Genomic DNA, 69,117 nt, shown 5'->3' with positions numbered 1-69,117 from the left:
TCCTGCGTGCGGAGACGAGGGCGAGAAGGGAGAGGGGCCCGGCTAATTGGCTCGGTGGGTTCCCAGCAGCTGTTTGCTGCCTGCCTCTGCTCCTCCTGTCCCAGCCTTGCCCAATTACCGGGGCTCTCTGCTCCTGCCAGCGTGGATGAGCTGCTGCAAGGGAGCCCCACGCAGGCAGCAGCCTGCTGCTCCCTGCTGTCACCCCAGGAGGGGGGCTGCAGCCTGCGGCTCAATCTTTGGGATAAGAGGAGTGGGGTTTTTTTGAGGATCGTATTCCCTCCAGATCCGTGTAGGTGCCGTTTTCTTTCACTAGTAGCTGTATTCACAAAGAAGCTTGGCTAAGCTGGAAATGGTCTCTCGGTTGGTTCAGCAGAGGCTGTGCTGAGCAGGTCTCAGCTGGAAATAGCTCTCTGCTGACCAGCACTTAAAATAATCATGAGTTAATGGAGAATTAATAAGAACGTGGCGTGTTCCTTGTGTCCTGGTGGGTGGTGGAGAACGGATTAAGGATTAACGGCTCTGCATTCTGAGATTAATTGGGAGCGTATAATAAATAATTTCGACTTGTTTAACAAATAATCTGTATATTACTGACACTCCCAAGCACGCCTCTTCTCATGGGATGCTCTTTCCCGATGAAGCCACCTTAACTAACCAGCCCTTCTGGTTCCACCCAGAGCCTGCACCCGCTGCTGTCCTCTGCTGTCCCTCTCTGCCTGCCAAGGTTGTGGACTCCAGCAGCCGGGCATTGATTTTCTCACGTGTAATCAATGCCACGAGGCCGGATGATTTTGTGTGGACGGCTCCAAGGTGCCCGGCTGGTGCTGGAGGTGAACTGCCTGCATCTGCCCCGTGAAGCTGAACAAGCGGCAGGCTGAAGCAGTAACTGAGCAGTTACAGGTTCGGGATTGAGTTAAGAGCTGAGGATTGATATCATCCAGGAGATCTGAGCACCTCCGAGGCTGTTCAGCTGCTGGTTTCTGGCCGTGTGGCTCCGTGCTTTTATTGTTAGCGTTTGGGGTGCGCTGGCAGCCAGAGCTGGAAGGCTCGGGTGTCCAGGAGGCTGAACACCGTGTGCCGAGCCCCACGCTGGCTTTGGAGACCAGGAAATGAGAAATGTCTCAGCTGGACGTGTTCCAGGATGGATTCCAGTTCACGAGCACAGCAGCAGCAATCCTTTTGCCCAGCCCAGGCAGCAAACCCTTAGCTCCGGCGCGCTGACCACAGCCCGAAGCCTGGCACGTGAGGGAGCCGGGCGATTAATTGGGTTTAGAGAAAGTCTGAACACAACACGTGTGCACAAAATCAAAGTGGTTATTTTTAAAGAAGCCTTCTGAGGAACAAAGGGACAGCGCTTTGGGTAGCCTTCAAGGTTTTTTTTTGTGGCCTTTAATGAATGAAGAAAGGCCAGAGAGACCTTTAGACTTCCCTAACAATTCATTAGACACCTTTCTATTCACTATAAGCTTTAAACCTCTTTGCATCCTCGGGAAGTCATTGTTTTGGGGATGAGCAGAGGCACGGGTGGTGTTACCAACCCAGCCTGGAGCTTTTGGGTTCTGACCTCACCCTCTCCAGAGGGTTTCCTTGAGCCTCATCTAGAGCTGCCATTATTTGGTCCCTGGTCCCTCGCTCATGTTTCCAGTGAGGATTTCTCTGTCCCAGCTGGTTCCCGAGATCCATGGCATCATCAGCCAAAGGTCGAGAGAAAACAACCCTTGCAGGGTTTTGCAGCGAGCCGCTTTTTATGGGCTCAGCTTGGAGCAAGTTGTAGGAACTCAGCTGGTTAATGGGAGAGCCCAGCTCCGTCTTGCGGCCTCTACCAGATTTGGGTCAGAGTGATTTCCAAACAGGCTAATTGCCTCCCAATCTAGGGCAGCCACCCCTCCCTTTTCCTCCTCTGGGACCCACAGAACATTAAAAGGTAATCAGATATTTATAAGGACAGCCAAGCAGTCTCTTCCTGGGATGATGAATTAGCTTGAAGACATTATCTAATTCTCAGCTGTCTGAAATGAAACATCTCCCTGCTGAAAAGGGGCCTTCAAAATGTAGCCTGAGACTCCCCAAGATCCAGGAACGGTCCCCAGCGGATGCCAAATGGGAGAGTCTTTGCAGCCGGGGCAGGGCAGAAGAGGCACCCCTAGAAGAACCAGGAGGGGAAGCAGCTTCACCGCGAGCGAGCCCTGCTGGCAGAAAGAATTCATCCCGGTGCAGAGGCCAGAGTGAAGCCAAGGGAACAAAGCTGGGCGACCACAGACACGTTCCCTGGCTACAAAAACCACCCGGGAGGCACAGGCAGTGCCGCAGCCACGAAAGCTGAGCGTGGAGAGGTTCGTGCCCGGTGAGCAAAGCACCACTGCATCGTGTGCCCGGGGTTGTGTCCCATTTGGGACCCCCTACAGGGCCTGAGCACCCTGCTGAGCCCCTCTCGGCCACCCCACGACAGCTCCAGCCCAGAGGGGCCAGGGGCTGCTCTTACCCACGCAGGTGACGACAGCCAGGGACGCGCAGACAAATCCCACGGCGCCTCCCATCTGCGGCCTCCGGCCGGGTTGTGGCCCCTGTGGCCGTGTTCTCTATGGGCGAGCGGGAAGCGCAACAAGAAGTCCCGGGGCGCCGATCCCCTGTGGCCGTGTCTCTATGGGCGAGCGGGGACAGCGGCCCTAAAAGAGAAACACAGCGATTGTCTGCGGGCTTCTGTGGCTCCCCGAGGACCCCGTGTCCAGCTGCACGTCCCCACGGGCCCGGCACCAGGGTGTCTTTTCCTGGTGAGGAATGCAGAGGTCTGAAGGAGCTTTTTTCCTTGGGAAATTATTCCCCCTCCACCTCTTCCCCTTACCATCCGCTCTTCTTCCTCCCTCCTCCAAAACTAATGCTTTCTTAGCATATTTTTCAACTTAAAAAAAGCCAGAAGCATGCAGGGTACTGGGGGGAGAAGGGAAAAATAATTTCTTGTTATTTTGTCAGAAAGTCGTCTCATGTTGACTCTCTCCAGGCAGGCTGTGGCTGCCTGCAGGTGTCCTGCCTGCCCTGAGCCGCTCCCCTGCTCTGGAGATCTTGGGGGGGACCCAGCTCATCGCTGCAGGCTCCCGGGGGAGCAGGGGGGTGCCCAGTGTGGTGCCCACCTGCTGGGTAATTTCCTGCCTTTCTTCAAAGTAAAAAGCATTTGAATAGCTAAGATGAGATAAAGGAGCACCGAGGCATCTCTGGTGCCGCGGGGGGGCACATCAGTAGGTGGAGGGGTGTTTTCCGGCCCCCTCCTCATTCTCCTGATTTCCAGGCTCTTTCTCAAAAGCAACCAAAACCAAACCAGAGCTGTTTGGGCAGCCCCGTGTCCCTGCAGCCAGCGTGGACAGCCCCAGCTGGGCCGTGTGTGCCCTCCTCCTGGCTAAAAACACCACGGGAGCAGCTTCAGCGCGTGCACCCCTTTCCTTGCAATCCTGACAAAGGCGCCGCGGTGCTTTTGCATCTTATCTCCCCCCCTTTTTGTGAACAACGGCATCTGAAGTAAGGCACGGAGGAGCCCCGCGTTCCCTGGTGCTCTCCCCAGCCGGCGGCGCTGCCAGGAGCCGGGCTGCGAGCTCTCCTTCCCCCCAGCTCCAGCTGGTGCCGCTTCCCCTCGCTCCCTGCCCATCTGCCTGCCCGAAGCAGGCCGGGCTGCCCCTCGCCCCCCGCGGCTAGGGCTGCCTTTTTTCTGGCCCGTGGGACACGGCGAGCATCGCTGCTCCCCAAAATCCAGTGCCCTGCTCGCTGCTAGTAGCCCTTGAGATGCACCCGAGCAAACACGGGGACGGTTCTGCGTTTGCTTCGTGGCTCTGGGGGCTGGGGGAGCCACCTGGGCTCTGAATCCTCGCCTGAATAAGATCGTGCTACCCACACTTTAAAGGGAAGAGACGGCATCCCGCATCCTCCTCGATTTGCCTGTGCTTGGGCTGGAGCTGGCCCAAGGGGAGCAGAGCCCAGCCTGCCCCCACCAGCTCACGCTCCGGCCAAACACCTCCTGCAGCACAGACCCCAAAATAGGGCCGGTGCTCGGCGCACGCCGCAGCTGGGCAAGGAAAACCCTGCCCCAAAGCAGGGGCAGTCACGGGGTGGCAGAGGGGAGGGTTTGGGGATGGAGCACGGTTTGTGCCAGCTGCCCCGGAGTGAGTCAGCCCTATGAAATCACTCGATGGCACCGGGAATCATGCCCCAAACGGCGTCCTGAACCCGCGGCCTTTCAGCTAACACTGCCTCATTGTTTCCTGGTGTCCCCCCCCTCCGTGGCTGCTTCCCTCTCGTGTGTTTGTGCGCCCGTCCTAAGCGCCCTGGGATGAGCAGCAGCCTCCTGCTCGAGTCGTTTCAGTCCCAGCTCCTCGTTTCTCTTTTCCTCTCTCTTTTAAAGCAAATCCGAGATGAAGAGGGGAAGGGTGCTGCGTGAAATGCAGGGGCTGTGTGAGGGGGAGCAAATCGCATCCCGCTTCTCCCAGGTGTCAGCTCCTTCAGGAGCCCCGTCCTGGGCAGGGAGAGGAGGGCTGCTGTGACAGCCTCCCCCTGCGGCTTCCTTCCCTGTGGCTGAGCAAAGCTGTTACTTGTAGGAATTAAGCTGATTTGAATTATTTAATTAGTTCTAGATCAATTATTTATTGGGTAAACTACAGCTTTGTTCCCCACTTCTGCAGCTGGCTTTGCGGCTCGCCTCTTTCAGCCCGGACCTCCCCATCTACTCCGATCCCCGATCTGCACATTTTCTTTCCTTGCTTCCTCGTGTGCGCTACCTCTGCCTCTCCAGGCTCCTGCACGCTCAGACGTGGGTGCTGCGAGGACCTGATGCAGGTGGGGACCTTTGTAAAAATTAGGAAAGCGATACCCAGGGAGAGCTCCAGGCGTGGTCCGCATCACAGGAGAGTGAGAGAGAACAGAGTAATGTCTACAAGTGCTGAGGTTGTATCTGTTTGCAGCTGGACCAAACATCCCTCCCAGGCTCTTTGCATGCCCCTGGTTGTCGTAGCACCCGCGTGCCGCGAGCCAACGCTGCCGGGGGCCCTGGCGCTGCAGGAGCACATCTGGGGCTGCGGTGCTGAGTCTGAGTCGTGCTGCACACCCTGGGGCATCCCCAGGCACTGCCCCCGGCCTCCTTTCCTGCACCTGACTCCGAACTTCTCCTGAGCGCGGCCGTGCACTTTGCATCTGATCCCTCGGTCCCGCTGCCCGTCCTTAATTAGGAGAGGGCCCGCGGGGACCTGTTCTTTCCCCTCTTCGCAGGGTATTTTGACAGTCACTTGAGAGCCTGCTGTTGTACTGAAAGGGGATCTGTCAGCCCCGCTAATGGATGCTGTCATTAATACCTCCAGCAGCAAGGGAGGCATGGGCACACCAGGAAACATGTGCAGGGGCTGCATTAGCACTCTCCGCTGGAGCCCCTGGGAGCCGCGCGCGATCCATTATCAGGGAGGCAGAGCTCTCAGGAAAGAGCTGCTGAGAGAGTTCGAATCCCCCGGAGCCCCTGGGAGAGGAGGTGCTGCCTCATCCTGGGCTCGCTCGGCACCGCTCCTGGCTCTGGAGGAGCATCGATGGATGCTGAGCGCCGAGCCCTGGCGTGGGGCACAGCGCTGGCACCGCCACCTCCCCGCTGTCACCAGGAGCTGGCCTTCAGCAAGAGCTGGCACGGCCAGCACAGCCTCAGTGCAACGCGTTACCGGGATCAACGAGTGCCATTTAATCCCCCACGGGTGTGAGAGGAGCAGTGGGGTGTAAGCGGGGCTGCTCCAACGCTTCCCGATGCCGGAGAGCTCCGGAGGGGCAGCGATGCGGTTTGTCCTGCGCTCTGAACGTCCCTTTCACTAAGGAGCGTTGCTGAGGCTGGGAAAGGCACACTGCTCATCTTGGCTGGAGGCTGAGCTGCAAAACCTGCCCACTGTTAGGTACATTTTGTCCACCTCCAGAACAGCGTGTTTCAGCAAGCTGGAAGTGGTTTTATCGGAATGGGTCTGTCCTCCTGTACAACCCGGCTGTGCTCAGGAGAGGCAGATTTCGGTGCCAGCTCCGGATTCAGCCTTTCCTGAGCTTCTTGGGGCTGACAATCTGCTGGGGTTGACAACCTGGCGGCCCCAGGACACGCGGCAGCAGAAATCCAGACGCCATCCCACAACAATCCTAAGCAGGGAAGTCCCCAACGCCCGGTGGCCAAAGCACCCCCAGAGGGGTTTGGCAGCCCCGTGGGGGATTTCAGGGGCTGGATGCATTTCTCGTTGCCCCCTGGGCTGCGGTGGTAGCACAAAGGGTGAAGGTTTGGGGTCAGCATGTGCTCTGCAGCGCCCAGCCTGGCTCCTTCTGCCTGGGGAGGGGGTGAAGGTGGCACCTGCAGACTGGGAACTCGCACCCGGGTGGGGTGGATGGAGCCAGGTACCTGCAGCCGAGCCTCAGCCAAGCTTTGTGCCCGTGCTGCGGGCAGGGGAAGCGAGGTGCACGGCTGAGATGTTCATGGGGACGAGGGGAATGGCTGGAGGCAGAGGGAGAGGGGCCCCGAGCTCAGTCCCTCTCCCTGTGGAGCTCCCCACGGAGCTGAGAGCTGCCATGTGGGGAACAGGGGGGGCTTGGAGGCTGATCCCGAGCCCCCAGAGGTCGGGGGTGAAGGGCCTGGCTGGCCCCGTGCCCCCAGGTGTGAGCGGTTGCCATCAGCCCTCGTTAGTGTAATTGCACAGAGGACTGAGCTCTGCCCTCTTGGCTCAGCACAGAGGCTGGAGAACGTGCTGGAAGGAGGTAGGAGAGGAAAGCAGATAAAAGAAAGACGTTTTGGGGGGTGTTTGGGGCTTTAGAGGAAGAGAGGGGGTGCTGTAGGGTGGCAGCTTGGGTTACCCACTTGATGTGGTGATGTGGCTGGGGAGCCCGAGCTCCCCTGGTGCTGTGTCTGTGCCCGTGTCCCTGCCCTGAGAGCAGCCCCAGCATCCTGCCCGTCCCCTGGAGCTGCTGCCTCAGCCGTGTTATGCTTTTAGAAACTAAGGTGAGCAGGAAAAAAAAGAAAAAATGTAGTGCAGCCTGCAAACAGCTTTGCTTGGGGCTGGAGGAAGAGTTAGTTGTGGTTGCTGGGCCCCCAAACTGGGCATCTCTGAGGCTTGGGGATGAGGTTTGGGTTTGTTGGGGTCTTGGTTCCTGTTGCTTTTTGCTCTGTGGGCTGGGAGCTGTGGTTCCCCCCTCGTGCAGCAGTGTTGCAGGGCTCGGAGCAGTGCACCACGAGCTGATTTACATCTGGAGTGATTCTGAATCACCACATCCATGGAAACCAAGGCGCTTCTCCCCCTGGCACCTGCGTTTGGAGAGGTGCTGCCCTGCTCTCCTCACAGGGCTGGGGCTCCGAGGCGTGGGGCAACCCCGAAGGCAACTTTTGGGGTGGTGCAGCTGGCTGTAGGATCTGGTCTGGGAGATGGGTGGAGGAAAGAGCCTCACGTGTGCATGGGGGCACCTAAAATAACCCCCAGCTGTGCAGCCTACACGGTAAATCAGGTGGCTGCTGTGGGTACGTGCACCTGTGGGGGTACCTGGGTTTGTACAAAGTTTTTTGGGGGTAAGGTGCCATGGGGAAGGATCAGTAACTGTTCTAGTGCTCTGGTTTCATTTAATAACCTCGGTGCTGTGGCTAGGAGGAGGCTTTGTGCCCTCTGCTCAGGGAGGAAAGGCTTTGGGCAGCTCCTCTCCGGAGCTGGGGGACACGAGGTGGGTGCTGTGCCTGCCCTTGGGCTGCGCTGCTGTGCCTGATTATCATTGGTTAATTATACTAAATTGATCAGGATCAGTGTTTGATCAGCAGCTTCAGCTCTTGAGGAGCTCGGAGCAGAAGCTCAGCTGGGTGCCAAACACCCTGAAAAAGTTGGGAGAAAAGTCTGAAAAGGGAAGGTGCCGCTGTGGGGAGCGGGAGCTGCTCCGGCGTGGGGCTGCCCAGCGTGCAGCTCCTGCTAACGCTGGGGGAAGGATTATTTTCACCTGGGGATGGGATAAACCCATCTAGTGCTGCTCAGCCCGGGGCAGGGAACAGCAGGACTTCCTGATGGGATCCCAGCGGTGTTTGAGCACTGTTTTCTGTGTTTAACTCCTTTTTCCCTGAATAATTGGACGGTGCCTTTGTGTGCACCGCAGGTCACGGCACCCCGATGTAAGAGGGTCTCAGTGGGAGTTCTCTTTAGTTCAGCCCCTGTCCAGCAGGCAGAGCCTGGTGCTCGTGCACAGCTCATCCTCTCTTTGTGCAGAGGACAAAGCGGGGATCTGCTTTTGGTCAGGAGGCGTTGATTGAGAGCATGTGGAGACACGGCTGCGTGCAGGCACACAGCTGAGGGGTAATGGCTTTGGGACCGGAGTCGCTGGCACGGTGAAATCTAATTGCCATACACCAGCCAGGACTATGCGTGGCCCCAAACAAATGCTTTTTCCTGCTCTTCTGGTGTGTCGGGCAGCTGGAGTTAAAAACCTGAGCTTCACAGTGAGTTGTTTTTTTTTTTTAATTGGACCAGATCACGTCTCTGGCTATAATCACCCCAGAGCTTTGGGGTGCTTGGAAATCCAGCCCCAAACTGAGCCTCTACTTTGCTGCAATCACCCCTGGATAAATCCTGGGGGCTGGAGCTGCTGTGGCTTAACCCTGAGCTGCCACAGGGGCAAGCTCAGTGCGTGGGGAAGCGAAGCAGCCAGCAGAGCTCCTTGCACCGGCCCCAGGCAGCAGCCGAGGGCGGGGAGGAAGAAATCTTGCTGGATTTCCCCTCGAGCTGGACGTGAGCGTGGTGTTCGACCGAGGCCGCCAGCATGCGGCTCCTAAGCTCTCCCCGAAGACTGGTATTTCAATCGATAGCCTGAGTCGATAGCAGCTGGAAGGATGCTCAAAGACTTTGAAAACAAGGCCACAAGTGACTCCAGTTTAGCACGTGGGTGTTGGAGAGATGATGTCTGCCTGAGATCCTTGTTAATGTGCTGAGTGTGGTCGCTCAAGTTCAAGGTATTTGGTGCTCCTTATGGAGGAGCAAATCCGTGGTATGGCAAACCACGGCGTAAGCGCAGCGGGGTGCAACCCTGCAGCATCTTTGTGTAGGAAATGCGGGTTGTTGGGCTGGGGTTACAGCAGATTAGAGGCCTGATTGTCCTGGCAGAGGGGATGGGAGTGGGGTCGGGATGTGTTTGTGCCCCGCGCCTGCTGCCACAGTCACCCCAAACTAAAGCTTCCCCAAAATAAAGCTTCAGATCTCAGGTTTCCCTTTCCTATATCAGAGCACGGCACCACCCACTGAGCACGCACAGCCCCGGGACATCCTCAGCCCCGTCAGCCTCACGAACTCACCCACTTCGTGCTGTCAGTGCTGCCGTGGTGTCACCGGCAGCAGCTCTTTGATGTGGCACCGATATAAATAGCTGCCTACCTGCGCCCGAGCCTATCTCCTCGCTGCCTGGTAAGTCACTTGGTGAGAGCTGGACCCCAGGAGAGGCTGGAGCAAGGGACAACAAGGTCCCTACAAGGCACCGTGTGCCTGTCCCAGCACCGCAGAGCTCCTTGGCCCTGCTGCACTGCTCGGTGTTTGTGCCGGGGTGATGGGGATGCTGGGGAGGTGGTGAAATGGTGCCAGGATCCTCTCCCTCTGAGCTCCTGGGGGAAGCTTGGGATCTCCCCTGTAACGATGCTGCGTTCATCCTGCTCCTCTGAGAGCAGCATCCTTATGTTCAACCTTCTCATCTGTCTCTGTTAAAGTGTTGCTTAACATTCAGCCTCTCCAGCTAGTGCCAAGCTGCTCTCTGCCTTATAAAAACAAGCAAGAACCCGCACAGAACACATGTCCCACTTCCCTTCCCGAGCAGGGGCTCCCTGCTTTTACAGCTCTGCTGTGGGACTGACAGCTCGGCTGGGTGTGCAAGAAATGTCACGGGGTAATTCAGGACGTAGGCTGCTCAGCAGGAATAACTCCTGTGCTCGCTGAGCTCTTGGGGCATCTGCATCGGGGTCATGTTGAAGGTCCCTCTGGTAAGGTCCTGGACCCTACAGCTGTGTTGTGGCAATGGGACTAAGGGCGTGTGTCAAAGGGGAAGGAGGGGGGGGAATGATAATACATTTTGGGTTCAAGGAAACAGCTTTTTATAGCTTGAGGTTTGACCTTGCTTCCTTACCTGCCAAGACACCTGGTCTCTGTCTACAGCTCACCAGGTACCCAGAGCCATGTAGTGTCTGGAAACCCCAAAATGAGTTAGATTTGGTTTCCTGATCTAGGAAGAGCCTGAGAGTGCTCGTTAGGGCAGGTTTTGGTCATGTTTCTTCCTTTCCACCTGCACTGCCTGACTCCTAAAGGACTCTAAGGAAGCCCGTTACCTCCTCCTGTGCGTCTGGGCTTTGGTGCCATCCCTGGGTGCCCCCGACCAACACGGGGTTCAGCTTCGGTTCCTCATCCCTGGGAAGCCTGATGTGGTCAGGAAGGAGAGAAATGTCCACAGCTGTGTAGGGAGATGGCAGGCAGCATTACCTGAGCTGCTTCTCCCCTTGGCAGGTGGCTGCAGGGGCTCGCTTTGTGCCCAGCACCTTCAAGGGAAACCCTCAGCACTTTCCATAAAGCTTGGGATGCCCCCTCACTGCCACGGCTGGGTTCTGCTTTCTACAATTTGCTTGTGGTAAGCCTGCAGAGGCAATAATCCTACAGGCTATGAAATTCTCTGCAGAATGACTTCCAGTGACCGAAGTGGTGGTTGCTGTGCTGGGCAGTAATGGATCAGGTGAGGCAGAGGAGCCCTGCGGTTCCTTTGTCTCAGTCCCTCATAGTCGTGCTCCGGGGAGGGCACGCGGCTGGGCTGAGCACAACCTTGGCATCTTCCCTCAGGCATGGACCCTCCTCATCTCTCCCTGGAAAGTGTGGTTATTTCTAGAAAGTTTGGGAGCTGTGCTAGCAAAGCAGGCAGCTTTTGGGGTTGTGGTTGTGCAGGTGCTGCTGTCAGGCACAGTCACACCTCTGCCTTCCCTCGCTGCCCCAAGCAGGGTGCTCAGCAAGGTATCCCCCAGCTCTGGGGTGCGTGTGGTGCCCTGCTCTGATTTTCCCCTACCCCGGGATCCTGAGCTGCCCTAGAGGGTGGCAGGCACACTTCTGCCTCTACTGAGGTGCTGAGAAGTCAGGGACCGTGCATGAGGAGATGGCTTTCCACGGTTTGCTGCCAAATACACGGCCTTGGGAGGTTCCCCTGGGGCTGCAAACCTGCTCCTAAATCTCGTGCTTCAGCTTTGTGCCCTGCGAGCTCCTCGTGGATGTGCCTGGAGGTGGCCTGGGAGGAGCAGGAGCTGTGGGTCCGGCCAAAGCCTGCTGCTGGGGAAGGCTCGGGTTGTTCCCAGCCCTCGGATAGAAGCTGCTGCCTCCCCTCTCAAAGCAACCAGTGTTTCTTTAGGGAGATTACAGTCTCAGGAATGCAACGCCGAGGCTCGTGGGAGGGGTGCAAGCCTTGGGGGAGCAGGGAGGGATTGGTGTGGATGGGATGCAGAGGGAAGGGGAGCTCAGGAAGTTTAAAACAGGGACCGGGAGCCCCCCCAGCCAGCCCCGAGTGGGGAAGGAGCCACGCCAAACCCTGCTGGGTGCTCCCAGCCATGGGTGAGCTTCTGTCTGTGACTTTGCACTGAGCCCCCCCCGCTGCCAGCTGCAAATCCCCAGCCAGCCTCGATCGCAGCGACACCCCCTGTGCCCAGAGCAGAGCTCCCACCCCACCCGAGATCTGCGGCCCTCGTGGGAGGCGGTGGGGGGGGGGGGATTTGGGACACCACGCTCATCCTCATCCTCCCTGCCTGAGGAGGAAGCTCGGCTCCTCGGGCTGCGCCGCTCTGGAGGAGTTTTGTGCAGCCGGAGCTTTGCAGCCCCCCTCTGACCCCCCCCAGACGCAGCAGCCGAGCGAGCCGGGCTCTCCGAAGTGCCACCGGCCAGAGCGCACCAGGGAAGGCGCAACTGCACTAATTAATAACTAATAATCCCCGACCTGCTCCAGAACGGCTATTTCCGTGCCGATCTCGCTCGGCTCAGCCCCTGCCACAAGTGACACCGCCGTAGCCCCCCCCGTTTCCTCCCAACTCCACCCCCGGCTCCTCTCCAGCTCAGGCAGAGCCTGCGTCGCTCCTGCGGAACCATCGCATGGCGAGAAACGCCCGAGCCCACCCCGCGCTCTCGCCTTCCCCGGCCCCGCGTGGGACCCAGCAGGATGCGGCCGCTTCTCCCGACCGCGGGTGCCGGAGGAGAATTGGCCGGGCTGGAAAACGGAGCCCAAAAATCCGCGGCCTCCTTCCTCCGGGGGCGGCTGGAGGAAAGGATGGAGACGCTCTTACCTCGTGCGGCTCCTCCGCTTGTGCATGAGCCAGGGCAGAGCGGGGCCCCGCTGCCTCCGGAGCCTGTGCTGCGAGGCAGAGCTCGGTGCTGCCTGCCCGAGCGTGGCTGTGTGCGCCCAAAGCCACTGCAGCATCTCTGCATTAGGATGTGCTCCTCCCTCTCCTCCCTCCTTGCGTGCGCGCTCCCTCGCTCGCTGCCAACCACCACGCCGGTCCCTGGAGAGGGTGTTTTTTTTTTTTTTTTTTTAATCATTATTTTTTTTTTTCCTTCTGCCTTTACCTCACTTGCCACAGTCCAAGGACCAGTCAGAGAGGCAGAGCGACTCGCAGCATCATGCATAATTCATGGCCAAGCTCAGCAGCCGTGGCTGCTGCTGCTGCTGCTCCTGGCTCCGGCAGAAACCCCCTCGCCTGCGCCCATCGCCTCCGGCTCGCCCCGTCCCTAGGGCCGGAGCAGGTGTGGGGCCCCGGGGCTGAGCAGCCCAGAGTCTTGGGGGGTGGGAGAAGAAAAAAAGGGACCTTTCTGAGCCGGGGGAGTCTCAACGGGGACGCCCACCCCTGTGCAGCGTGAGCGTGTTCTTCTAGATACGCACGCCCCCGGGGCTACATGGATGTGTGTAATTATGTACGTACATAGCCGGGCTCGTGTGTGTGCCCCCCCCCCGGTTAAAATTGATGCGTGTGGCTGTGTGTGAACACCGCCAGGTTTATGTGGGTGCCGTGGAAGTTGCTTTCTAGCAAAAATTTGGGGCAGCTCCGCTGAGCCAAGCGCCGCCGTCAGAGGTGGGACCCGATCCGTGCGCTGGGGGCCGGGGGCTTTGCAGAGCTCGGCTGCAAAACGAGGGGTCTGCACGGGGGGGGGGGGGGTGACGCTATGAGACGTGGCAGGGACACTCCAGGCCCTCCTCTGTGACACCCTGCGGGCGCTGAGGTCTGGGAGAAGGAGCCGGTTCCGATCGCATCGGGCCGAAGCGGGAGCAGAGCGGTGGGGAGGTGGCACGGCCGCCCCGAGCCTTCCCTCCCTCCCGGCCCCGCCACAGCCCTGCTAATGACGGAAGGAGATCAATGGGCACCGGGCTGTCCACAGGTTAATGGGCTGCAATTACGGAGGAGTAATTAAGGCATTAGTATCTCTATTGATTGGCAAAGCTCCAGCGGTCCGGGCTCCTCCAGCCAGACGGGCACAGGAGGGAGCGTGCCGGGGCGCACGGTGGGGAGGACGCCCGATGGTCCGCCCTGTCCTTCCCTCGCCCTGCGCTCCCTCCTCTGCTCTCAGCTGCTGTTTTGGGGTGAGATCAGCAGAAACTGGGCACGGCAACCTCCTGCAGCCCTTGCTGGGGTGGCCGGTGCTCCGTGCTGGGCACCAGCACCTGGCGGAGGTGTGTGCGTGAACGTGCCAGCGGGCTCCCAGCCCTCCCTGCATGGCACACGTCGTTTTTTCCACTCACTTTTGGTGGACAGAAAGGAAGAACGGGGCGAGATCCTGCACGCTGCTGCCTGCCCAGCAGGACTGGTGGAGGCACCGAGCGGAGGGAACCCAAGGGAGGTGAAGTGCCCCTGCCCACGGATGGAGGATGGAGGAGAAGGGGGGGTCCTGCTGCTCTCCTCTGATCCTCTCCTCCCCTCTCCTCCCTCTCGCAGCTCCTCAGGGGTTTCTCTGCTTCTTACAACGGCATCACTGCCCCTTGGGTGTTTGTCCTGATGCAGACAGACACCGAGACCACAGCGATGGCAGCTGGGGGGCCATCGTAAGGGCTCCGTAAGGGCTCCCTGGAATATTTCCAGAGCTGATGGAGGATGCCTCTTAGCTACAGGGACGGGTGGAGCTGGAGCTGTCCCCTCCGAGGGCAATGGGGGCAGGCTGACAGCATCGATCCAGGCCCTGCTGCCCCAGCAGGCAGGCAGAGGTCAGGGGAGAGGTGGGTGTCGTTAAATGCCATAAAAAGGGCCGAGTACTAATGCGTGCGGGTCTCTCCCTGCATCGATCGTGAGGATGAGGATGGGTCCCGTGTCACTCACTTCAGGGCAATAAAATTGTTTTTTTCCAACGTGAGCGATGGGAACGGGCAGCGTCTATCAGGGAGTGAACACGGTGGGAAAACGAGGAGATTTAGGTCTTCTTCAGGGTCCTCCTGGCTGAGCCCCCCTGGTTCAGAGGGGTTTGGTTGTGAGTTGGTGGAGCAGCAGCGGGTGCCCACGGGCAGCAGAGGTGGTGGCCGCAAGGTCGGTGCCTCTGCTGGGACAGGAGACACCGGGGTGTGGGTGCTGCAGGATGGCTGGAGCTGAAATCAAAATCAGGCCGGTTATTTTTTGGCAGCTGCTAATCCAGGTTGCCAGGGGGGCCGTGTTGGGCTGAGTCCTGGTGTCGTTTGGGGATGTTTTTAAAGCCCCGTTTGGCTGTGTCACCACCCGACACCCTCCTGTGAGGCCCCAGAGCTCTCCGCCTGCACAGGACTTGGAGGCTCAGCCCTCGGTTCCTGTTGCTTTGGACACAGGACAAAGATTTTATGGGATTTCGGGGATCCCCAAAGGTTTTAAGGGATCCCTGGGATCCAGCTGGTGTGAACTTCTGCATCAAGGCTAAGTGCGATTCCTGCTTTGTCCTTCCACATCCCAAAGGACTTTAGGGTGGGGACTGAGGACGTCTGGAGCCTCCACTGCCCCAGTAAGTGCTGGGGAGCTCTCCTGGACCTGCAGGGATCCTTTTCTTCCTCAGGGGGTGGGCAGGGGGGGATAAAGCCTGCGCCGCAGCTCTGGAGCAGGAAGCATTAATACTCTCATCCTATTAGCGAGGACCACAGCAATTACATCTTCATTAGCGAAATAGCCTTGCGTTTCCCCCTTCCTTCAGCCCATTCTCGGCAAGGCTTTGCACGAGGGAGCTGCTGCTAAGAGCACTCCGGAGCCTCAGGGGCAGGCAGGGAAGGCCGGGAAGTGCAGGAATGGCCCCGGGGAGGGACAGAGCTCCTCTGCCAGGAGCTGCCGGGTCTGGGGGGGGCTCGAGTTAAACCCTGATGCTCCCCCATATGTTTGCTGGGCCGTGGGGGCTCCCTGCTCCAGCTTCTCTGGACTGCATGAGGGTGTTTGTGCTGTGGTCAGCGCTGGGAGGGAGGCAGAGCTGTGGTTTGCAGTGTGGTTGGGGACTGGACATGGCTGCTGGGCTGGCTGCGTGGAGCAAGCTCTGGGCTTGGCACCCTCACACCTCCGTGCCTCGGTTTCCCTGCCTGGAAAAGCTGCTGCTGGCTGCACCTCATCGGCCTCCGAGTGGCTGGGGAGGGTTTTGTGCTCCTGTGCAGCCCGCAGAGCTGCTTCTGTGCTCAGCCCCTGGGCATGAGTCCTGGCACAGGGCTTTGCCGAGGTACCACAAGGGCTGGCTGTGCAGGGTAGCAAGGAGTACGCTGAGGTTTTCAAACTGCTCGGTCTCATTTTCCCCAGCTGGGCCACCGAGACGTGGGAAGGACGCGGGGCGCTTTGGGCTGGGGCCCAGCCCCGTTGTGCCACCACCTCCCCTTTCAGACAATCGTAAAAACATTTAGGCTGGAAAAGACCTTCAAGGTCATGGAGTCCAACTTTCAACCTACAGAGTCCCACCACAGTTTCAGGGCTCTGGCTGGGCTTCTGGGGAAGGGCTGGGGGCGCGGATGGGGCCAAGCTGGGTGGTGACACCGGGGGACAGCGCGGTGCCACCGGCTGCCTGGGGCTGGAAGCTGCTGGACACGAAGCGCAGGCTTAGCATGAGTTTTGAACAATGTTTTATTATATGTTTAGTGTTCTCTATACAAAAAAATCCAGTCTTTTCTTTTTACAGTGATTCAAAAAAATGATATCTGAGTATTTTGGCCTTCTTTCACCTCTCATGCAGTCAGTTTATAAGTCCTTATATTAAACACTTTTTTTTTCTGGAGTCCATAAATCTTCTGGCTGTAAAGTGTTAATTTTACAGCTTCAGATACACATTTCTCATTGGGACGAGTGGGTTAACACAAAGGTGTTTGGGTGTTTTTTTGCTTTAAAAAAAAAAAAAAAAAAAAGGCAAATAAATACATAGAATACTTGAGACCAACCAGGTGGTTTTACAGAGAGGATGGATGGAGAGATATTTACAAACGAAAGAAAAACAAAACAGCCCAGTATTTTCTTTGTGGTGTGAGCAGAAGAAACAAACATGGAGAACTCTGAGCCGCAAAGGAAGAGGTTTGTGGTGTGTCTGACACGGGGTTAGACTGCGTTGGACAACCAGAGCCCGATGCCCACTGGCGAAGGACATGGAGAGACGGGTGGTGCTGGGCAGGGGGAGCTACTGACGCAGCGGGTGCTCTGTTAGGACCAGAAAAGCAGTTATTTCCCTCAATAAAACAGGTCGTAGTGCAAGAAAGAGAAGGTGGGTGGGGTTTTTTTATTATTATTTGTGATGTTTACAAGGTTGGTTTATTTTTTATTGCTTAACTGAAACCGTTTGCTGCTAGTACGCGATTAAGCCTGGCACGGCGACGTTACGCTGGGGACCTGCACCAAGGGGAGGCAGCTGCTGGAAAGGGATGGGAGGAATGGGATGGGATGGGATGGAGGGGACGGGATGGAAGGGATGGGATGGGATGGACAGGATGGGATGGGACGGGATGGAGGGGATGGGATGGATGGGATAGGGATGGGATGGATGGGATAGGACAGGATGGGATGGATGAGGCAGGCAGGGGATGGATGGGGCAGCTGAGTGGTGCTGCTGCCTGGCTGTCCCCTCACCCCGGCCCCATAGCAGGGGGCTGCCTCTCACCCAGAGGCTTAAAGCAGCTCCCCGTGGCCGGATCCATCTCCAGGGGCAGAAGTGGCCGCTCTGCGTGGGCTTGGGGCTTTCCTCTGCAAGAAGGCAGAGCTGGACAGGGGGTGTGAGTGTGGGGGTGCTGGGACCTGGCTTGCAGACGGGGTGGGCTTTGGGTGTTTCCGTGAGCAGGGTTTTGGGGGGCTCGTACCGAATCGTGGTGGTTCCCGCAGCTTCTCTGTCTCACTGCAACGTCACTCCAGAGGGGACAGGAGCAGCCTCAAGACCACAGCAAAGCAGCAGCTGCTCTCTGCTGTCCCGTGCTCGTGCCCCTGTGGTCGGTGCCAGCTGGCCGTGCGCACGAAGGACGTCACAGAGCCACGTGCTGCATTTCGGGGGGGGCCGTGCCTGGATGCTCCCAGCAGAGCCGGTCTCCAAATCCACGGCACGGCTGAGGTTTGGGCTCAGGCTCTTCTAGAAACAGGCTCAAATTTGCTAGGTTGGAGTTGGACCCAAATTATTTTTCTCCAGCTTCTAAGAGCGCTTTGATTTGGGTCTGGCTCACCTCTCTATATTTTAAAATTTTTAAGTGTTTGCTCCTAATTCAGCTCCTTAATGAAGATGCATCTTTTGCAGAAGAGGTCAGAGCGTGCCCTGCTCTGGAGCAGCTGTGCGGGTCCTGGCGAGGGACAGGGACTCCTCAATGGACATTGCGGGAGAGTCTGAGCCCTCCTGCACCTCCCTGCTGATCTCTGCTGAAACTTTAGGGGAAGTTGCAATGAAATATAGTTAAAAAATCATTATATCTTACAATTTTGATGTAATTTTACATGCAGCCAATACGAGCCCACAAGTAATTCACAGGCCCTCTGCAGGCAATGCCTTCCTTGCCTGCGTGCTCACAAGCAAGGCGATGCTCAGAGCCCGTCGGTGTTTCTGTAAGAGCTTTCTGGGGCTTGGCCAGGCCGAGCCCAGCTCCTTCCCTGCTCGCCGAGGCCGTGGTGTGCTGGGCACGCATGGAAAACCCACGTGGTGAGAGCTGCTCTGCTTCCAACAGGACCCGGAGAGGTTTGCTGAGTAAAGCTGTGGTTAACGGCAGGACACAAACGGAGGCTTTAGTACAGATGGCACATAACACAGACACACGGCACAGACCACCCTGCTTCCAGGGGTGCCTGACCAGCTTCCTCGAGGGTTGGAGATGTCGTGTGGTAGCCGAGAGATTCCTGGTCCCCGTGAGCAGCCGGTCTGCTAAGCAGAGAGACAAAGCAGGGAGAATTTCTGCGCCCAGAGCCTGCTGCTGGGTGGCGAAGGCTGCAGGTTGCTCTCTCCACGTTATGCAAACTCAGCGCCGCTGTAAGGACAGCCGTGGGCTGTCACGTTGGCGATTCCCGTGACCGAGAGCCGCGTTACATCGAGCTGAATGCGTCTGCTTAAAAACTGAAGGCGACTGCTGGGTGGGCTGGGGGACGCACGCCTTAAAGCGCATCGGCAGCAGCGGTGGGGATGGGATCGCATCAACCCTGGTGGATGGCTCCTGAGCAGCCCCAGGGCAGCAGCACCCCGGCTACAGGGTCTCTGCCTCCCTTCTTAGGTGGTGCACCCACCTCGTCTGCTGCTCCCTTCCCTTCCAGCTCTCTCCCGTTGTCTCTGCATGGTGCTGCCCCGGCCCAGGCTCCCTTCCCCGAAGCGCAGGGTCGTTGTGCCGTTAGCAGCTTCAAGAAGGTGGCAAAGTACATGTGAGCAATCCATATTAGTAGAATTATTCTCGTTAGCAATACGTCTTCGTAGCAAACCAGCTTTTGCGAGCTAAAAGAATAATTGCTTTAATCCTATTGCATTTAATCCATTAAGCTGAACAAAACCCTCCTCCGTAGGAAAGAAACGAAAGAAAAATCCATCCTAACATCATTCGACGTCCGTGAAATGGTCCGAAGAAATCCGATCTCTCTCCGCGAAGGTACCTTTGGTTTCGAAAGTGCAGGAAGTGGGAGGATACACACGGCGTTGGCCACTACGTGCTGGCTGTTAGAAAACTCTACCCTCTACAAGGATCCATGCGGTCTCTGCTGGGACGGCTCCCAGTGTCCTACTCCTACGGGGCCGGCGGGTCGCCCGCCGCCTTAGGGGCGCGGAAGCGGTGTGTGTGTGTGGGGGTTAGGATCAGTTTGTTAAAACTTCCCGGGAAGTTCGAAGCTGTGTAAGGCATGTGAAGGAGCACTCCTACCCGAGACGCTTGGGTTGCGGCGTGCTAACGGGTTTGACCTAAATTGCGTTTTCTTGATATGTAAAAATAACGGAGCGGAGGCGGGGTCCGCGCGCGTGGAAGCGTCTCTCAGGCTGATTGATCGAGGGGGGGGGGGAAAGGCCACTGTAAGACGGGAGGAGGAGGGCTGGGCTGGGAACACACGGCCTGGAGCATCCCCTGCTGCTGGGGGGGACGAGGAGCTCGGTGCTGTCCCCAAGGGACGCGTGGCCGTGTCCCCACTGGGCTCCGGAGCTGCAGCGCAGGGATCTGCCACCCGGTCCCCGCGGGTGCTTCTCGGCCTGGCCGGGTGTTTGGGGCTGTGTGTGTGTGTTTGTGGTCATTTGTCCTGATTTTTTTTTTTTTTCCAATAAATAAGCAATTTCTGGTCCCCTCGTCCTTTGTTAATACCGGTCCTGCTTCCACTCCCTCTTTGCTACATAAGGTTTATGGAGTCGCCTTTAAAAGAAAGCAGGCATGGTCTGGGGGGCGCTTTTCCCCCAGCTTCTCACAAAGCAAAGACTAAAAGGAAATGGTTTGCCTGTGGTTCCCCAGGCAAGCGGTGCTGTTACCCTGGCGAGCAAGCCTCACCCGGGCTCGGCGGGCGAGCGGCACCCGGCCATCCTCCAGCAACCCCCCCCCGGCTCGTCCGCAGCTCCTCGTCCTCCCTGAGCCACCCGGAGGTGGCGCGTGGCCCCCGGGGGACACGGACATGGAGGCTCAGCACCCACACGAGGTACGGCGTGATCCCAGCGGGTTCCCAGTCGAGGTGCTGCTCGGTCTTTCAGGAGGGAGGCTCGGGAGAGGCTATGGGCAAGGTGCTGCGTGAGGATGGACATCACCGTAGTACTGTGCCGTGGCGGTGGTGCCCAAATATTGACCGCTCTCCTTTTCTTTCATGCCTTCATGACACTCTCAGTGCTCTACTCAGCCCTCTTCCCTCCCCCAAATTCCCTTTTTTTTCCCAGTTATTTGGAACCTTCCTGTAAATATTAAAACAGAATTTTTGCTCCCTCCTGAAAGAACAAAAAGGACCTGGGGGAGCCGGCTGCGCCCTGCTCCTGCACCCCACACCCCGCGCCTCCTCCAGCCCCACGCTTCAGCTCCGATTCCAGCTCCAGCCCGTCCGCGCCTCGGGAGTCCTTGCCATTTGCTTGTTTGCGAAGGATAAGATGGCGTTGGCAGCCACCTGGTCTGCCTGTTTGCTTGGATTATTTTTTGTTTTCTATTTTTTTTCTTATTTTTTTTTCCTTTTTTTTTTTTTTTTTTTTTTTTTTAACTGTCCTCGGCTGTTCACACGGTTGTGTCGGAGGTAGCGGCGGCGGCGGCTGTTGGTGAACCCCCCGCCCACTACAAACCCCTCGGGCTGTTCGTGGTGCCAGTGTCCTGCGCTATGCCAGCGAGTAGATAGCATTGACTGGGGACGTGGCTTCCGAGCTCTCGTTGCCTTCCGTCTCCTCCTTGTCTTTCTTCACCGTGTACTGCCCGATGAAGGAGCCGTCCTCGTTGAACTGCCCCTCGCCCCCCTCGCCGTAGTCCACCAAGCTGTCGTCGCTCTCCTGCTGCTTTATCGTGCCGTCCAGGGACGTCTGGCTGTTGGGCAGGGGCTTGTTGTCTTCGTCGCTGGTGGCACAAGACAGACAGACAGACAGAGCCAGGGTTGAGAACGGGGCTCGCAAGGGAGGTGGCCACAAGCCAAGGGCTGGATATTCACATCTACACCCAGCGGGCGGCTGAGCTGAGCGGGGGCAGGAGGAAGGTGGGCACCTCCGACCACCCCGGGTGGTGGGGACAGGACACAGCCACCTCGCTGGCCAAACCCCACAGCTGCCTTTTGGTGCTTCTGCGAGCCCACCCTCCACGCTTTTTTCCTTTTAAAAAGCGATTTTTTGTACCCGGATGACATCGGTTGCTCAGCTCAGCCCAACTGGGTGCGCGTTGTAAATACCCTTCCCTTGTCGTCGCTGCTTTTCTTTCTTTCTCCTAGCATTTTAGCCGACCTTGGGGTAACCTCAGTTTAGTGAGCTTCGCTCCCAGCCTTCCCTGCACAGCCCCGCTCTGCAGTTTAGGTAGCTCCATGCAACGGGGAGAACTCTCAAAGCACTGCGAGGGGGCACGCACGGGATGCCAAGTTCTGTGCAGCGTCCAAAACTCGTGGGAATTTACCTTTCCAGGCTTACTTCAGAGCATCTGAGCTTGTTTGCTCAATTCTTTACCCTTTTCTCTTTTTCACTTAGAAAGATTAAGGCAGGTCACTGAAAAATAAATAGTCTGACCCGCAGGAAAAAGCAACCTTTTAAAGAAACCTTTTAGCAAAAAATTGGGGAAAAGCTGTTTTCTCTCCGGAGGGCAAGGACTGGTACCTCATAAATAAAGATTGCATCGGGGATGAGTGGGTTGCTTTGTATAAAAATTAATTTTCATATCAATTAGTCATTAGTTCATGTCTGAGCTTGTTCAGCATGCAAATTGTGTAATACACCTAAAGAGATCACTTAGGTATCTTCAATGCTTTTTCCTCCCCACCGTTCCTGTCTCTTTGTGTATTTCATTTTGTTTTAGTCCTGGCCCCGGCAGGCTCGCCTCCCGGTGTGGCACTCTACCCTGCTCTTTGCTTTTCTCAAAAGTGGTCAAAAAATTCTATTATTTCAGCACCGTATTAGCAGAGTCATCAATCACAAAAGTAATTCAGCCTCCTGTTTGTTTGCTTTTTGAGAAAAAAAACAAGTCTCCTGTAGCCTCTTGAGTTCGGGGCCATTTTTCATTAAAAGAGCATCTCAGGACTCTCCCCTTGGATCTCCATCACCCACACCAAGGTCTGTCTGATGGAGGCACGGCTCACATGCAGCCAGGGCCGAGGAGCAAAAAGCTCTTCAGCCACGGGAGCAGCCCAGGGAAGGCGTTACGTCTCTCCCTTGCCATTCCCTTAATGGCAGCAGCTCTACAGTGGGAGAGGAATTTGGTGTCCCACAGCACAGCTGGCAGCTTCGTACCGCGTTTCCTTACATCAGCACTTTGGAAATTAAGCCGTGATACAAACCCAGTCTCGGAGACCTCGTGTTAACTTGGCATCGCAATAAATAATAACTCGTTAGCTTTGTAAGCGGCTCCTTCTGGAGGGCGGGAGGGGGGAGAATTCAGTCTGCAAGCAGGACTGGTGGTTAGAAAGTCCAATTAATGTCAAGCAGAGAGTGGCAAAACCCAGATCCCTTCATTTAAACCATCCTTTCCCAAGATTTGGGGTGGGTTCAGTCGAAACTGGAGCTAGAACCAGGTTTTTTCCCTAATGGGGGCTCTGCAGTGCCAGACAGCCCGGCACTGCATTTCCCGCACCTGCCCCTGGTTTTACCTCTCTCCAGCACCGCTCATCCTGTTAGTGCATTAGGAGGGCGAAGCAGATCCTCATCAGCACAGTGATGCGACATAACCCTGTTAACATGGATTTCTGTGGGGTTTGCTGATGGGCGCATTAGAGGACCAGAGCACCCAGCTCGTGACCATTTGGGAAACGTCATCCTGAGTGCCATAAATCATTGGCATGGGAGGCTGGAGCCAGGGGGAGGATTTTCAAGGCTGAGGCAGAGCGTGCCGGGCGGTTAGGAGCCAGCATTTTCGCTCGTGTCCCTTGCCACCATCCCCAGGTCCCGCTGCACGTGGAGGGACCGGCCCAAGGGGGGGCCTGGCTGGTGCTCGGGGGTGCCCTGGAGCATCTCGGAGCAAAATGCAGCTGGTGGGGCACGGGGGTACCCCCGAGCCCAGCAGGAGGTTGGGGGGGGGGGAGGGCTTGTTTAATGTGTTAGGTGGAAGCGGGTATATGGGGGTAGGGAGGGGAAGGGAGAGTTTCAGCTGTGAAAGAAACAAATTGCAAAAAGGAGTAAGGAAAAAAAAAAAAGAAAAGAAAAAAAAAAGCTAAATGTGCCGGATTTCTGGCAGCACGTGGTCCTACCTTTCAAGAGACCTTCATGGTCCATGTGGATAGACCAGGTGAAAAGGAGAAGAAAGAATGGGAATAAAACAGAGAGAAGCAGAAAGAGCCTGATCAGAGAGAGATATGATGAGGTATGCATTCACAGGGGCAGTGCTAAAAACCCAAACGAAAAGTCACTGCATTCCTCATGGAGCCGACTGCCTCGTTATACCAAATGGAGCCGGGTGAAGGGTCCGAGCTGGGTGAGCCGATCCAGAGCAGCAGCGCATGGCAGAGGTGGCCCACGAGCTCTTTGGGTCGCCAAAAGGACCTTTGGCTGCACCAAAGGGACCTCCCGGTGTCCCCTCCATCCCTCTGCTGGGTTCCCGCACCGCGGTGACGTTGGTGCCCCTTATGGGGCTGGGGACAGCGCCGTGTCCACCGGGCCTGGTCGCTGCTGCGCCGGGTGCTGAGCTGCCTGTGGGGCGTGGGACTGTGCCACAGGTCCCTGTCCTGAGCCAGAGCCGAACTGGAGCCCAGAAGGTAAAAAAAAAACACAAAACTTTCCCTTCCCGGCAGCCCGGGTTTCCAGCCGGCTCCCCCACGTGCAGCCTTTGAGCATTTGGTATAATGAGGCACAGTCACGGGCACAGAGCATTGTCCAAGGATAATGGTCTCCTGCTTTGAAAATAAGCTTCTCAGCTTAGCCTCTGCCCAGGAAAACCATTATTCTGTTAGTGGAACAGAAAGATGTGACAGTATCTCTTAATTATAGGCTGCAGAGATTTGCAAGTCGCATGCACGGGGCATTAAGGACGTGAGATATGATGAGAGCGTCTCAGACATGCCATGTGGAGGTGGGGAGGGGAACCAAGGCAGAGCTCACGTCAGCTCAGATCCTGTCCTTGCTTGAAATACTAATTGCCACCCTCCTCGAGCCTAGCGCTGCAATCATTTTGAATCTTAATCAGCCAACAGCGTTTCCTATCAATCCTCCAAGTTCACCTTCCTTTCTGCCTCCTGGCTGGGAGCCTCCCGGCGTTCTCCCAGGAAACCTGGTGGTCCTGACGGGGGGACAGAGTTCATGGACATGGTGGTGGTTTTCCTTTGGCTGCTTTTTTCCCCCCGTCTTGTCTGTGGGATGGGGATCAAAAACGCTGGAGCATCTTGGAGGATCTGTCCCAAAAGTTGAGCCCCCTTCCCCTTCTGATGGGGAGATCTTGCCCTGCTTTAGCAAGTCCATGCCTCCCAAGGCACGTTCCTCGTGTGATATTCTGTGATATTCTGTGATATTCCTTCTCCAAAACTTATATCCACTGCCAGTAACATGGCAAAAACCCACACCTGTAGGTAATGACCCCAAAAACCCAAAGCCAAACCCTTCAGCCTCCTGCACCTTGGTCACTCCTGTGGGAACCGTGCCCACGTTCCCTGTTGGTGCCCTTCCACTGCCTGCACGCAGCGGGGCTGCCAAGAAGAGGCTGAGACTCGGCCCAGCAGGAGCTGCAGGTGTAGGATGAAGGCTTCACCCCACTCTTTCCCACTGCCTGCGCTGTTGTGCTGTGGGTGTCAGCCCATCCCACAAACTGGGGGGCCAAGAGGATCCCTGCCATGACTCAGGGAGTTAAGGGGAGCTGCTTTGGTCAAAGTATGGAAAATAGCAATGCATTTTCTGTGTTAAATTACTATTTTTCTGTATTAAGGAAAGCTGTTGTATTCGTGGCTTGAAGGTTTTGACCCCATAGTGTGGCAGGCAATAAAGAAAGGTGACCCATTCCTGCAGCGTGCTTATCTGGGTTCCCACTGAGGGTTTATATCTATTCTGCATCATTCCCATCACAAAACTGGGGAGCTTTGGGCTCATGACTTCCTCTGAAGCAATCAGTCCCTACTGAAATCTAGTTAACACTGCTGCCCATACAAACGGGGCGGCGTGGAAGCCTGCAGCTGTCCCATTTCCCTTTATGCCCTGTGGGCAGGCAGGTACGTTCATTTTGCTCCCCCCAAAGTCTGGTGGAACACGTGCCCCATTACATCCCTTCCTGAATCCTAAGTAACTTCTTCCTTACCCTGGCCGCATCAATTTGGGTAACGCCAGGGCGCTTAATTAACCCCTGCTGGAAGTCAGGAGGGAGAACTCCCACCAGCCTCATTGGGCTTTGGGCTTTTCCAGCTCCCGTGGAAAGGTTCCTTTTAGTTCTTGGAGGAGAAGCACGGCACGCTGGGGGTGCTCAGAGGCTGCAGAGCATCCCTGCTGTCTGTGGGGTGCGGGCAGTGCTCTGGCGTTCCCCGTGCCTGCTCCTGCAGGATGCCACCTCCAGCAGTGGAGGCACGAGAGCTGCGTGGCACTGAAAGGGCTGGGAGAACGCTGGTGCCTCTCTGAAACCTCCCAGCAGGTTTTTATCCTGAAGGAGAAGTGGCTGCTGCCCTTCAGAGGATGCCGTTTGGCCTGAAAGTGGCTGCTCAGGGGCAATCAGAGCGCTTTGGGCAGGAGCAGGGCTAATCTCCAAGCTCTGCTTCCGAGGGGTTCCGCCGGGACCTTACGGAAAAGCCTCGATATGAAGTCAGGCAGACCCCAAGTAAGCGAGCTCACGTGCTTTCAGAGCTGATCCAAACACAACTTTGGGCGTTTTTCCCCTAGATTCTGCCTTACGAGTAGGAGAGTGGCTGAGCTGTGGGGCGATGCCCCCGAGATCTCCTCAGGCTGCTTCGGGAACTGACTTCTGTGGTTTGTTTGTTTTTTTTCCATGTGTGCCATGAGGGTTGATCTGCACTTCCTAAAAGCCCCGTCCCAGGTCCCAAAATCCCAGCTCTCCGCCAGGGCCGATCCTGCCAGGCTGAGGGACGGGGCAGAAGGAAACCTTACAGCAGGCTCTCGGCTCGCTTAAAGCTCCGGGGCTTCGGGCAGGACCCGGCCCTTTGGCACAGGACTTGCGGAGAGAAGGAGGCAGGAGGAGGAAAGGGGGGAGAAACAACCGGGGAGGCTGCGTGGCCCCGGGGGGCTGCGGAGGGGTAGCGTGGTGAGGTCTGTGATGGCTGGGGAGCGGGGCAGATGGGGGGACGTGGTGGCGGGGGTCCGCATGCCGCGCGGGAGCGTACCTGTAGTCGAAGGAGCCGTCCTCCACGTTCTTGTCTTCGGGGTTCAGGTGCTCGTCTTTATTGTCTCGCACTGGAAGCAAGCACAGCCCCGACACGGGCGTTACGAAGCAGCAGGGAGGGTGAAAGCTTCACAGGGGAGCAGCAGAGGCTTTGTGAAATGCCCACAGGGCTCAGGGACCCGCTAAAACCCTGCAGCCTTGTGGGCTTGTCCCCAGAAGCCACTGCCGCGGTGGCACCAGGGCACGGGCACTGAAGGTGGCCGGAGAGGGGTGTGTAGGTTGGTGGCTTTTCTTAGGCCTTGGCTGCGCTTGGCGAAAATGGAACAAGGCTTTTGTCTGAGAAGGCCTCTTTCTAGATGGGGACGAGCAGATTTGCAGGATAGGGGTCAGGTCACGCAGAGCAGGGGCGTCCAGCTCCGCGACGTGCCTCCTGCGCAGCCCAGAGCCCTCGCTGACCTTTAATTAACTAAAACGCTTCCCACTAATAATAATGTTCCCACTACGGAGGGAGGAAAGTGCTTGTAATCACGGGTGTGTATCTGAGCCCAGCACAATTGCATTAGCCCCCGGAAACCTGCGGATATTGAATCCATGGGCACAAAAGCTGCCGTGTGGTGCTCTTACCTGGGTACTTCCCTCCTCTGCTCCGCTTAATGAAGCAAACGATCAGCAGAATGAGGACCAGGAGAGCGATGGCACACATCAGCCCGATGAACCAGCCCTGGGTCGCGATGTCCACGTGGTTCTTGGTGTAGGCTGGGAGGAAAATTGAAGGGAAAATAAAAGCTATAAGGGAAGACCCGGACAATGGAGAGAAATAAATGAGCAGAAGGATTCAGTCCACGGGTTTGAAAAGGACCTGGCTTTAGCACTGCGTTTGTTTGTGTGCTGACTGGGTTATTCGAGACTGTAGCACGGGGATCTGGGGCTTTTTTTTTAATGGTAGGCCAACTCAACATTTTTAGCAGGAGCTGCAAACAGCAAAGGGTCACGGCGTAAAGTAAAACCTAGCACAGACCAGTGAGAAAAGGGCGTGGAAAATAATGGCAAAAGAAGCTGGGTAACAGATTTGATCTTGCGTCCCTGTGCCTGAAAGCTGCCTCGGAGGCAGCTTCTGCAAAAAGGGCTGAAAGAAAAGCGCCCGGACCATAGCTCAGGATGCGATCCCTGGTGTGGAGTGATGCTGAGCAGCCCTGAGGAGCTCAGCAGCAGCCTGGAGCTGGAGAAGCCCGCATTGCCACAGCGAGGAGAGCTGCAGAGGGCACGGGCACCGCATCCTGCCGTGGGCACGGGGTCCCAGCAGCCACGGGAGGCTGGGCGAGGAGACGTGGAGGCCAGCGGGACGTGGCCAGACACGAGCTGGGACATGAGGTGGGCACAGAGCCCTGGCCTCAGGTCCTCGAGGGACGTCCCAGCTTGCTGCGCCGCGGTCTGGTAGCGCGTGAAAGTCTTTAGAGCAGCGCTCCATCGCCCCGCCAGGCTGCCGGGTGCCCGCGGGGCTGACGCCAAGCAAGGAGAGGTGTCCTGTCCCCGAACGTGCTCTGCCTTGTTGCGTGCAGCTCCCGTGCACGGTCAGCCAGACAAATCTGTGTCCTATAAATAGCACCGAGCTGCCATTTTCTGGCTCTCATTGACATGCGCTTCGTATTCAGCAAGACAGAGCAGAGGAGAAAATAACCTTCAGCGCAGCGGGGGGCTAAATTTAACCAGACCGCGCAGCAAACGGAGAGAGGTCGGCCTGGCATGAGCAGGGGAGGTCAGAGCTGGACGGGATCGAGCTGGGACTTAGTGGGGTTTGTCCAGAATGGGAAGGACGGTGCAGCGAGCATCCTTCATGGGTGTCCATGGGACAAAAAACTACTTGAAACGAGCTTGCTGCTGCTACCCAAATTGGCTGCTTTGGCGCTGCAGAGCGCTGAGAAGGGCTGTGCTGCTGTCTTGGATGCTTTGCCTTGTTTAATTAATTAAGTCAAGTCCAGCCAACAAGACCACCCAGGCAGAGCTGAGGCAGCACAAGCCACCATCTCATGTACCTGTCTTGAAATAATCTGATTTTAAACCCACCACCTCCTATGGATAGTGGAGGGGCGGCCCTGGCAGACAAGGTTGTGCCCGTGTTTGGCTGATCTGACACAGATACAGCTCGAGAAGAGGTTGGAGAGGCAGGGCAGTGCTTGGGAGAGCTACAACCAGAGGTGAGGGTTTGCAGCTGGTTCCCATCGCCAACCCCAGAGTGCCAAAAACCCCGGAGCCACCCCCGGAGGGTGCCCAGCACCGTCTGGGTTGGCTCAAAACATCCCTGGAGGACAAGGAGCTGCTCACACAGGGAGCAGGAAAGGCAGCCCCCCAGTGATGTGCTGGGAATGGAAGGCTCTTGGCACAGAGACCACGACGTTAAAAGGGGGTTGAATCAGTAAACTTCCCAAAGAACAGCACTCGGGGCTGCACTTGGTCCTTCAGACTGCCCCCAGGTACCAGGGGCTTTCCTGAAGGTGAAACCTAAGCCCTGCTGTCAGGAGGGACTTGAAGCCAAAACACAGCCCGGGGACATCCCCAGGTAAAGGAGAAGGACAAGGAAGGGCCGTTTGCTAAAGAAATGGTGTCGGATGCAGACTGCTCTGAGCTGGTGTTGCTTTTTTGGTGGGGGTGGGCTGCCTGGGGGTACCCCGGCTCTCCTGTGCTGCTTTTCCCTTTAATGCTGCCCCGCTCAATATTTGCCTTTAAACCAACCTGAGCTGCGTGGTGCAGGAAGATGCGCTTTTATAAGGGGGAGAATGAGATTAAAACAGAAAGGAGCCGGGATCTGGATTCAATTAGCTGAGTGCCCAGGGAGGAAGGGGGAACGAAGCTCTAATGGACAGCTTGGAAACGGGAGGAGGTCGGGTTAGCAGGCCTGATGGGGTGGGATTTCTGCATAAAGCAGTGCTAGGGGACAATGAGGGGGGTCTGCAGGGTCTGAAGCACCAAAGCAGCCTGAGAGGTGCGCTTTGTGCCACGGGGTCGGGGCTGAGTTGTGTGCAGGGGGGCGGCTTCAAGGTACCGAGTCCCCGGGGGGCTCTGCAGCAGGATTGGGGCACCGGTAGGGTAGAGGTGTAATTGCCATCCTTCCCAAAAAAGCAACACATGCCGACAAAATTATAGGCACAGCAATCGTGTATTGAGAGTAAACGAGTGACTGTCATTGCAGCATTCAGCACGGGAGGATTAAGGACCTGGCTGTCAGAGGGGCCGTTTGGATTTGCTCTAATGTAAGGCCAGCGCCGAAGGTAAGCAGTGGAAAGCAGCTGCGCAATCAAACAGCTATGGATTTGGAATGCAGCTGCGGTGACTTTTTAAAAAGTAATTACAATCTCGTGGCAGAAAAAAAGGGTTACCTAACAGCCACAGTTTATATGCCAATTGCAAAGCTGCCTGAAGAACAGCAGCAGGTCAGCGACATCGGGTATTTACTGTTGGTGTGTGAAGTCTCACTAGCTCCAGTCCCTCACGGCTCCCCCTTCCAGTGTTTTACCTTTTTTTTTTTAAAGAATATATCTTTACATTAAGCTCTATAAGCTATATTTGTACTTCTGAAGTGTCATTTACTGTTGGGAAGAGCCCTGTTGGGAGATGGAGCTGTCAAGTTAAGCAGAAGAGAAGTGGTGGTGCACACGGACTGCGTATTTATCCGCGTTCACGCTGAAGAAACCATTAGAAGAGCTATTTGCAAAACATTAAAAACAAAAAGCGGAATGAACAGGGCTTTTTTATCGACAGCATTCCTGACAGCATATGATTGTCAGCGGGGGCCGAGCGCTCGTGTCAGCAGAATCCAGCCAGCGAAGAAATGGATCTGCAGCGCTTGTGCCTGCAAGGATGGCGAGAGCTCTGCGGCTCCCACGGTGCCGGGGCTCAGGTCACCGCTCAGCCTCCATCACGGGGACAAAGGCAGCCAAGGCTCTAGTTTCAATAGTAGCAGTAGGAACCCCTAAATTACAGAAAATCGACACGCCGAGATGGCCAGCATCAATCAGCCGAGGATATTGCTTCTTTTTTTTTCTTTCCTAATGATTCCCTGCCCCTTGGCGCCTGTGGCGCAGGGGGCTGCCTCCTCTGCCCCGGCTCCCAATGTGGGGGAAAGCAAGAAAAGAGAAGAGACGGGTCCGAACCGGGGAGCAGCAATCCTGAAAGATGCTGCACGCTGTGGGTGAGGGGGCTGCTGGTGATTTCTGAGTCAGGTGAGGGGCTGGAAGCAGACACAAAATGCAACACATCTCCCCGGAGAGGCTGCGTGCCGTGCCCAAGGTCAGCGGGCGCTGTTTTTTTTTATCAATGCTGGGCAGCGGGAGGCAGGGAGGAGGACTCGCAGCTGCCACCTGTCCCTGTGTCAGCCCAGTGTATCAGAGAATTATTGCTGGAGTCACGGCTCCAAATGGGGGTGGGGTGTGGAGGGCTGCTGCTCCCACTGCAGCCCCCCCCACCAAGGATGAACGTTTTGCTTTTGAGCAAAGAGCCCGGGAAGCGCTGGAGCTTTCCATCACCACGCGGCTGGGGCTTAGCAAAACAACTCCAGTTCTTTGCAAATTGCAGCCTCTACCTACTGCATTTGTCAGCGTGGGCTGCTGCGGTGCCGCTTGCTCCTTGGCTTTTCAGCGTTCAGACCCCACTCTGACAGCAGCGCGCACAGATTCCTCCGGCAAAACCCGCCGGTGGCACAAAGCAAGTTCTGGTTGTGATTTACTGAACCTCGAGTGTGAACAGTGGAGCTCCAGAAATGCAGAAAGCCTGATTCAGCGCCTGTGCAAGGCGGTAAGGGCACTTCTGTGGCATCCAGTGGGCAGTGTAGGAAGCCCATAATTAGGGAGCTCTGAAAATCACCGAGGTGATAAGCCTGGCAAATTGCTTGCGCAATTAAATGCAAAGTTGCCGGGGGAAGCAGACCTGCTTGGCATCTCGCTGAAAAGCCCTGTGCATGCGCCATGCGTGGCTCTAAAGGAGGCTGCCTGCAAAAACAGCACCCTGGTGCTGCCCCTCGCCTCTGCCTGGCACTACCCTGGGGTCCAGCCGTGCGCCAAGGCACCGAGAGATGCGATGTGCGCGTGCGGCCGCAGGGCTTCGAGTGCAGCAACGTGCCGACCCCAGCGTGGTCCCTGCCCTCCTTCCAAACCCTTCCTTGCGCCCTGACGGGGATTTTTTGGCTGCTCAGGCAGCTGCTTAACCAGGGCAGGGACGGGATGGTGGGCAAGGGCTGCGTCGTGCTCGATCCCCTCCCACCACCACTCCGGTGCCCCCGTGGACACGCAGTGACATGCCGCGGACACGCGCCCCGGGGCTGGAGCCCCTCTCACCTGAGCTGGTGGTAAAGGTTATGTACGAGTGCTCGCTGGGGCTAGACCATATGGGGAATACCCACAGCTTGTACACCATCCCCGGCGTCAGATTCGCCAGCTGCACAGAGGAGGGGGTCTGAGCTTTAACGGGGATGGATTTCTCTGTCTTGTTACCTGAGAAACAGAAACCGCACATCAAACCCAGCCGCGGGAGGCTCGGCGAGATTACCTCGTTGGCACCGCAGGTGATGCGTTGTGCTAGCCCCAGGCACCGAGCAGAAATAACACGGCTGGCTGGTCAAGGAGCTATTAACAGCGCCGTGATTAGTACTCACTGGGAATAGGATAAAAACAGCAGTGCAGGAACCAGGTGGGGGCTTGGCTGCATCCCTGCTTGCCGTACTGAAAAATACACCAGGAGCTATTGAGGAGATCGCTCCCTGCCTTGAAGTCCTGACAGATCCTTTATCTGCCCAGCCTCAGGTCTGGATACTTGGGGTTTTACGGCAAACGGGCTGGAATTTGCCTGGTGCCTCTCAGCTGATCAGAGGGTTTTGCCTGTGGGTTGAGGTTGGTGGGCAGCTGGACGCTGCAGCGAGCACACGAGCCCGCTCACCCCAACTGGGATGTGGCTCAGGGGCATCGCCAGCATCCCACGGGGCTGGAAGGGAGCCTTGGGAGCTCGGGACTTGGCCTGCAGGCTTTGAAGTGGAAAATAGTTCAGAAGGGGGAAAATGGTCCCCTTCCCCAGCACATCCTGCTCTGTCTGCAAAGAGACCGGGCACTGGCTGTGTCGTCAGAGCTGTTTTAAGTCATCAGCAAGGTCATCTCTTAGCGTTGTAAACGGCCAAAAGTGGTTCACTGTTGATGGCTAGGTGAAGTTGGCTTATTTTAAATGCCAATTTAAAACCAGCATACCAGACGATAAGACTGAAATGGCTGGGAAATAAAGTCAGAGATAAGCAGCGTTCATCGCTGCCTATCTATTAAAAAATAAAATAAAACACAACCAATAACATGTAAATGCCTTTTCCAAACAAGTACTAAGCAGAGGCACTGACTTGGAGTTTCCAGACTACGTACAGCCTTACAATTGCAAGAGACAACGATATCCGATACGCCAGGAGGTTTGGGATCAGAGGGGATTCTGCCAGCTCCAGGCTCAGCAAGCCCTTCAAGGGTATATAAAGCCCCTCCAATTTGTGTAATTCATTTGCTGTGAAAGCTTTGTCCCCGTTCATATACACACATTTATATTTTCAAAGGCTCTTTACACCGAGCCCACACGGAGCCCAGCTCAATGAACTGAACACATTCGTGGTTTGTGCATATGAGCATCTCATGGCCATCAGCTCAAGGAGGGGGAATCTCTTGTGAGTCACCAGGAATACTTTTGGTGTTCTCTAAATGGCTACGACCACATCCTGCCACCTCCTCTCCCCTCCACGTGGCCACAGAGGATCTTTCAACACACAATAATTAAGACTGAGTTACAGATTGCAGCCTTGAGAGCTGGCAGGATCTCTAATGGCATCACAACCCTATAGAGTCCCCACGCGATCTGATGCTTACTGGTGATATACTTAACCACAAAGTCAGTTCCTGCAGAGTAATTGTGGCTCCAGGTGATGTTTGCCCAGTTACTATTAGCCAAAGCTCTTATGTCCCATATGGACGATCCATTGGTGTCTGGTGGACAGGTTAGAAGAGGAGTTAGTATTGTGGATTAGACAGAAATGAGAGCTCACCTAGCGTCGGGTACCGGGAAAATCTTACAAAACCATTCCTAAAGTTAATGCTTTGATACCTACAGACGTATCTGAGGCCACATTTGTTTCTTACAAGAGCCTTAAGGTCAAAATTTTGGGGGGTGTTGGCTACCAATAGCTCATTGCTTGTTGGCATTGAAGTCCAACTGCATTCGGTTTAGCTTGGAAGTCTGAAGCCCTCTGTGGCACTTCTCTGAAGACCTCGGTCTGCAGGGGAATCTCCTGGCTAAACCCCTGCCTAAACAAACGCAAGATGCACGCATGAGCGGGCACGGACTCACTACCACAGCGGGGAGAGAATATTTTTATGTTACTGGGTCTAGAGACAGCCAGTGGGGCAATGAAGTCACTCGTTTCTGATTTTGAAGTTGAGGATTGTCGACATTGCTTTGGAGAGTGGATGAGCTTCTATTTCTGGCGAGGTGGAGCTAAGCCACCAGCTCAGTGTGCTTTAAGAGCTTCCACACAAATTGCGCCTCGATTTTAGCATTATTATTTGCCTTGGGACGTAGCTTAGGATTTGGTTTGACAAAACACCAATGAGTAACTTCCGTCCCTGGAAGGAGGGCAGCTATGCGACTTTTGGGAAAGGGCAACGGAGCCCCTAATGCCGGGGGGGGACGGGGACGTGACCTGGAGCCCCTCCTGCAGCCCCAACCTGCGCTGCCACGCAGGCCCCCTGTCTGCCTGCATTACAGCTCGGGCTCTGGGCTCGTGTCCCCGGGGCTGTTCGGGCCCCGTGCTGTTCCTCGTGCCGCTCCCCGACTGCTTTTTGCTTCTCTGCCTCTTGTCCTCCCGTTCCCCGTGGCTGCAGCGTGCGCAGGTAATTGCCCCTTTGCAATTAGCAGCGCTTCCCATGTGCTCGCTGAGCTGTGACTGCGTTGTGGTACCGATCTCCTGAACCTGCTTCATTACCGAGCCCTCGTACGTGGTGCTGAGGCTGCAGCTCGCTCCCTTGCACCAGTTTTTAAACTGATTTTGCTAGGGCAGCGCTTGTGAGTGCATCCTATCCAGCTACGTAACTGAACTCCTTCGATTGCGTTCCCTTTTGCTCCAAGCTGGGTTCCTTTTTAAATAACCTGCCTACCACTCCACAGTTTCTTCACCACATTTCCTGTTGCTGCAGTGTTTTTAAAAGCTCCGAGGGCTGCCTCTCTCTGTAGCCACCAGTAAAACACAGAGCAGAGACCAGCATGCACCAGACCCGCTGGATCCCCTGCTCCAGCTGACCGTGTGCTTTCTCTGGCCCTGCTGAATCCCAGGAGCAGAGCTCCTGTGGCTGCCGACAGCCCCCCAGGTTCCCTGGGGGCTCTGACAGGGTCACACTGCAGAGAGCGGCAGCACCACGACCCAAAGGGCTCCTGTGAGCCCTGACAGGTCTCTTAGCTAACAGACGATGGGCTAAATCTGAAGTGACATCTATGGGAGTAACCGAACCCCATTTTAACGGCAAAAATAGTACTTTGGTGGGTCTTCTACATCTTTCCTGACCCTCACACTAATTCAGAAGCGTGACACCCCAGGGAGAGCTGCGTTTTCCCAGAGTCGGGCTGGGACCAGGAGGGTGGCACAGCCTCCCCACGTCTTAATCCCCGAGTCTGTGCCACCTCCGGCTTGCAAAGCCATTCCCGGAGCACGGGGCGCCTCTCACCATGTGGGTGAGACTTCTCCTGCACCCGTTACCAATCCTGGCTCTGAGCGAGAAGCGGGGAAAGCCCCCGGAGGTTTTGTGGGGGAGAGAGGAAAAGGAAAGCTCAGTACCCAGCTCCTGCTTTGTGGTGGCTGCCGGAGCCCTCTCTGTAGTTGTTGTGGTGCTTGCGGCGGTGGTGGCGGGCAGAGTGGTGGCGGCTGTAGTGGTGGTGGTGGCGGTGGTGGTGGCGGTGGTGGTGGTTGTGGTAGTTGGAGTGGTTGGGGTTGCCGTAGGGCTGGCGAGATCGACTGCGGTTGGAGGCAACCAGGTGGCGGCTGGCAGAGGGAAACGCAGACACTGGCTGTGGAGAAGCGGTTACGTCTCCTCGGGCTCGCCCTCGCCATTCCCAACGCCGAGCACGGCACCATGCAGACCTGGAGGTCTTTCCCCTTCCAGAACCGGGGCGAGCGGGGAGCAGGAGGGAGGTGAGCAGCACCCAGCCCCTGCTCCTGCGCCCGCCCGGCGTGCACCAGCCACCCAGCAGCTCCGCCGCCTGTGCTCTGCCTCCCTGCTCTCTGCCAGCTCCTCCTGGGGCACCGAAGGGCAACACCAAGTGGGGTCCGTCACAGGGATGAGCAGGGTGGGCTGCCCAAACCCATCGCCCCCTTCAGCTGAGAGCTCTCCAGGCTTTCCGAAATGAGGAACCAGACCAGACTCTTAAAACACCGCCGTCCAATTTGTGGTGGAGCAGGCGAGCCCCGATTACACTAATTCAGCAGCCCCGGGACGACACCTCCAGTGTCTCTGAGCTGCCAATTTGGCCTGTGGCTTAGCTGTGTCCTTCCCTGCTGATCTCTGTGCTGATCCTGCAGCCGGGTGATGAAGCAGCCTTAGCCCTGCCGGAGCCTTAGCTCTTTGGTGGGTGCTGGATGCTACCGTGCCATCACCGCCCCTCGCCATTCACATTTAAATTAGGACAGAGGGATTGGCACACCCTAAGCTTTCTAGAGAAAATTTCTGCACAATTTGGTTTCTTAACAGCCCTTGTTTGCCGTAACCCACATGGGTGAGACAAAGGGTAGAGGCGCACATTGCACACACCTCTTGGTGTGGTTGCACGGGGTCCTGAGCGCCACCAAAGGAGGGCGCAGGGCTTGGGCTGGCTGGAGGAGGCAATAAGGAGCCCAATCCACCTTTTGGCTTTGGCTTGGCTCAGGACTGCAATCCTTGCTGTGAGCAGGAGTGCTTGGGGCTGTAGCTGGCTGTCACGAATGGGAAACAGGAGCCAGCAGCAGCACCAGCCTCGTGGCTGGGGCATTGGAAACTATTGCTGAATGCCCTCAGGTATGAAAGGGCATCGCTCTGTAAAAACTGTTTGCCCTACTGCCTGAAAAGCTGCCAGCAGAAAATGCATCTGGAGAGCTGCTTAAACTGCCGAAGGTAAATGAAATCCTGTGGTGCTTGCATTAAATTGTATTTACTTACTCTTCTGTAGATCAAGGGATTACAAAGCCCCATCAGGCAAATGAAAATGGCTATTGCAAATATCACCCAAACAAGAATAGCTCCAGGAAAGTGTTTTAAAAAGTGTCCCAGAGCAAAGCCATGCCCTGCTTTATCACCAAGCCAGTCCCAGCTCAGCTTGCATGGGAGCGAGCGTCCCTTCAAGGCTACCAACACACCAGAGACCATTTGGAAAGGCCAGAGCTAAGGCCCCAGGGTGGCTCCCACAAAATCCGAGCCCTTCCAGCAGTCCCAGGGCAGAGGAGAGCAGCAGGTGAGGCCGTCCAGCTCCCTACCGCGCGCGGCTGCAATAAAACCACGGTTACCAGCACGTCCCCAAGGCATGGCCAGCACGACCCCGTGGCGTGCCCGGCACCTCGCCGCCACAGGGACCGACCGACGGCGCCTCGCAGAGCCTCATGCAGCAGCACAGCGCCCGATGGAGCAGCAGGGGGATGGAGCAGCCGCCTCCCTCCCACCCCAGCCTCGTGCGACGGAGCCAGCCCGCGACAGACGGCAGCGACGGTGATGGGAGCCAGGCTGGGGGGGGGAGAAAATTGCACGACTTTGTCCCCGGGGGTGCACGTGGTGTCACAAAGCCGGCCCTGACCTGGCTGAGCCGTGGCAGTGGGGGGAGGATGGGAGGTGCTGTTGTGCGTTGCTTTCGCTCACCCAGTTTTTACCAAGCCTTCGCTTTTCTGTGTCCTGAGGCTTCAGTCTGCTGATTTATGGCATTTTTCGGGAGGTTAAGTGATTAGTGGGGCTACTGTGAACGTGATCGTGCTGCAAGTCCTCTACTTGGGCTTGCAATGCCCACAACAACCCTGCACAGTGGAGACTCCTTACTAGCTAATGCCGCTCCGCTGTGAATCCTCGATTCACAGCTAAGGAAAAGACGACCCACCGAGGCACCGAGCACCTTGCTGAAGGGCAGGAGCTGCAGGAAGAGCTGCTCCAACGCCCAGCTCCCAGCCCTGGCGCACGTCACTGTGCCATGCTGCTCCCGTGCAGCACCCCAGCAGGCTGTGGGCATCGCCTGGTGCTGCTGCAAAGGCTTTAGCAGAAGGCGAGAGCCTTTGTTAATGCACCCCTAGACGGGCAGAGATGATCTGGGGTAAAATATCCCTCATAGAGGGGAGATATGTGCAGAGCCACGCTGCCTGCGGGATGTATGCCAGCACAGAGCTCTCCTGGGTGCCACGGTGCTGGCAGCCCCCCTGTGGTTGCCTGATCCGGGCACCTCAATCCTGGCTGATGGTGGTGCCAGGAGGGATTTGCCCACGCTGCTCCAGCAGAGCACGAGCTCTCCTGGAAGGGCTCCCCACAAGCAGAGCAATCGCAGCGCATCAGGGTAACGCGGGCTCACCCCCAGCAAGTCCCAGTGAGATCGGCTGCGTGCGTCGGCACCGGGATAGGAAGGAGCCTGGCAGGACTAGGAACGGGTACAAGGTGGGAGCTTTGGCTCCAGAAAGCAAGAGGTCAGTGAGGGGCAGGAGGAGAGCCTGCCTGCGGGCAGCACCGGGCAGGATGAGGCCAGCCCGGGCAGCGGGGCTCCCGCTGGGCTGGGGGATTTGGTCCTCATCTGCCCCGGGAACCACAGCTGCAGCCTCATTTGTGTTTGAATACAAAATGTATGCGGAAGAAAAAGCTCAGCTGGTAGATTTGGGGGAGAGAAGATAAGGGGCATTTACCGGCCTTTGAAATCCATCCCCTAATGAGAGCCGAGTTCGGTCTGGGGGAAGGCAAAGCCGGTCTCCGACAGAAGATCAGAGCTCCCCCCAGACAGCGAGGGGCAGGGGCCCCAGCACTGCGACCAGGGCAGGGCTCATTAAGGATGCTCCTGGCTGGCAGCTCCAGACCTGCTCGAACCAAGTGCTCGGTGTTACAAGATCATCCCCATCCCGAAACCACGCGCATCCTCCTAAAAACGCAGCTCTGACACCTCCCTGGCTGCAGCAGTTCGGAGCTGTGCAGAGCTGCTGGATTTATCTCCCTGCATTCCCCCCTCGTGGGTTCATTTGGGGACTTTGGCAGCGTTTGCCTCGTGTGCGGATGCAGGACCACGCACCCAGCCTTCACCCGAGGGCTGGGGGAAGAAAACCTCCCTGATACCTGAAGGCAGGAGGTGCTGCAGACAAGGGGCGGCCACTTTTCAAACTGCAGGGCAGAGCAGCACCCTGAAAACTGGAGCATCCAAGGAAGGAGGCTTCAAACAGCCCCAGCGTGCCCAGAGAAGCCAGAGAAAAAGCCAGCAGCAGCGATGTTCATTCTCTGGCTCCCACAACAGCTGAGCCCCCCTCTTCCTGGAACACACAAACCGCCGCTTAGCTCATAAATCGGCCCTGGCTTTGCAAGGCACAGATTGCTTTTTCTGTCTGCAAGATACATTAGCCTCTCTGGTGGAGGAGACTGTGGGGCACGGTGGGGAGGAGACGCTCTCGTAATGGGCAGGGGCTGCAGCAGTCTGGCTGTAGCAATTAATAGGCTAAGTAATGAGGGAGATGCTTGCGGCAGGAGGGCTGCTCGAGAGGCTCCTTCTCTTTGCTGCGCCCTGGCTCCTCGGGTTGGGAACGGGCTGGTAAAAAGGAGCCCGAGCCCTGTGCAAAAACTGGGGGATGCTCAGAGTGAAGAAATCTGCGGATAAGAATCGTAAAAGCAAAAATTCGAGGCATGGGAGAGGGAGGGAGCCTGCTCCGAGACGGGCTTGAGCCCTGCTCCAAGTGGTGTGGGTTATCACCGAGCAGTCGCGTGTTTTTGCAAAATACAAAAGCCAATGCACAGCCATACTGCTCGTTAATTATTTAAAGATGCTTTTAATGTGTTGTTAGGCTGCAGTAACAGCTTTCCCTTGGGTGTGTCTACAAAATAATTAGGCTTGGAGAAATTTGATTAATTTTTCATGAATTTAGATGATTAGTCAAATACATTTTTGGACTTTTTTTTTTTTTTCCCATCTCCCTCTCACGGTTTCTAGCAACAGAAGGAGATTGTTGAAGTCTTTATCAAAAAGAAAAAAAACGGCTCCAAATCTGACAGCTATAAGAAATTTGAGACCAGAAAGAAGCGATTGAATGGCATCTAAAAGAGAGGGGTCAGCAGTTCTGCGTATCGCTGCTGCCGCCCATTTCCAAAATGAACAATTGAGCCTTTCTCCTCCGCTTCCTAGCTATGGAGCGACAAGAAGGGAACAAACAAATCAATGTTTTCAAAGTCCAAGACCAATGCTGTTTACGACCCTGACAAAAGGACATACACAAGGGTAGTTTGGGATCCAGTTTTTGTTTGTTTCATTCGTTGTGCAGACGAGAGCCCTTTGCACGGCACCTGCTCCCCAAAGCACCTCTCCCTCCATCCAGCTCTGGCTTAGGAAACGTAAAGGCTTCCTAAGGTAAAGCCTCTGCCCTTCACTTTGATTTCATCAAGTTGCTCCAGTTTCTCACATGCCTACAGAACAGCTATGACCCCACGTATGTAAGGTTTCCCCTGGAAAAAAAAAAAAAAAAAAAAAAAGGGCCATTTTTCAGTGCCAACAGCCGATGGCAAATAGCGCTTTACTGCAGTTTAAGACAACTTTCACTGTGAATCTGTAAAATCTACAAAATCTAGGTCACTGAGCGGAGATGAATCTTTAGAGAAAGGTCAAACGGCATTTCACTCGAAACCCCTACGTGTTTGGAAGAGGAGCAGCCTCCCAGGACCAACACTGCTTCAGCCGTGGAAGCAGCGCCCGCAACCTGCCCACGCTGCCTTGCCAGGACGTGCCCTAACACGATGCGACATCAGGCTCGATATCAGGATGAGGATTTGTTCTGTGTCTTGCTACAGCTTACACTGCCTCGATTCCTCCCGAAGAAGCGTATTGCAGCCAGAAGGCTCTGAATGCTGAGAGTTAGTGCTTAAAGACCTGCTGCTCCGCTTACTGCTCTCCAGCCTCCTTCCAGTGCTTGCGTGTCTTTGCTCTTTGCCATTTCTCCTAGCAGAAGGGAAAAATAGAGGAACAGCCCCTATTCTTACAGAATTTAATGAACGTGTCCTTTGAACGGCAACTCGTCCATCTAGCTTCCAGGAGCTTAAGAAATTATTCCTGAATCGATACGATGCCGGATGGATAAAGAGATCGCGCCGCGCTTTCAAAGTTCAGCAATACCTGCTGAAAGCAGAAATGGACTTCAGAAGCTGATCCCGATCCACAAAGAAAATCTGGATTCTTGTGGGTGGAATAAACCCTGGCTGAGGTACGGCTGCAGCAGCAAACCAGCCCTCAGGGGTTCCCAAAGGTTTCGCTTGTTTTCGGTTTCCCGACAGCCAAAGCAGACCAATCTGTTACCCCCTAACGTTTGTAGTTTAAGGAAGAGAAACACAGTAAGGAGAAGATTGGCAGCTCTTCAGAAAGGGAAAATAAAAAGCAAAATAATGTTGAGTAGAGACGTCACGGCAACAAAATAAAAGGAGGAGAAACGCCTTAGGAGATAGGGAAGCACAACCTAGAGGTGCACAGAGCGGGTCCTGCGCTTCGGCAGCGCTCCAGCCCTGGGGCTGCAGCCAGCAAGGGCAAAGCATGACCTCTTCCAGCACCCTCAGTGCAGGGCAGAGGGTCCAAAAAGAGAGACCAAAAGCTTTTCTGCAGCACTAGGGGTGTGCTGTGGGTGGACACATCCCCTAGTGCTGCCGCTGCCCCTCGAGCACTGGGTTACAGGGCTGTAACCCCTGTGGGAACGCCGCATCGGGGGGGGAAAAGTCGTGGCTGCAGCTCTTGGAAGAGGTGGGCGTCCTCTGGGCACCAAGTTATGCTAAGGCTTTGCATTGTTGACCTGGATAATTGGACGCTGGATTAATTGGGGATTCAGGTTTCCTTGAAGCAGGTGGATACCCTGCCCCCGCTGTCACGAGGAGGTTTCTGTGTGCTTCAATGCTGCTGGAGAAATGTGCGATATAGAGGGCAAAGCCAGCAATAGCCTCGCATGCAGACATGCACAGCTGGGGCACAAACGTTGTCCTTAACCCTTTCAATGGGCTTGGAAGCAAAAGGATTGTCCTGCGTTAGAGCCCTGGCAGCCCTAAAAGGGAGAGGTTTGGAAAGGTTTTGGGGTGTTGCACAGGGCAGCGATGCCGAGGCTTACAAAGGGAGAGGGCTGGAGCGAAAATCCTCATTAACAGTGCAACTTGACTCTCATTTCTGCTTGCACAGCCCGTGGCAGCTGCGCTGTTTGGCCATCATTAGGCATCTCGAAGGCTGTTAAGGCTGCTCGGAGATATTTTGATCCCTGCAGACCCAGCCCGGGAGCCTGCCGCTGGTCCCCATTTCACCTGCACTCCTTCCACGTGCCCAATTCAGGCCCCCGGTGCTTCACCTTCCCATTGAAAGGGTTAACGGAGTGCATGCTTAATTGCCAGCACACGCGAGCGAGCGTGGAGTGAGCCTTGCCCCATGCCTGTTACCTCCTCCGCTGGTACGGTACCTGGGGTTGGCGTGGCTTCAGGGTGCAGTGCCAAGGATAGAGAGGGGAATACGAGGACAGCATAGAAGAGAAGGGAAGAGAAAACAAAGGAATATATAAAACAACCAGCACACACCAACGGGAGACTGGGGACCACTTGCACACAGTCACCAGAGATCCGAGAGAGAGAGAGGAAATAAATGCATTAGCTCCAACCCATCGCCCTCCTGCTTGCACGGGGCAGAGAGCAGGGACGAGCCCTTGGAGCTGGAGGTTAACCACACATGGGCTCAGCTGCAGAGATGCCAGCGGTGCTGATTAAGCAGAGCACTGAAGCAGGTGCTTACACCTAATCCCAGCAAGGACTGGTTTTGACACCGAATTTTGCCTTCGGTTTCCTGGTGGGACTCTAACATCAGGTCTTAGCCTGCGTTGTGTGGGTGTGAGCCCTTGGCACAGGGCAGCAGAGAGCTGGGTTTTATTCAGACTGCTCAGGTGAACGAGCCTGGCAAGCAGAAAATAACCCCTGAATGTTAATGGGTTTAATTTTCTTAATCTCCTTTTTTTTTTTTCAGTTCCAGATTCCCCTTTCATGCAGCTTTGCAGCGGGTTCCTCCGTATCGAACTCATTTAGAGCTGCTAATTGTGCTTGTGTGCCTGTCATTGACACCACTCGTCTATGCTGTGTTGTACCTCAGGGCTGCACGTTTTGAGGTCAAATGCTGTATTTCTGTAACTTTGCTTGGGGATTTGACATTTCAACGTTTTTCTCAGAATCAATGCCGGCTCCTTGTCCTTCTGCTGGGCCCCAGCAGCTCCTGGGGCCGCTGCAGAGCCCGGCGGGCAGAGCCCCTTACCTTGGCACGTGGACGTTGTCCTCAGCTGCTGTTTGCTGCCACAAAGCAGTTAAGCACTATACAAGAGCTGGTGGTCGTGGCTGTTTGTCAGCAGTGCCCTAACAGGCACCGCTACCCGCATGTAAAAGCAAACCCAGTAAAAACACATGTGGGATAACCAGAGCTGCTGTCGGCACTGATGGCTTCAGCCCCATCCCTGTGCTCCGAGCAGTTCGTTCAGCAAAACCCCTTTTTTTTAGCACTGATGTTCCCCCTCTCGTGTTTGCCAAGGTGCAACCTGGCTGCTGGTGTCTTTGTGCAGCCCCATCTCGGATCCCGTCACAGCAATTAGCGCTGCTGGAACCCACCTAAGACATGCCAGGAAGCATTTCATTTCCTCTGGGCCATCAGTAGGAATTACTTTTCCTACTCAGAGCCATTAGCTGGGGAGGGGGAGATGGAGGAAAGGAGACAAAAACCCCATTAAATCATAGTGCTAACTAAATCATAGGTCTTTTAGCAAATGCTGAAGAAAGGAAAGAGCCAGCTTTTGTCTCCCCGAGTTCCCTCAGGGCTCCTGAACTTTCACTTAGTTTGATGAATGCCTCACAACGGGCATTTTATCTCGTTAGGGAGCTGGGGCTCTGCTTTGGGTCAGGTCAGCTGCTGGCTGCGGGGTGATGGGGCAGCCTGGAGGATGCAGCTGCAGCACCTCCTGCCAGTGCCCCAGAAATCATCTGCCCCATGTCCAGCTCTTACCGAGGAGCTGCAGAGGTGGTGCCTGGCTGTCCCTACTGCTCCCGCAGAGCTTTTACGGGACAAATTTGGGGTGATTTAGCAAGAGTGCACAAGGCCAGTCGTCTGCCCATCTCCGCAGCAGGTAGCAGATGCGCACCCATCGTTATCTCGCACCGCTCGCTCTGGGGACCTCCAAATTCCCTGACCTGCAGATTTTGGCTGACACGTGCACATCGCCCCCCCAGCCCCGCAGCGAGGCCAGCAGCTGGGGCTCTGCACATACCTTCGTTCAGCAGGGCTGGCGACTCCTCCACGATGGTTTCTCCATCCCCCACCTGGGTCCGTGCGCGCAGGAAGAATCGGTAGCGCGAGATGGGGTCCGTCCTCTGCAGGGTGAACCTTGTCTGATTGGGAGAGAAGTTCTCTACCAAGGTCCTGCCCGTTTTGGATCCGTTAACTGGGGAGGAAAGGCAGGCGGTGGTGGCTTCAGCTTGGGTTTGGAGGTACGCTGTGCAGGACCTGGGGGCAGGACCTGGGGGCAGCCCGGTGCCACTAGGGCTCCGAGAGCTGGATCTGGTGTTGGGTACGCCTTGTCTAGGGCAGTGGGTGGCTTACTGGCTGGCGGACCTGCTGCTGGTGACACTTGGTGGTGTGCATGGCCAAGGAAAGCCCTAGCACGAGTGCCAAGGTCTCAGACAGAAAGTTGTCCTCCCCCCAGCATCGTGCAGAGCGTGCTGCGCTCCGGGCAGCATCGCTTACGGAGCCGGGAGCTTGGTTTGAGTGAGCACAAAACACTCAAAGGTGCTTAAAGGGCTTTCTAAACCTGAGGCCAGACTGATTTCCCTCCTCCTGTGCCTGGCTTGAGAACTGCTGAGCACCCCCAGCCCTTCGGGGCCAGCTGCAAGCTGCAGATGCCCAGCACGGCTCCAGGACCCCCTCCAACACCAGCGGTGTGGTTTGGTGATGGAAGTCTCCTTACGGAGAGCTTTCTGTGTTAGGCACGGAGGTAACTCAGCAGCAAGGAAAACACGGAATGACTTAGCTGTTATCACTAAGAAGATAAGGTGTGGCACGTACAGGCTTGATATCTAAGGTTGTATCCTGTGAGGACTCCATTGGGATGCTCTGGGTGATCCCACTCCAGATTGATGCTTTCCAGGTTTGGCTGTCGGATCCTTAAATACCTGGGGGAGCTGGGCACTTGGGAGGGGGATGGGACCAGGGAGGAGAGGGAAAGAAGAAAAAAAAACACAAGATAACATGCCTTACAACACCCTACACATCGCAGACTGACTGATAACACCCAAGACACTCAGAAACACACGCGCCAAAGATCAGATACCCACTGAACAAGAACCCGTGCCAGGAACCATGCACCAGCCAGGGGGCTCAGCAGCATGTGCAGGGACCCGAGCAGCTCCGCATGCACCGCGTGTACCTCCCCTCTATTTCTCTGCTGGAATGGTACAAAAACTTCTCTTACTGCAGGGCGGCTTTGTGTTAGCAATGTCTGGGGACCTGCAACAGGGATCTGGTGGATACAGTGGTCCTTACCCCGAGGAACGTCTGCTTTTATGGCTGCTTATTCAAAGCTAGTAAAGGCAGGGAAGCATTATACCTTCTGGAATTAAAGGATTCTCCTGGTTTACCCCTAATTGCAGCGTCTAGCTGGGGAAAGAACTTGGCTTACTGATCTAAGACATCAGTGATTATTTTTTAATGCAAATTTTGCAGGATATCAATCCCCTAAGCATCAGTATAGAGCCAATAAAACAGCTTAGTGGTGTAGGAAAAAGAAAATCCATAGTTTACGCATGACCAGAGTATAACCTGCTGTGATTGTTCAGTGCCACCCCATGGTGCCACACGCCTCCAGCATGCAGGAAAGGAGCTAAACCAAGATGTACCCGCTCACCAAACTGCTGGGCTGGAAAAGAGTCCTTGCTTTTTAACAAGCTGAATTGTAGCTGGTCAAGGAAAGTCACCCAAAACTGGTGACAGAGCATCCAGGAAAACGTTACGGAAGAAAGAGAAAGGGCTGAGAGAGATGCGGTTCTGGTGCATCAGGAAGAGGAGGAAGAGAAAGACGACCCCGCGGTGTTTGTGTTAGGTGAGAGGATTTGCTTCCAGCCTCTCCTGTTTCCTCCCGCTGCATTTCTGTACCGTGCTGTGCCAAAAACATCTGTGCTAAAGAAAGATTCATTGGCAGGCACGGAAAGTGCAGCTCCGACAAAAAGTTATTGGCGTGTCTATAAATAGCTCCTGTGACAGCAAGAAAATTAAAATCTCAAATTCATCCTTGACACAGGCTCTTCAAACAGGAGGAGGAGGTGCTCCTGCCTTAAAAGCCCGATAGGAGCACTAGGGACGGCCTCCCAGAACAAAAGCACGGAGGTCTTGCAAAGATTTCTCCACCTTTTACCGAGCAAGAGGAACTCCTCCGCCCCCGTTTCGCAGAGCTGCGGGGACACTTGGAGGTGACGCAGCCATCCAAGGGCACAGTGCTGTGCCTCTGCAGGGCCTCTGCAAGCCCTTCTCTCATTCAGCCTGGTCCCAGGTGTGCTAAAAGTACCCGAAGTGGGGGATGATCAATGAGACAGTACAAGGAGTTGGCTCCAGGGGTAGTGGCAGAGATGTCACCTGCCCCGCGGGGACAAGGGCACGGAGCAGTGCCCTGTGACAGTGCCTCTGTCCGGTTGCTGCCGTCCACCTGCAGCTCCAACCCATCCCTGGAGCCTCTCCCCAGCAGCATCACGACTCCAAACAGCTCCTGGCCGGCCCTGCGGAGCTGGGCTGAGCTGCCCGAAGCCGTCCCAGCCCCTGCACGAGGTGCCGGGAGCCCTGGCGAGGACGTACCTCCTTCTGGGGTGGGGAACTCCTTAACTTCGCTGCGAGGCCCATCTCCTCTGCCGTTGGTTACAACCATCTCAAGCTTGTAGTTGCTGTAAGGAAACAGCCGGGACACTATGCCCCGGTTTCGGTCTCCAGGAAAACTCACATACTGCCGTTTTTTGGAGACCCACAGGTTCTTCAGCAAACTACTGTCTCTCCAGAAATAGGCCTTCAAGAAACATGCATGGCAAGTGAAGCTTTTCCTGTTTTAAGTTCTTTTTTTCATTAACAAAGCACAGCAAAACTTTGCCTTTTCAACGAGAAGACTTTTAGAGTGATTAAAGAAGCTCCTCGCCCCCCGGGCAGGTACCCGAGGAGGAGGCTGAGGCACAGGGGTAGGAGCTTGGTAAGGGGTGCAAGGTGAACCCAGCAGAGCTCAAATTGCCAAGAGCTGCCCCTGGCATCCAGCTCTCAGTGCTGGGCACCCAGTGCTCCCCCTTCCTGCCCGGATTAGTGGCTGTGGGTTAGGCGAGGTGCGACACGTCCGGCCACAAAGGAAAGTCTGAACTCGGAGAGCCTCCGACGCGGAGCCCCGACTGTAAATCTTATTTCATGGAGAAATAAGATTCATTCGGAAAATCAACCAGGATAACAGAGCAGAGGCAGAAAAAAATGAAAGTGGCACCCGGAGAGCTTCCTTTACGCTCTGTGAATGATTGGATTTGAAATGTTATAACAGCCTGCGGGACACACGCCTTTGGTGGAGTCATAAACCCTGCTAGAAGGGCTCAGTCCAGACTTTTGCTTGTTTCGAACAGGGTCTATCCTTTAGCTTTTACCTTAGCAGAAAATCTCAACATTAAAAGTAAAAAAACAGGATCAGTAAATCTCAACATTAGAAGTAAAAAACCAGGATCCACGCTGCCTTTAGTTGCCAGTTAGTGCATAGGACTGGGTTTAGACTTTGCAAGGCTTGGCGTCTGTTAGAAGGTGATGTAGGGACTTTGGGGATGACACAAAATCCAGCCTGTTTGTACCTCTCCAAGGTCGTTTCCCCCCAGAGCCAGCCAGTCTGCACTTCTGAGCAGCTGTAGGGCCAGGGGATGCCTCTCTGCACGGACAGAGCCACCAAAGGCAGGTCCCTTGGTGCTCAAAGGCACCCCAAGGTCTTGGGGAGCCAAGGAAGATGTCCCCAGCCCACCCAGACCCTGCACAGAGCACCCCAAGGCTCTTCATCCCTGGTGCTGCCCCAGAGGGGGCTCAGCCCCTGCTCTGCACCCCAAAAAGGGTCAGGGTGGCCAGAGAAAAGTTTTCTGTCATCCCCACTGCAGACGGCTCCGCCAGCGGGGCCACCTGGGCCGGCGAGCAGGTTAGCCGTGTTAATAGTCCGCGCCGGAGAGATTTGCTTTTGCTCACTCTGTACTCCTTAAGCTGTCCCTGGATGGTGTCCAGGTGCACGCGGGTCCACGTCAGGGCAATGGCAGTGCTGTTTAAAACTCTTATCCTAACATCCGTAGGCGCAGCCTTGGGATCTGGGCGGTCGGGGACAAAGCAGAGCGCGGTCAGCACACGGTGCGCCCCGCTGCCAACCCGGGCGAGCAGCTGCGCACGCCACCTCTGCCATCTGCTGGCACCCCTCATCTGCTCCAGGAGTTTCATCCCTGGGAGATGTGGCTGTTTTCTCCCTCCTTCCGCTTGGTTTTGGAGGATTTCCTAAAGCAGCAGGGGCAGGCCAGCTCTGGGCTGCCCTCCTTTAGGTTGAACAGCCCCATGAGCACACATGCCCGCAGCACACCACCACTCACCTCCATCCCCACATTTTTATCTGACATTAGCTTTTTTTTTTTTCTTTTAACCTCCTTTTCAGATCACCTGCCTGCATGTAGAAATCTGCTATTACTTGTGAAGCAATTCAGACACGATAGAGCTACTTCTGCTGTGTTTGGTTTTTTTCCTACATGTCCCACCCTTTGGGACATGGGCAGGAGCACACCTGTGACCTTCTGGGGTGGGAGACGCGAGTTTGCTCTCCCTGGTTCACCTCTACATAAAGCACACAAGTACAGGCTCTCACAGGTCTTCCTCAAGGCCATTGCACGAGGTTTCATCTGAAACCCCCCCAAAAACACTTTGGAAAGCACAGGGACAGCCGTGCAGTCAGGTCATGGCGGAGCTTCTCCAGCAGTGAGCTCTCAGCTGGGCACCGCGAAGTTTTGGTGCTCAGCCCCAAGCACTCAGCCCCAGGCTCCTGCCCTGTCTCCCACCTTTTCTGCCCATCCTTCCACTTGCCCCATCTCCTCTAGGAGATGCCCAGCGTGAGGATGCGCTGGGTGCTATCTCAGCACCACAAACACAGAGTTTCTTGTAAGTGCTGCACTCTTCTTGCGTCCCCTTGACTTCAAGCCTAGAGTCACGGGTGGCTTGCTGGCTTATCTGCCTTACTTCTTGGTACTCCCTGAGTCGTTTGGCCAGGGACTCCACTGATCTGTGGCACTGAGAGGAGCTCATTTATATCTCTTTAAAGATAAAGTTGTTGGCAGCAAACCACATGTTCCTGGCAGGATAAGGATCATAGGTCGGAGTGCTGGATGCTACAGGCAGAAGGTGACACCAGCAGACCAAAAAGAAAGGGAAAAAGTTAAACAAGCTGGCCACTGCTGTGCACGACCAGGTAGAGAGGTTTAAAGGAAGACAAGCTGAGCCAGTGGTGTGCTGCAAACAGGAGCCCAAGCCGTGGCTTAGCTGGGGCTGTATCAGAGGCACAAAAAGCCAGTCCGGGATGAACCAACACCGTCTCCGCCAGTGGTAGCACCTCTCATCCAAGATGGACTTGGTGCTGTGCGGGTGTCAGGGGCAAGAAATTTAATGCAGGTCATTGGAAGACAACCAGGGTAGTTCTTAAGGAAATTTTACCACCTTCTAGACTGGAGGTATTATCTGTTTTTTACAGAAGGAGAGGCTGAGTGGTTTGGGTCCTGGAGGTACCTGCAGACTGCCCAGAACAGACCCAAACCTCTTTCTCCCAATGCTTGGAACTGGATTTTTGTACCAAATCAAGCAGTGCTGTGAATGTAGCTGGGGCGTGGGTGCCCACCCCTGCCCTTGGATGGGCTCCTGCCCTCAGGAAGCACTTACGGGCTGCGGCTGAGAAAATACTCACAATCTTCCCCCGAGTAGCCGATGACGGTGTCAGGCTCTGGTGCTCTGCCGAAGTCGTTCTCTGCCTGCACTTTGATCTCGTAGGGGACGTAGATGGGGGTGTTCCAGACCACGTGCCTCGGGGTCTTCACCGTCTCGTTGTACCAGCTCCCGCGCGGGTCCCTGCGCCTCCATCTCACGATGTACCTGAGGTTGGGCCCGTACGCCTGCGTTGCGTTCAGGGGCTTAATGGAGCAAAACAGAAAGAGAAAGTGATGGGGGGAAAGAGCAGCTGCATTTCTCTGCTATGGGGCTCCAAGAGGTTCTGCTCAGCAGCTGGTTCTTGGTTCTTGCTCCAGCAGCAAGCCTCAAGGAGGATCTGTACTTCTGCTCCCAAAAGGGTCGTACCTACTCCCTGCCCTGCGGACCCTAGGCAGAACCCCAAACCATACCCCCACGCCTTATTTCCCAGCCCATGCTCCCACGGCAATTCCTAGCCTCCCTGCACACTTTGGCTTGTTCCTGGATGACACCTGCTGGTCGATGGAGAACAGCAGGAGCTGCTCTGTAAGCCCGGTGTGTATCAGGCTCCTGAGCATCCTCCTCAGCCTCTATCTGTGGTCCCACATCTTTCCTTTGTCTTCCATTGTTGCAAATTATTTTTTCATCACAAGTCTTCTCGCAGGCACTAGCAATAGCCTCTCTCATAGGTGTATCTTCGGCTTTTTATTTCCCTTATGATCGTCGGGGTTAGGGGATTCTGTGCAGTACATCGCACGTGCTAGAAACCCTGAGTCCCCTGCATTTGAGGATTCAAATCCTGAGTCCCCTACCTCTGGATTGCTGTCAAAGGCAAACTCACCGTCCAGGTTATCTCCATGTTGTTTTTTTGGGTCCCTGCTCCTTGAACTCCTGTTGGGTTAATTTCAGGTCCTGATATTCACAATAGGGAGAAAAAGAAAGAAAAAAAAAAAAAGCAGTTTATAATGCTGAAAAATGACCATTTGTGTGGTTAAAACCCCGTTGCTGCTCAAGCCCAAACCGCTTCTGGACCAGCAGCTAATGGCCTGCTTTTTCGAGAAGTTTTAACTTCCCATTCAGGTTAATGGAACATGAGATTCTCCGCACTCCTGAAAACCAGGCCATTTATTTAGGAGCCTTTTTTTTCCCAAAAAAATGTCGTCCTAAATCTTTAAAAGACACCCATTGTGAAGCATCCCCGGGAGCCGAGCCTGACACTTTTGAAATCAGAAGCAAGCAGAGCGATGTCACAGCCCAACACTAGGTGCCAGTAGATGTTGCAGAAGCATTTCTGCAATGGCCAAGAAATGCAGCAAAACTCCTGAGCTTCCCCTCAATTCCTCCCCTGACTTCTCCCAAGTTTTCTACAGCGCACAGGGCACTGGGCACACACTGCAGAGCCGAGTCTCGTTGTGGACTGGAGGACGCTTTACTCCAGCATCGATCTGGGCCCCTGCCCAGCTCTAGCAGTGGACAGTGAATTAGCAGTTTTGGAACAAAATCTCTTCTGCTTGGGGCCACTTTACACTTGGAAGTCTAATTTTCCAAGAGACTTCTGAGCTTCCTGTGGCCAGAAAGGATGAAAGATTTTCTTTAGAAAGCTTTCTTGACAAATGGCCCGCCTTCAACAGCTTCTCCCAGAACAACCACTGCAGGAATTTTTCCGTTCAGGCTCTGCTGCTCTGCACAGCACCGCTCAGAGCCTCGGGGATGCGGTTTAAAAAAAATCACAGCCCGGCACATGACTGCATGGCGCAGCTCATTCCCTCTGTGAGCCCTTCGTGTTCAAGGAGCTGGGTTCCCACCCCACGAGGGACAAGTCTGGCGTTGCCCAAATCACTATAAACCATCTCCAGCACACCGGGGATGCTGGTGGCCAGCTGCTGGGAACGGTACTCACGTGCCCCGTTGGTCTGGTATCGCTCGGAGGGCACGCTGGGCAGGCTGCTGCCCACGTCGTTCACAGCAATCACCCGAAACTGGTAGTTGACGTACGGGGAGAGGCTCAGGACGGCCGAGTTGACGCTGCCGGGGTACCTGGAGTGGTTGTGCCAGGTGCCGGGCTGGAAGCGATCCTCCTCGAACTGCACGATGTAGTCTGGGGGGAGGACGGAGGGCTCAGCCCGGTGGCGAGGCACCCCGGGCGGCTCGTGAGGACACCTCCCTCCGTCCACCCCTCTCCTAAGAGACAGGAGAGTCCAGCCTCTGACCTGTGATGGGGCTGTTGTTGTCATCGCCAGGAATCCAGGTCAGCCTCACGCTCCTCTCAGCCAGGTCCGTCAGCTCCAGGTCCCGCGGCCGGTCGGGGCGCTCTGCGGGCCCAGCAAGGAGATGGGTGAGGCTGGGTGGTCCCGGGAGCCCCCGGTCCTATTCCTCCTTTGGGGCAGGGAAGCCCTGGCCGTGCCAGCCCAGACCCGCAGGAGGACAGGCTTCATGTCCTTCTGCTTTTATTAGGCCAGTGCATTTTTATTTATTTATTTATTTTTAATACAAACGTGCTCACGTCCTAATTGCGCCTCGCCTTGAAACCCAACCCGCATGCACTGACATCGTCTGGTGCTGCAAGCACAAAGGTGGCTTAGCAAGGGGATAGATGATCTTACAACAAGCTACGTGCCACCGTTCTGAAAATAATTGCAGAGTGGAAAGGACACCAAACCTAACCGAAAATACACACGTGGTTAGAAAACACCCTGGGCACAATCACGGTGTCTTTATCCTATCACAAATCACATACTCCTACGGATCCAGCTCATGCAATAATAACAACACCTTTTCCAGGTAAAAGTCAGGGAATTCAATGTGATTTCTTTTCTCTACCCTCAGGGCTCACCATTTCCAGCTAGGGGTAAGGTGATTCGTGCACTCAAGAATCGGCACTGGGGGACACGAAGGGATGCGTCCTTCCTACCCGTGCCCATCTGGATGGGACTTCAAGGGCAACTTGGGCAGGACTTGGAAGCATCAGCTCCCAGCTCGGTCAACCGCTACGCCTAGATTTCTGCCGGAGTTATTGACAAGGCAAAACAAAAAATCAGCTTACAAAATAAAATAAACCAAATGAATTAGTGGTGATTACCTTTAGGTAAGTCTCTCAAGCGGTTAGCAGGGACTGCTGCAAGGTAAGACATTGGTTGTTAACGGGGTTAGTTTAGTCATTAAGCCTGGGTGGTGAAAGGAGCACCTGGTAAATATAAAGTCACACACACGGTCAGATTTCAGCAGGATCCAAACCTCCCTGGGGACCAGTCCTGCCCCCAGAGACCCCCAGCACTCTGCACGCCTTCCTTCCTATTTCTAATACACTGTGAAGGGGAAACATCAGCCCGGTACAGAGTTAATTAGCTATTAGGGGATGAGGAAGGGAAATAAGCCCAGTCAATTTATTAGGGATATGGGATTTATATCGCACTCCTGCCTTTGTAGGGCACGGTGGGTCTATGCCAGTATTGCTGGTGGGGTGGGGCGCTGGGATGAATGGGGACCCTGCACAAGAGTGGAGGGGACTGAGAGCAGGAGCTGGTAAATCTGGGTGGTTTTTGGAGAAGATCTGTCATAAATGAGTATGGAATGGGTTTCAGTTTGTTGCTCCTTATGCTGCTTCACTCGCCCGCTGGGTGTCACACGGTTCTCAGCACCCTCAGACTCGGTTACATTCGCTCCCAAATGTAGGGCTGCTCTCTCAGAGCTTCCACTACCACCTGGATATTTTTAGCTGCACATAATAAGTACTTTTTTTTTTTTTTTTTCCCTCTCTCAAATGCAAGTTCCCTTCTGCTCAAATCCGGTGGCATTGTCTGAGTGAGTCTGAGGTCAGGTTGCGTGTCCTTGCTGAGTCCTGCAGCAACGGAACAACTGCTCTGCCAGCAGCTCCCTGAGCACCACCCCTGCGTTAGAGGTGAGCTCTGCGCCCACTGATCCCCCTTTCAGCCCGACCTTGAAGTCAATCTATTGCAGGGCAAGCACAGCACCTAGCTGTGTGTCAGCACACTGCCACAACGGCTTTACCTAGGACAGTGAGGTAGGCTTTAGCTGAATCCTTGTCCAGCTCCGTGCTGGCTACGCAGGTGTAATCGCCTTGGTCCTTTTCCGCCACGCCATATATTGTCAGACCGTCGTCTTCTTTCTTCATCCTTAAAGGGTTGAAAGCAATAATACAACAGTTCCTAAGAGCTTTAGGCAGCAGGATTGAAGCCTAACTGTTCTCTGATAAACCACACAAAACAGCCCAAAGAGAACGGGAGCACTTCGCCCATCTCAAGATTTTATCAGCTAAGGACGCATTGAGTTATTCTTGGAAACCTCATTTCCGAAGGAATCAGTGAATCTGCTCTGGGTAATCATCTGGGAGAATCACACCCTTAGGAAGCCTGTGTCCTGGGATCAGATCTCATTCCACGAGAAGCAGATCAGGCTATGGAAAGGAAATTACAACCGTACCTCTCACAGCTGATAAACATTCATTTTGGAGTAGCTCGTTATTAACCCATACATTTTATCAAGGTGTCCTAAAATATCTGTAAATAAAACCTCAGCTCAATGCCTTGTTTTACTGGCAAGTCAATTTTAACTGCTAGGCAGCCTCTGTTGGAAGGAGCTAAGAACATTGAAAGCACCAAGAGCAGCAGATGTTGCCTAGGTGGGAACTCAACATTTCTCCTTATTATCCCCAGTGACTCCTAAAGCAGTTTGCAGCGGGGGAAGTAAAAATCCCAGCGATTTTGGAGAGCCAACACAGGAATGGTAAACACGAACCTGTTTCCAATGTAGAGGGGCGCATCGTCTTTCAGCCAGGTGACCGTGAGCTTCAGCGTGGGGTCGTGCTTGACGCGGCAGTGGAGGCGAGGCATGGAGCCCCTCTTCACCACCTGGTCCTCGGGGCCTCGCACAATCCTGGTGGGGTCTGCAAAAAGTCACAGAGGGGCTGTCAGGGGCTGAGCTGCGGGGTCTCAGCTCAGGAGCTCGGTCAAAGCTTAACTGTGGTGTCTCTTGGAAAGGACAAGCGTGCACGTCAGCTTACTAAACCATCTCTGCTACAAATGCTTGGAAATAAACTCATTTAACAAACCATTAATTCATGCCGACCCTTTAACAAATAGCCACTTTTCTGACTCAGCAAACAGCTTTGCTGAACAGGGAAAACCCAATCCAAACCTGATTCTGAAAACGTTGTATTGCCAGCGGTTATTCTTGATGCGCTCTTGGTGTTTCTTTTTGCAGTGCTCATGGCATCCTGCAGCTTGATATCCACACCAAGCCCTACTACAGCTTCAGTGTACCCATAGCCTTGTTTTCCCCATAAAGAAGGGATCTCTGCCCATTTCTGTATCCCAGCTCCAAATGTCATAGTGCAGACTGCCGGAGCAGGCCATCAACCCTCCCTTTACATAAACATTCATTTCTGCTGTGAGTTTCGGAGGATCCAAGAGCACATTTTGCTCCTGAGCTCCCACCTTTGACTTCCAGGCGAACCTGGGCCTCCGCTTTGCCCAGGATGTTGGTGGCGACGCAGGTGTAGATGCCCTGGTCCTCCTTCCGAGCCATGTTCATCTCCAGGCTCCCGTTCTCGTGCGCCTTGTAGTTCCCTCCGTCCAGCGTGTTCCCCTGGCCGTTCTTAAACCTCACAGCCGTACAAAGAACTCTTGTAAGGGAAGAAAGAGCAGGACACCGCCCCGTGCCAGCCCTCCCCGCCGGCAGGGGAAGCGCCGCCGTGCTTACCAGCGCAGGGTGGGGATGGGGGAGCCGAAGAAGGGGCAGTCCAGCCGGGTCCTGTTGTACTGGATGATTTTGATCAGCTGGTTGCGAGGGGCCAGGATCCGTGGTGGCACATCTGCAAGCACCAGAGACCCGGTTTGAGAGCTCAAACCAGCCCCTGTGCTTCCCGGTCCTGCCACCCATCTCCTTTTTTTGTTCACTGCTCCTTATTGAGGCTTTCAAGACTCAACAGAGATGCTCCATTCGCTCCTGTTTCTCTTTCCCCTTCCAGCTTCACCCACACAACAGCTCATATCTCAGCTCCAGCAGCACTTGGCTCACCCTTTGCCAGGCTTTGCAGGTATATGGCAATGGACTTTCAATCCCAAACCCAGCTGCAGAGGTCGTGTATACGCGTACATTAATCTCAGAGCAGCTAACAAAAGAAAGAGGAAAGCAAACAGGGAAAACCTGCAGGGTAAACTTGTGCGTGGGGTGTTCGCCTTCCTTATTTACAGAAGCAGGAGGCACCGTTCTGCAGGGGACACTTCCATGCCCTGGCACCCTGCGGGGTCCTGACGGCCACTTCTGGGGTTTTCCTTCCCCAGCCAGGTGTGGAGCAGCTGCACGGGGCTGCCCTGTCCCCGCGGGCACCTACCCAGGACGCTGACGAAGGCGTTGGCCAGGAGGTAGCCGTGCTCGTTGGAAGCATTGCACTGGTACACGGCGCTGCTGCCGATCTGGGTGTCTCGAAACACGATGGTGTCTCCAGCCACCTCACGGCTCGGGTTGGGCGGAGAGGCTTCAAAGAGGACAGGCAGAGAGGGCGTGTTAAATTCAATCTCAAATTAGAATTCACACGACCCTGTGTTTTATCATGCTTCTTTCCTTCTCAGCCCAGAGATGGTGGCACATGGTGTTCCCAGCCTCCAGATGGGGTTCAGCTGGCCCTGCCCCAGCCGAGCAGGTGGTTTGTGTGCTGCAATGCCTGCACCCCGCGCAGCGCCCGGCGGGTGCCTGGCACCCTGACGGCAGCTCTGGCTCGTGCTGGGCTCCGTTTCTGCAGAGGAGGTGCAGACCCCCCCCCCCCCAGCTCACCTTCTATGGGCTCCCCGTTCACCAGCCACTGTATGGCGGGCTTGGGGTTCCCGTTGGCTCGGCAAACCAGCCTGCCGTCCTCACCAGGGGCCAAAATGAGGTTCTGGGGCTCGTCCAGCCAGTACGGAGCAGCTTTAAAACACACAGACGTACCGGTTACACATGTAGAAAACCGGACCAGATGGTCCCCAGAGGTTCCAACCCAAACCATTTCGTCTGCTGCGAACAAATGCAACCGGAGAGCGGAGCCCACGGCTCCCACTGCCCGTAGGGCGGGTTGGAGGAGATGCTGGTGGGGCTGGATGCAGCACAGCCCACGTGGGAAGCCCCCAAAACCACACTTGCCCCCCTCAATTTCTGGCTGTGAGAGTGAAGAAGATGGCAAGGTAAAGGCGACGTACCCTTCACTCTCACCGAGATCGTGTGGCGGATGCTGCCCATCTTGTTCGAGGCCAAGCAGAAATACTCCCCGGAGTCTTCCTCCGAGACGTTGGAGATCCGAAGAGCCTTGTTGAAGTTCTCCAGCTTGGTCTTGCCTGCGGGGAGCTCACCTCCCTTCTTGTACCACATGATGTCTGGTGCTGGTCTAAGGAGAGGGAAGGAGATAAACGCACTTGCAAGACGAGAAAAACCTTCCTAAGAAAGCAGGAGGTGATCCTGCACGTGGAACCTCTCAAGCCCAGGGAGGAGGACTGCTGAGCCACCCCCCTTCCTACCACAGCCCCTAAAACTGGACCTGAGCTGGTGAGGAGTGGGGTTCGTGTCCCCCCGTTGTGCCTGGGGATGCTGGAAGGTGTGCAGCATGGTGCAGCACACCACGGGAGGGCTGCCAAAGTCCCACCCCGTGCCCAGGACACTCCTGCAGGCCCATGGACTCCCAGCGTCCTCACCTGCAGTTATACAGTGTGGTAAGGAGCACCTAAGAGACCTGCAAATAGCTGCAAGGACAAATCAGTGGGAAACTATCCTTGCACAGCAAGTACCCAGAGATGCTTCCTTTTCCGAACAGTGCTGCAAAACTCAGCTCTGTCCCCTTGCATGCTCCTATCCCTCCTGTATGTTACGGGAGCACTGTCAACAGCAGTTAATAGAAAAGGGAACGCTCCCTTCTCGTAGCCAAAAGCGTTTCCAGTGGCGATTCAGCATTTGAGCTGTAAGAGCACTGGGGCTGCTGGTGCCCGCCCGCTCCCGTGCCCGGTACGTACACTCCAGAAGCGATGCACTCCAGCAGCAGGTCCACCCCCCTCAGCACCATCTGGCTGCTCGAGGTCCCGTATGGGTACATGAAGCTGGGCGTCGTTTCCGTAACCCCTCGGGCTGAAATCAGCAGGAAAGAAAAACAAAAAAAAACAAAACCAGGGTGCTTTTAAATTCTCCTTCTCTTGCAGCAATAAGGAGGGCTCAGACAGGGCCAGCGACGCACGGCGCTTTTTTGGGGAAGCTGGCAAGTTCCTGGCCAAGCCTGGCACACAGACCTCACCCCAAAACATACCTGGAAACTAGAGAAGAGCTTAAAGTCATTTCTAAAGGAAAAAGACTGGGTGTAGAGAGGATGCTGGGCAGACAGAGAGGTGAAAGAAGGCAGAGAGGATGGGCATGGGGAGTGGGGATGGTGCACCAGGAGAGCCTGGTCCCCGTGGGGCAGCACCCATCCTGCCTGCTCCTGCCTCCAGCACAGAGACGTGGGCTGGAGTCGGATGAGAGGTGGAAATGCTGATGGACAGAGCACTCAGTGGAGGACAGCCATGAGAAACGGGCACAAGAAGGGTGTATCGGGCAGCTGAGCCGCTTTGCCACGGAGATGTCCCCGCCACGGCGGATCCCAGCAGTGCCGGGGGCTCTGGCAGCACCCCCAGTTTCCCACTGGTACTGGGAGCTGCTGGGTGGAAGGACCAAACCGTCTGGAAATGGAGCTGGGAGATGGCAGAAGACCAGAAGGACAAATTTGAGGACTGGACAGGAAAGTTTAACAGGAGACAACCGGGGGAAGAGACAAGACAACACCCTACAGACACACACAGTGGGGGTCTCTTTGTGAGAGAGAGAAAAATATATCAACGGAATAAATTCCATTAATAACTGGAATTTTTAAACTTGGTCAGTGAGGGCAACACAGGATGAGATGGGTTTGAAAGCAGCAGTAGCAGAGACAGAAGTTATGAGATTAGGAAATGGGGCAGGACAGGCAGGTTTGGCACGGGACCAGTGCAGATAGTGAAGCAATTCAGGGGGAAAGCCCACCCTGAGGTAGGGGCAGGCTCTTGGGGAGCAGACCTAGACCTTTTCTGCTGGCCCCGAAAGCTTCGTTAGCCAAATGAGCTGGTGGCAGCCTGGCTGTTCCCTCACCCACACCGGGAAGCCCCCAGCTATTTGGGAAGTCTCTGCTTGGGCTCTGGCACAGGGAAAGGGCTGGGAAGGAAAAGGGGACAGAGGGCAGAGATGATTTCTGGAGTTCAATCGGGAAAAGTTTGTGGCCATTTTCGAAGGAAATGGAACAAACCAAGCAGGAATTGAATCAAACCATGCCTTTGAAATGGCTCCGCACCCCCCGGGGCATGGCCACACTCACGCATCACGTCGCTCCCACGCAACAACAGTTAGTGGCCAAGATGGGCTCGTCAGAGGGTTAATTAATTATTTGGTTACTGGATTACCAGGACAGACACATCTCGAAGGGACAGGGCGCCGGGCAGGCGTGCTGCTCTGTGCTCGCCTGCTTCTGGAGGTGCTCGCTGCCCGGCTAAAAGCCGCTCGCCCCCGCCAGAGCCCTGCGGATCGGTGGCAGAGGCAGGGGCAGGATTTCTAATCAGCATTTATCAACAGCTCTGACTGGACCCGTGAACTTCTCTTCTGTGTGATCGGGAGAGGGGATGTACCATTTTATAAGTCAATATTGGCTTTTATTTGCCAGCAATCTGCAGCTTGTTTGGATAGGCTGGGTGCCTCACTGCAATGAACCCGTTTGCTCGGGAGCCCAGGGCGTAACTGGAAGAGAGAAGCAGCAGTGCAAGCCAAATTTTACGAGCCGTATATTAATGATGAACATTAAAAATAAGGGAGATAAATTAGTATGCTATCCACTTGTTTAATAAACCTAACAACGACACTGCGTAGCCAAGAAGCTTTTGCCTTAGCAGAGGACTACAGAAAAAGGTTTTGCTGTTTCTAATAGGGCACGGCCAGAAATGATCTCAGGCAGAGGTACCAGCTCTGAGCTCCCGGCAGCTACAGCTGGGAGCTGTCAGACAAATAGCAGCGTCTCACTCCTCTGCTTGGATGGAACAGAAGAATAAATCCCACGGCTGTTTATTTGTGCTCAAAAATAGGCTCTGCTTCCGATAGATTGCTGCTGTTGCCCCCACCTCTTTGAAACTGGCCCCGTTCAGCTGCAAACAAAACACCTCAAAAACAGCCACTTCTTGCCGCAGAGGAGCCAAGTGCCCCCTCCCCAAAGTCCCGACCTGACAGCACTTAAAAACTGCACATCAGCTCGCAGATTGTTCCCACTTAGAGGCGATAACAGGAACGTGCGCACCCGGACACATCCCATCTGCTCGCCTCCCGCACAGCCAGCCAGCTTGCAAACATCCCCCAGGTTTGCCAAAAAGAAGAACAAAAGGCTTTCGCTTCCATTATTTAAAAAGGTGATGAACTCCTGCTAATAAAATTCTCAATTAATCCTTGGAGATCCCTTTTTTTTTTTTTTCTTTCAGAGCTGCAGACGGTTTGCCAGGGTAATTCCTCTTTGCAGGGGGGAATCGACTGCTCCCAGTCTGAGCTGTGGGGTGAGGGGGCTCAGCCACATCCCCACCATCACCCTGGTCCCATGGGTGCTGTCCTGGACATCACCCACCCCTATCCCCAAGGGGTATGACAGCTCCGGGGCAGGCTGCAGGGGAGGGGACGGTGCCTCCCAGCTTGCCTGCGTCCTGCTCTCCAAAGCCTTCAGCTACCCCAAAACCTCCCAAATTCCTAAATACTGGGGGGACAGAGGTTTCTGTCCCATACTGCCCTTCCCCCTAAGGCTCTTTGCCACACTGCGGTGGGTTTTAGCAGCCCAAGAGATCATTGTGGACAGAAACATGGGGTTATCAACAAGAAAAAGGGCCGAGGACCACAATTTTTCCACCGGTTCATGAATTATTAAGACGTTTCTGGTTTGCAGCCCATTTTTACACAGGTTGTTGAGAGGGCTTGGGTTGGGGATTTGAATCCACCAGCCCCATAAAATGTTCCAGGGGACGTTAAGTGCCAACAGCCCATCCAGCGCCAGGAGCAGCTACAAAGAGACATCAGTAGAAATCTATCAGCCTGTGCAGATAGGGTCTCTATTTCCTACCTGACTGCTACCTTCCCTTTTCCCTGAGCACACACGTGCAGCGGGAGGTTGAGGGACCCCGGCCAGCACAGGACTCTCCCCTGAGCCCACGGGGGCTGCAGACACGGAGCCGTGCGTTCCCATCGAAGCGCAAACACCGCCCGCACTGCTCCCGTCGCTCGGGGAGGCACAAGCTGGATTTACGGCTCTCGCCACCGTGCGCCTCCCAGGGAGACGTCTCCTCCCACGGGCTTCTATTAAACGTGATTCAATTTGTGCTCTTCCCATTGAAGCTGGTTTTGCCTGCAAGCCCCTTTCGCAGACGTTTCTGCAAACGCTTTCGGACCGTGCCCAGCCTGTTCGCTGCCCCCACCTCGTCCAGGTCCTCAAGTCCTCAGCACGCTCAGACCCCTCAAATAAGCCTCCCACTCAGACCCGAACCCCATCTCCAGCCAGAAACGTTTTCCCTTTGCTGCCTATCAGCCCTCTCTGCCTCTCAGAGGAGTATTTGCAGGGGGAGAGAAATCCCCCGTGGCTGCGTCACTTGGCAACACGCGCAGGAGAACCTCGGATCTGGCTCAGAGTCAGATCCCCCTCGCCCCAACCTTTGGTAGGCAGCAAGATCCCGGTCCCTGTTCCCAAACCGAGCATGTGCTTCTAGCAAAGACAAAAGCCAGGAGGCAAATTGCTGCTCAGCACCACTTGAACTCGTATTTATGCTCCCATGGCACCGAAGCATCCCTGGCCCGTCTCTCCTGCCTGGCACAGAGCAGGAGCACAAAAAAAAAATGAGGCTCTGGGGGGGAAAACAGAAGGAAGGGGACGAGATGTGGGCATAGCGGGATCCCCAGCAGTCCCTGGTGATGGCTGCGCTCCCAGCATCATGCTCAGCCCCATCTCCCCATTCTGCTTCCCAAAGCCCCAGCCCGGGCTGCTTGCCCACCTCACCTGGGTTGTCCCATCACTTCCCATCTATTTTTGGGGACAGAATCGTGCCCCAGGGAGCTGCACAAAAGCAGTCTCCAAAGAGAACCTCCCTGCTCAACACCTGTAACCACACCGCAAAGACACAACGCGCTGAGAACACCAAGCATTGCTTTTTTAACTCCCAGCCAGTGCCCGTGTTTGGCTGCCAGTGCAATAGATGCTCGTTCTGAGCACAGCAAAAAGAGGGATCGTGGGTTTTATCTTTAATTCAGGAGCCTTTTCGAAGAACAAGGCGCTGGACTCGCTCACCCCCAACATTTCCACTTGTGCCAGATCCTATTAACCCAAATACCTCTCAAGCTGAGCTCTGCGTATCCAGTTAATTAGCTTAAACCTCGATCATTTCAAGATATCAAAACTTGGAGGGGATTTGGTCACCGCTGGGTTGCTCGTCTCCCTTCCTCGCGTTGGGTTTCGCAAAGTTTGGGTGACAGATGACAGAAGGGACCACACGCATCCAGCGGGGGCGCGCACACGGGAGGCACGGGGATGCTGCTCGCAGCCAGCCCAGCGCTCGGTTAGCACGGGGTGAGTCGGGTTAGGCACAGGGGGGTTAACACGTGAGGGGCTCCAGAAGCCAGTGTAGACTCACCACTGTACATGTCAGTGTGATTTCGTAAGGACGTTTCGTTATGGGGTTTCTCTGCAATAAACAAAAGAGCGTGAGCATACCAAGTGGCACGGAGCGTGCGGCGGTGTGCGGGGGCACGGGGCAAGGTGACACGGGGACCAGAGCCACGGCCCCAGCACGGGGACAGGGCAGCAGCAGAAGCGATAGAGAGGCACTCGGAGCACGGCTGCCTTGGGAGACAAACAGCAACATAACACAGCAACACGGGAGAGGAAAAGAAGCTTGTTTTCCTCCTAAGAAATGGAGAGACAGTTAAAAATATGAATAATGCCACCTAATCGTATCACAAACATTTCCTCAAAGTGTTTTTCTCTTGGTACAACGGCATCTGTATCTTCGAAAAAAAAAATCAGTTCAATTTTGAGAAGAAAATGATTTTTCTCTCAGGGAGGTAAGCGTGTTTCTGCTACTTTATTCCAGCACAGAGCAGGCTGGACACAGCTAGGCAGCGGCGTAATGGTGCAGAGAGGCACGGAGAAGATGAACAAATAAAAAATAATAACAACAATTAGGCTTCAAAAACATAATCTACTACAAAATCCCTTTTAATTACCAGACAATTAAAGTAGATTGAGTTCCATGTGAAACCACCAGGCCCTCAATAGCACGCTGCTCTCATTTACTGCCAGCCACTGCCAGCCCATCCATGGGCTCCTACGCAGGAGGGTGAAGGAGCCCGGCAGCCACCCGAGCCCTGAGTCACCAGAAAAATGCTCCACAGGAAAATAGGCAGGGACATGTTGCTCGCCCCAGCCCTTGTGTTTTTCTCTCCTTGCATCAAGAAGACAGATAGCAAGCACATGCGATGGTTTTCCAGCAGCCTGTGACTCTTTTCAGACAGCTGATGCTCATGGCTTAAAGCAGAGATCACCGAACAGCTTGAGACAAACTCATCTCCTCTGAACGCTGTGCATATAAAGATTTTTTCAATCATAACAGGCAAAAAATTGGAGCCTCGGTTCTTTAGCTTCCAAGGGTTTCTTGGAGGGGTCTGAGGTGGCATCTGCATCTGGTAATGCAGCAGAAATTTCCAAAGGAAAGCTTACAGAGAGGGCCCGGTGCCACCCAGCTTGGGAGCTGATGCTGTGGAGGCATCAGGGTGTAGCTGCTTGTGTCTGCCTGCACAGAAATCCCCCAGCATTTCTCCCTTATATTTTTCTAGAGCTAAACCAATACATCAGGCTGAAAACCTCAGAGGCCCCAACGAGCACCGATCTTTGCCAGAATTTCTGCAGCTCCTGCTAACTCAGGACTCAGCCCTTCAGCAGGAGGTAAACGTTGGCATTATGCGGCCAGCTCTGCAAACGGACAAGCAATGTTCAGCGTGAATTACATGCGCACACTCCTCGCCACCAGCAAAGTGCCTGCTTACAGCATTTATATTGCTGATTCTCCACTTGTGCTCTGCATGGAGGGCAGGGTGTTATGGCACAAGTGCCAAACGCTCCCGGCCCTGTCTGTGTCGCACTTCGCTCCCTGCTCTCGGGAGGCTCTAACAGAGTTACCTCTGGCCTCAGTTGCTGTGAGATCGGGTTGAGCTCCTAGAGCTGGGGCTCAGGAACGATCCCCACACCAAAAGCAGCTCTCACACCACTCGCAGCCGAGGTTGTGCCAGTGCTGTGCATGCAATGAAAGGGCCATCACAAGAGCTTCGTGCCCCGCAGCACTCCGCTGGTGGCCCCCTGCCCGTGTTCCCACCAGCTGGCTGGTGAAAAGTGCCCTGGCATTGGGAACCAGCCTCCTCCCAAGCAGCCTCCCTGCTGGAGGGGAAGCTACCAGGGCCCCCTGCCCATGGAGGGGTCAGGGGGAGCCGTGTGCCTGCTCCTCCTGCTCCCCAGGGATGCTCCTCACTGAGCATCGCTGGCCATCCTGAGCACATCCCGAGCATTTCTGGCCACCCTGAGCACATCCCGTGTGTACCCACTCAGGCCCAAAGGCTCCAGCCCTCCTGTTGCCACGTCCCAGAGCTGAACCTCAGCTCCTGGACAGCTGCTAAGTCCCGAACCTTGTGTGAGGCTCGTTGGTCAGGCAATGGACACACACTCAGTCCCCCCTGTGCAGCACCACCGTGGCTGGGGGTTCCCCATAAATCTAAACCTGGAGCAAACCAAGGCTATTTCCAGTGTTTCAAACTAGGGAAAGATCACTCGACATTGTGCTTCTCCCTAAGGATGGGGGAACGCCCCATCTACACTGCAGTGCTTTCCAGTTCATCCCAGTTGCATGGACGCTGCGGTACCTGCACCGAGCATCTCCCCGGGGCACTGGGAGGGAACCAGCTTCCCCTCACTATGGGGCAGCAGCCCGGGCCCTACCAGTCCTCATCCCAACTTCTACCACCCTGAACAAAGGGAAGGAAGCCACTCTTCTACCTGGTAGGCTGTCAAGGACTGAAACGGTGCCTGAAAGGAGAACCCTTCCCAAGGGGGGCTGGGGAAGACCCACCCGCAGCAATCGCCGTGACACTTACTGGTTTTCACCTTGAGGGTGTAGGGGTTTTTCTGCTGGATGGTGTGGGTGAAGTGGAAGCGGGCGTTGCAGCTGTAGTCGGTCTGGGCGTCCTGCAGCATGACGTTGGAGAAGTAGAGGTCGCCGTTCTGGCCCTGGGAGACGCGCTTGTCCTGGTGGATGGGCTCCATGGCTGCACGGGGAAAATTCGGACAAGTCAGAGCCTCCTGCGGGTGGGTGACCCCATGAGGGCAAAAAGCAACCCCCTGACCCAAGCCATGTGTGGGTGCCGCCACGCTCTGAGCTAGCGATAATGACTCTAAACATAATTAGGGTAAGTAAACCCTGCAGGTGGGTGATGGAGGGGAGCAGGGGTTTGGGCTTCCCCGACTCACAGCTGCTCATCCAGAAGATGACGGGAGAGGGCAGGCCGGGCGGCGGGTTGCACTGCAGGCTCAGCGGAGCACCTTCATCGACCTCGATCACATCCACCTTCTCCTTGGGCCACAGGGGAGACTCTGCCACGGGAAGCACAGGCACCGCGTGAGGAGGGCAGGGCGGCCGCCTTGCAGATCCCTTCCCTCCTCCATCCCGCTGGGCCCGGCCTAGTTTCAATGGAACAACCTCGATGCAAACTTCATTTCTGTGCCTGCAAGCTTCTCTTAAACCTACACCGAGCATTTGCCGTTGGCTACAGCCCTAATCCCTTGGGTTTTATCTCTGCCCTGTGGCTGGATGCATCCCGATGCAGGCAATAGATGCAGCAGGCTGAGATGTTTGAGCACCAGGTGTTGTCCACGTATCCCCTACAAAGCAGCCCCTGCTTTCCTCGGACCAGCCTCATGCCCCCTACTCACTGGACACCTGGAGGTGGATTTTGCTGGAGAGCGCGGTGCCGTAGTCGTTGCGGGCGAAGCACTGGTACTCGCCCTCGTAGTCCTCCGGCCGCCCCCCGCTGTGGAAGTCGATGACCAACGTCCCCGACCGCCGCCGCATCGACACCTTGGGGTCCTTGGCCACGTTGAAGAACTTCCCGTTCCTCGTCCAGGAGAAGCTGGGAGGAGAGGGGAGAGGTTTGCTCAGTGACCACGGGCCGTACGAGGCTGTTGATAGCTTGACCTGTGCTACACAACAGCTAAATCAGTGCCAACCGGTGCCAGCGGCACAGCTCTGCTGGCTTTGGGGACAACGTGGCCAACGTGGACCTGCCCTGGCTGGAGCCTCAGCTGCTCCAGGGCCAGTGCTAACAAACTTCAGGGGTCCAGCACAGAGGCACTTACGTGGGAACGGGGTTCCCTTTGGCTTCACATTCAATGAAGATATTGTCCCGCGGGTCCACGATGTAGTCCTTCACGGACTGCTTGGTGATCGTGGGGGGCTGAGGCACTGCAAAGCAAATGACAGCGGTGAGGAAGGTCGTGCCGAGAGGGAGAAGCCTCTTCCTGCTGTCCTGCAGCAGATCTGGGCATCTTCCCCAGGCCAGATATGAAATTTGTGGTTCAGAGCCCTCCAACACCTGAGGAAGCCACCAGGAGCATGTGTGCAGGCAATGCCCCAGGCACACCTCGCACCAAGCCACAGCCGGCACCAGCCCCGACCCCTCGTGCCATTCCGGACATGCAGAGGAGACTAAAATGCACAGACAGAAGACGAGGGCAGCACTTACATTCACTCTGAATATTTGCTGTTATTTCCAAAGTGCAAGCGTAATGAAAAAGAAGAAAAAAGGTTAAGTGCAGAACAAACATTAAAAGAACATTATGCACACACACAAACGTAATACTGTTACTGGAGGCTCTGCAAATATCACACACAATTCATTTTACAGTTCCAGCATGTTCTGATCTACCTACTTACTGCTATATGGGAGAAGCTGCTGCCGAGCATCCCATGAGCTGCTAACTGCCTCGACAACCTCTGTTTTTTTGGCAGGGTTGATCAGAGGGCACAAGGCACCGGGTGGGCTCACCTGGGGAACTGGTGTCCCCATGGTCCAGCGGGTCAGCCGCAGGAGCTGGCAATGTCACCCCCTACCCTCTGGCTAGGCTGAAGCCAATTTATCCATTTCATCCCCCTCAAATCAGAGGCTGATAAACCCTGAGCTGGCTTTTTAGGTAATGGTCAAACTTGGAGAAGGTGCCTGTAAAATCCAGCAAAATAGGGATGTACGTATATCTGGGACAGCAGCAGGTGAGGTTATATCCTAAGAATAAACCCTGTTAGGGATGGGGCAGGGGAGGAGCACCTAGGGAAGCTTAAAAAGACAACGATCTCCATGGAATGCCACAGAGTCTCTGCAGGTTTGGGGCTGTGTATTTACCAATAGCAGCCCCTCAAGGCATGGCAGGAGGAGGCTCATTAAGTGCTGGAGGTGATGGTGCTGGGCAGCAGGGAGGAGGAGGCTGGAGAAATGGTGAGCTGCAAGGCAGGGCTGCCTTGAGCAGTTCTCCACCTGCTGTCAGCATTTCTCTTACTTTTCTAAGGTCACATTACATGCAAATATCAAAACTACTCCGTGTCTGATAGGAAGCACAAGCAGCAGCAGCATTGTGCTGTTTGTAAATGCCGTCAGTTTTGGCCAGCTGCACTGGCCCCTACTTCCACGCCGGCTGCCTTCACTTCTAAAATGTTATGGATGCGAACAAAGCCAAGCCTGGAAGGAACCGCCGGGCTGTGTGCACTGCATAAATTCCCACTGCTGGGAACAAGAGCGCCGTGCTTCTGTCCCAGTGACCCCAGGACCAGATTTGTTCTTCCACAACCATCTGGAATGGAGCAGAGCAGGAACTCAGACTCCAGTCGTGCACAGACAAGTGACTGTGCTGGGACCCCCACCTTACGCATTTAAGTCCCACAAGTACCTATTCCCCTCAGCAAACCTGAGCTTTCCTATCCCTTCTCTTCACTGATTTCCAAATTTCAGCCAAAAGCCACTGCCTGAAGACTTTTCCTTCTCCTCTCGCTGCCCAGCAGAGGTACCCCGGGTACAGCCAGCACCCTCAGGGCTCTGCAGGCAGCAACCCACACAGGAGAAATTTCTGCCATCGAGAACAACCCCGGCACTTCAGCAGAAAGCTGGGCTTTTTCTGCTAATGCACTGCTCGCTGGAGGATTTCTGTACATTGCGCTGTCAGAATAGATTCCCTGCAGCTACAGCCTGATTGTTATTAACTGCCTCTACAGGAGGAAGCTGGGACACCAAGAAATTATGAAACTGGTTTCCAGAAGAGTAGCTGGACCGGAGCCTCTGAGCCATGACTTAGCAGCACGCTCTCGGTACAAACCCTCGTCCCAGGCACATCCAAACAAGTCATCCATTCCCCGTGTGCCGGCCTGAAGATGCTCATTCAGCAGAAACAGCATCCCATGACCCCCTTCTTCCTCGCTCCATAACCCCAGCTCCTGTGCTTCTGAATAAAACATCACTCCTCTTACATAATTAACCAAAAAGTCCCAACAGAGAGAGAAAAATCCTGGGATGCTCCACTTAAACCAAGGGGCTAAAGGCTTGCCAGGGCCTGGTTTGCTCCCCAGCGTGGCCCTGCTGCTCCGTCCCATTTCGGTGGGTGGCTGCAGGTCCTTTGCTCAGCTGTTGAGACAGACTGACTGCAGCTGGCAGTGACCGAGGTGACTTCCTGAAGGGCATGTGGTTTAAAAGGAAAAATACCCCAAAACAAAAAACAGAGGAAAAGAAAAACAACTTAGGCTGGAGCAGAAGAGCCGCCTGCTCCACGCATTTCTCTGCTCTGCCTCGTATCCCATTCAAGCAGAGGTTATCAGAGGGGTAAAATGTAACTTACAATCCAAAGGGACTTCGATGGCGCTGACGAGGTGCTGGAGGTACAGGGCGAAGGCTATCCCTGCGCAGGTGAGGTGGGGTCTGTGCAAGACCATCTTGGACGTCGGGACAAGGCCACGACCTCAGCTGCGTCCCCCGAGGCGAGCTGGCCGCTGGCACGTGCAGGAGGGCTGCCTGGGTCCTCAGCTGCAAAACACACAGAGCAGAGGTCACCGCGCTTTTACGGCCCCATTTCCTGCCTTCCTCCTCCTGGCAGCTGCGGGGAGAGAGTGGTTGTGATCCAAACGCGTTTGTGCAGAGGGATGGGGCTGGTAAAGGTGCCAGAAATAGTTCCCAGGCTCTGGTGAGTCAGGTACCAGCCCATGGTTATTGTCCTCCCAAGCCCTGCTTTGTTCTGGGGATGAAGTCAGCCCTTTGGGGCTCATCCTTTTCAGCCTTATAGCTCTCCCCAGGGACTGAAGGAAAGTTACCCAGGGCAAGTGAAAAAACCACTGACCACTTTTCCAGCTGGGCTGGTGGTGGCACTAAGGGGCAGGAGGCTGCCCGGGGTCGGGCACTGAGCTGATGCCTTCACCCTTGTGTGTAGCATCCCATCCTGGCTCAGCACCTGCAGGTTTG

The 69,117-nt window shown here is 55.3% G+C and overlaps 1 protein-coding gene across 1 annotated transcript; it reads right to left on the bottom strand.

Moving 5' to 3' along the window:
* Window positions 1-20,595: 20,595 nt before the first annotated feature.
* NFASC (neurofascin) lies at window positions 20,596-68,594 on the bottom strand (the record flags this gene model as incomplete). The annotated part of the gene is given in 32 exon segments (XM_084302091.1): window positions 20,596-20,928; window positions 26,312-26,381; window positions 26,935-27,066; window positions 31,638-31,793; window positions 33,192-33,308; window positions 35,150-35,353; window positions 41,961-41,969; window positions 41,972-41,995; window positions 43,817-43,990; window positions 44,611-44,733; window positions 46,390-46,594; window positions 47,782-47,897; window positions 49,526-49,748; window positions 50,366-50,436; window positions 51,425-51,622; window positions 51,735-51,836; window positions 52,604-52,639; window positions 53,533-53,657; window positions 54,280-54,427; window positions 54,978-55,144; window positions 55,243-55,354; window positions 55,877-56,020; window positions 56,317-56,448; window positions 56,718-56,902; window positions 57,522-57,633; window positions 62,214-62,264; window positions 64,723-64,893; window positions 65,096-65,218; window positions 65,558-65,754; window positions 65,981-66,086; window positions 66,367-66,384; window positions 68,501-68,594. Coding segments are annotated over 32 exon segments (4,077 nt in total). The 3' UTR covers window positions 20,596-20,696.
* Window positions 68,595-69,117: the final 523 nt, after the last annotated feature.

This window comes from Netta rufina (assembly GCF_964035555.1).
Source record: "Netta rufina genome assembly, chromosome: 26".
Classification (NCBI taxonomy): Eukaryota; Metazoa; Chordata; class Aves; order Anseriformes; family Anatidae; genus Netta; species Netta rufina.
The sequence above is the reverse complement of the archived record's forward strand: the minus strand, read 5'-3'. Positions and strand labels throughout refer to the sequence as shown.